A 72,089-nucleotide genomic window follows, 5' to 3' on the forward strand; every position below is an offset into this window, starting at 1 on the left:
ACCTCGCGCTCGCTCCGCTCAGCCGCCGCCGCCGCCGGAAGCTTTGTGTTGTGTCTGTGTCCGACGATCCCGAACTGGTTGGGGCTGGGCTGCGGAGGCGTCGGGGAACGGACGGAGGTTGCTTGGGGGGTTTGCCTGTTGGGCCTTGTGGCGTTGATGGGCCCTACTGATCTGGGGTGTGCGCCGGTCGACCTGAAGAACTGGGCTTTCCACGTAGGAAATCAGAGTCATAATGGGCCTGGCTTGTAGATGAGGATGAGAGAAGAATTGGGATCCCGAAGAAGAATTGAGATTGTTTCTTGGGTTGTGCTACCTGGGCTGTGTGTGTCCAGTTAAGGAAAAAGTTCACATTATCTCCCTCAACTTTCGCAAAAGTCCGCTTTACATCCCTAAACTTCAAAACCGGGCAAAATACCTCCCTCAACTTTTAAAACCGTTCATCTTACCTCCCTGACCCTGTTATAAGCAGTTTTGAAGGCGGTTTTGTCTTTTTATTTTTTTATTTATTTCGGTTGAATTTTTGAAAAATCATAGTAAATCATAGAAAAATTATAAAATAAAAATTCCAATTTTTTTGGACTCCACATGAGTATATCTACACAGTGAATATATAATATGGTATGCTTTAGTACAAAGTTTTTGTTGTAGCTTTAGATCTATGTTTTTCTGTAATTAAATGGAATAATTCATAGCTGCAGTTTCTATTGTCCAATTGTGGTGAAATTTTTATGGTGGGCTAATTATTGCATGCTTAAACTGCAGTAAAAATTTCATACTTATTGCATTATGTATAACTTAGTTATAGATTTTATTTAGGTTTATGCTTCTTATATATAAATAAATCTATAACTAAGTTATACATGATCCAATAAATATGAAATTTTTACTATAGTTCAATCATACAATAATTAGCTCACCATAAAAATTTCATCACAATTGGACCATAGAAACTGTAGCTATGAATTATTCGAATTAATTACAGAAAAACATAGATCTAAAGCCACAGCAAAAACTTTATATTAAAGCATGTCATATTATATATTTAATGTGTAGATCTACTCACGTGGAGTCCAACAAAATTGGATTTTGTATTTTATGATTTTTCTGTGATTTACTATGATTTTTCAAAAATTCAGCCAAAAAAAAGACAAAATCGCCTTCAAAACTGCTTATACAGGGTCAGGGAGGTAAGATGAACGGTTTTAAAAGTTAAGGGAGGTGTTTTGCCAGGTTTTGGAGTTTAGGAAGAAAAAACGGACTTTCGCGAAAGTTGAAGGAGGTAATATGGACTTTTTCCTCTAGTTAATCCCAGATAAGTCCAGCCATACTGGTGACTGTTTGTAGTTTTGTCTTCTTCTCAAATTAAAAAAAAAAACACAATATGGCTCGTGTATGGGCACGTACATTCACCCGTGTAATAAATGTTAAAACACATCCGCCTCGCTTACCGTTGAAAGAAGGATCAGCTATAGATAGTGTTGTTTGTAACCTCTGGACTTGCTAGCCCTTGCTGGTGTATGATCCGAGCATCTCTTTCTGGCACCGCGCGCGCGGCATGATTGATATCTCCGGCCGGGACGGGCCCCCCACCCGCACCCGCCGGAGGCCGGATCCGTGCGGTCTGGTCCCCGGACGAGTGGCGCCCGTGGTGGCCACGATCCGTCGCCGCGCCCCGGCCGCGTGTAGTGTTACGTCGCTCTGCCGCCTTGGCGCCTTGTTGTCCCCCTGCCGCGCGCCTGATCTGGCTGTACTGACCACCAGTTAGCTAGCATCTCCGGTCAAGGCTGTTGCCGTCCGATCCTCTTGCTTGGACTCAGACGACGCGACGCTGCAGAATTCGCTGGAGGCGGCGACGCCGGCCGAACGATACTTGCACTAGTCCTTGCTAGTACTGTACGTGAACAAACCGTTGACGCTTAGATCGGACCCGAGCCAATTTAAATAGACCCACGATAGTTTTGGTCTAGTATAGGAAAATTTTCATAAAGCGACATGATTATAGTACCACATTGGTTTTCTTATGGGATAAGACCACCTATACTCCTTATTTTGGCCGATTGAGTTCACATCTATCCAATCGACAAAATAAACCTACTCCAACTCTTTTACCCTCTTTTTCTAACCCCATGTTGTTCATCCCTTCATTCGATGACCAAAGATGACGTCCTAGGCTTGCTGACCGATCTATGGCAACCCAACGATCTAGCCCTAACTGATGTGTGATCCGGAATCCATCCGACATCAAACCAAACAAATGGCAGGGCCGGCACATCGTGTCGCCGCGCGGACACCACGGCCGGCAGGATATGATATCGATGCCATCCGCCCATGCCCATGCCGATCGAGCATGCATGCAGCGCAGGGCCCACCAGGACAGTGGCAGTGGCGAGCAAGGTTCCCTGCGGTCTCACGTCACGTCGCCCTCCGCCGGATCGGATTTTGGATCCCGCGCGCGCGGCGCGCGTCGTTCGGTCCTCTGCGTGCCGCGGCCACCACACATGCCTGCCTGCCCACGGCCTGGCATGCGCGGGCACGCATGGCCCGGTATCCATCCTGCTGCCGCTTCTCTCTCTCTCTCTCTCTCTCTCTCTCTCTCTCTCTCTCTCTCTCTCTCCAGTGTGCAGTGGCAGTCGCCACGGACCACGGCACGCCCGACCGAGCTCGCGGCCACGAGAATATCTGGAGCCGCCGCCGGCCGGGGGATCGGATTCGGAGGGAACGAAAACGAACAAGCCCTGTCCGCCTCACCGTCGCTCTCGCCACGATGGCCCCTGGAGGAGGCGCAAGGGCGAGTTGGCCCCACCGTCCCTGTCCCACCCCCGCGGGTAGATCGCCTGGCCTCTCCGGCCGGCCTCGTTGCTCCCGGGCGGCGCGGGCCATGCCGGGAATCGGAAATCATGCATGGCATGGCATGGCATGCCGTGCCATGCCGTGCCGTGCTACCGCATGCTACCCTTGCTGGTGACGCCGGTTGACTTTAGAGGGCACCCTGCCTCTGCGTCCGTCATCCCATTCCCATCCGTGCTGGAGAGATCGAGGCAGCCCTGCTGGCTACCATGCATGATTGCTCGCCTTTTCCGCTTCCAAATAAAGTTTGTGCGTATTCAGCGACACCCATGATGAACACAGCTTTTGGCTGCTTTTGTTTCTAAAAAGTATGGCTACTTTTGTGTACAGTGATTACACGAATTTGTTACCACAAAAATAAAGCTGATTTGAAGATAGGAACACCCAATATCTACTGCTCTTATTTGAATTCTGAACTCACGAAGGGAATAATGGGGTCATGCATAGATTGAGGCCATGTTTGGTTGGGCTTTTGGCTTTGGCTTTTGGCCCCAAAAGCTAAAAGCCCAACCAAAGGGGCTGCTTTTGGAGGCTGTTTTTTCAGAAGCAGCTGTTTTTCCGTAGTATATTTTTGAAAGCTGGTTTGATCCTGTTTTTGGCTTTTGACTTTCTGCTTTTCAAAATTGGTGGAATAAAAAGCTCTTCCATAGTTGTTTCAAGAGAGATAAAGATAGAAGGTATATTTTATACTTGTTTAACCAAACAGTTTTCAGCTTTTCTACAGCTCACAGCCCACAGCAGCTTTCCCATAGCTCACAGCCCACAGCAGCTTTTTCCCACAGCCACAGCTCAACCAAACAGGGCCTGAATCTCTAGTCCCACAAAACTTGATGATTTAGGATTTAGAATTTGTCCTAAAAAACTTGATGTTTTAGCTCTTGGATATGCACATCTCCACGCATTACTTTTAATTAGTTGTTTATTCCTCAATTCGTGTGGAAACTATGCATGTACCCTATCTATTTAAGGGCTTGTTCGTTTTATCAGGAATAGGGCCCAGGAATAATTCCTAGCCGGAATGATTCAATAATTTGTACTAATCTTGAGGAGCTGGAATTATTCCGGGTGCATTCCGAGAAACCGAACAATCCCTAAATAGATAGGGTACCTGGATAATTTCCATTAAAAATCTAATTAATTCTAAAAATCCTCTAACATAAGGGTCTTTTTTGGACAAGAGAGTATTCAATCAGTTAGCCGTATCACCTCTGTCAAAAAAATACATTTATAGGTGCATTCTTAGTTTTTTTTGGGAATGGTGCATTCTTAGTTAACATGCCTACCGTTTGATGACCAACTCTATAGGTAGAAATATCAAAGTTTATAGCACCAAATAAGCATAGTATGAAAATATATCTCATAACAAATCTAATAATATTCATCGATACTATGAATATTAATATTTTTATATATAATTAGTTAAACTCAAAATACTTTAACTTGATGCTATACTAGAATTGCATTCTTTTCTGCGGCAAGTGAGCACTAGTTACTAGGGCAACAAAAAAAAAAGGGTCAGGAACAGGATATATTCTATCCAATCCTGTACTACAGTGATATGTCTCGCCTCTTTTCCCCCTCTCTTGGTCTCCTTGTCTCTTAAATACTACTGTAGTAACAAATACCGTCTCCAGTTAGAAGAGAATACAATTCCAGCTCTATTTTTAATCAAAATTTCTAATTTTAACTAAATTTATTAAAAAAAAGTATCAATATATATAACTTAAAATAGATATGTTATAAATATATATATATATATATATCTCATGACGAATCAAATGGCACTTATTTATATCACAGATATTGATATTTGTATAACTTTGATCAAACCCAAAATGATTTGGCAGAGTACCATGCTAGAAATGCATCCTTCTTTTCCATGAAGGAGGAAATAGTACGAATAAAAATTGTCTCAGTTCACAACTTGTGCAATGGAGTGGCTCGTACTTGTCCAATAATTGAAGCCGTAGAGGAAGGTCATGTGATTGTGTAGCAGGACCACTAGCTCACTCAGCTCGCGCTCACGCTCACGGCTCACCGGCGGACCGGAACCGGATGGTGCTGCCAGGCCAAGCAATCAGGTACATGGTACTAGGTTTGTTGCGGAATTATTGCTAGTTGTGATTGGGAATATAATTTCAAGGAGGCATAACATTAACGCTCTCACTGATTTCTTTGTTTTAGCCTCTCATTTTTTAGAATTCTTTGTTTTAGCCTTGAGGAAGGCTAACAAAATCGGGACTAGGTGTTATTATGTTTCCTAATACGTATTATACAGAAATAAACAAACCCGTGCTGTTGCTGTCCAAGTGATGGATGGATTCCACCATCTCTTGGTCGTTCTCACTCTCGTCAGCTGTCACGAAATATCATCTAGCGCAGAGACTTTTGTGCGTCTTCTGGCCGGGGCGAGAGCAACCCATTAGGCGACTGACCTCGACGTCTAGCGAGCCCATCACAGCTTCCAATCCCGTAGTTATCCGGCCACATCCAGGGGGCAGACGCAGCGGTGGTGCCCGTCGCCGAGAACGACTGGACGGGGCCCGCGCGCGTGTTCCAGGCAAGCACGCAACGCAAAGCGCTCGCGCGCTGGCTGGCTGTCGTGGCCCTCGCTGCAGCCACTCGATCGCGCTTCACTTGCCAAGCTTGGCTGAGATTTCCCGTGGGCGCCGCCGAGCCGCAGCTGGTGGCGGCCGGCTGATTCATTCGTCGGTAGCTTGCCACCGCCACGTTCGCTGAGACGTGTACTAGAGTGGGCTGTTTGTTGGGCACGGCCGGACACTGCTCGCCGACCGGATGGAGCAGTGTCACAAACGGAAACGGCCGGTGGTCACACAGAGCCACCGGAGCCGGACTGCCGGAGCAGCTGTGTCAGTGTACGTCTCTGTGTGCTCTGTTCTGTGCTGTGGAGGAGCAGTGTTCTTGCATTGGACGTGCCTGCACCTGCAGCCAGCTGAGCTGATGGAGATCTGATCAGAGTGGTGGTTGGTGCTGCAGCACACATCTCTTTCTGCTGGTAGGTTCTTCAGCAATGGCGAGTGGACGGAGTGGCGAGAGACGATCTGATTCCTCTGGTTTTCTGAACCCGGCTGTGACCACTGTGCCGGCGGCTGATCCGGCCGGGTCCGGGTCCGTCCACCGGAGTACATACAATCACAGGGGTCTGTCACTCGTCAGGCTTTGTCATGCTCATAAAGTCATAATCACAGCTCACAGGACCGTTTCTCTATGATGACTGTTGGTGGCACTGAGCTGTTGCCAAATTAATTCCAGCCGAGCTGAGCTGAGCTGCGGGCTGTGCACACGTGACGTGTCTTAATTATTTTCCGGCGGGCTGTTTTAGCTTCCTATCCTAGGTTGATGATTGAGGAAAGCGAGGTCAGTTAGACGACGACTCCCCACGGTACTGTACTACGTGAAGCAGCCAAGCAGGAGGAAGGCTCTTCCGCTCAACTGCTCAGCCATGGAAGCATTATGCCGCTGTAGATGCCATGCCGAATTGCCGATGCTGGGGGGGGGGGGGGGGGGGGGGGGGGGGGGCGGGGAGGCGTGCACATCCTGCGTGTGAACTGTGGACCATATGTTCATGCCTCCATGCTTGCTCAATGCTCAACAAATAAAAAGGCAAAGTTGTCAGCATTGTTACGTTGTTGGTAGCTAGCTTTACGTCGATCCACAGCAAAGTTGTCATGACCACGGGTGGACCCAAAAGTTTTTCGGACCTCGGGCATTTAGTTGGCTGAGTAGTATAAAAGATCTCATCTTCTCTGTATATAGACTACACAATAATAAGATCTAGGGAAGTTGAATGCTGAAGAGCCCGTGCGAAAGCCCAAGGTCGCTAGGCCCTGGGTCCGTCAGTGCCATAAGAGCAGTTAAAAGGCGGGAGTAGAACGTGTTATAGCATGGAGTTGAGCTTGAACGTCTCCTAGTTTCCCTTGCTGAATCCCATGCTAGCTAGCCACATCTTCCCTACTCTTGGAACATTCATCTGTTTTTAACTCTCACAAAAGTTGCTACTACAAGGTTACCAACCACGTTTTTCACAATCTAGTTTTGTTCAACTTGCTCCGGGGCAGGGCTTGAAGAATGGTAGAGCTCCAAGAAAAAGACCTGGTTGTATCCTTTATATGTCAAGGACCTCAGCGTCATATGGCCATTTATTTTCTTTCTAGTTTCAATTGATATAATTACTGCCTACTAAATAGTGTATACAACCCATCGTGTAAGCTCAATTTATGCATTGCCTCTTACTTACCCCCTCTGTCACATTAATTACAATCACGATAGCAAAACAAGAGCGCAATGTAGGCTGAACCAGTGGAAGAATCATGAAAAAGGAAGGAGATGAGCTATGTAATGTAACACATGCTAAAAAGGTCACTTGCTCCATAGACTAAGCTAGATGATAACATGACCGTGCCAAAGGGATAGAACAAATATTATTATTATTATATGAAGTGAAGTGTAAAACTGGTACCATGAAAATACTACCAAAGGTAGTGAAGTTATCTTAACTCTTCATTGCCTTTTTAGACTTTCTACAATAGTTATATGATATCTTTTTCTATAGTCCTGACTGTATTATTATTTTATTAAAGAATGGTTAAACATGTTTTCCCCTTTGAGTTAAGGGTCTGCATGTCCTCTCTCGGGTTGAATGATGCCAGAGGAGTTCAATATAATGCAACACAACTTGATTAAACTAGAGCCAGAGACAAGGGTATGATATGCCAAATGCCAATCATCCAAAAGGAGAGTCCATGGACGCGAAGGTAGAGTATGGGTTACATGTTGTAACGGACCAGAGGCTTGGCACGATCTAACTTTTGCAAAAAAGTGTTTAGCCACACGTGTTGATAGCTAAAGAAAAATAAGTCCACTAAACAGTGGGCGTCTTTTTCCAAATATTCTCTCATTGATTGCATCACCTTTTGTGTAACCCTTTTCTTCCTCGTCATATCTCATCTTCTTCGTAACCTTTTCCCCTTCCTACCTCCCTTTACTACTTGGTTCCCTCTTATCCCTAGTTGGACTCTAACTAAGTTATTATCACCAAATTTCTCCGGTGAACTCTAACCATTACCTTGGGCAAGAATGCTTTAGACCCACAATAAACCAAAGCACAGGAATAGCATACCTTTTCTTGACCAAGTTTGTTTTCTACACTCCTTGGTCAATCCGACTAGAACCCATGGTGGTTAGATCGACCCTAGGATGGAAATTTTGATCTTACCCAACATCCACTAAGCCAAGCCAATTTTGATCTTATCAACTAAGTCATGTAGGCGCGGAATTACTGGTGGTTGGAACATATCTAGCAGTGATTAGGTCACTTCTTAAGACCGTCACAAGAATTGGCATGCCAGGCACTCACCCCTAGCCCTTAGCCCCACATGTTAGCCCGAATTTGCCACCACACAAACACCGCTCCCCTAGCCCTCTTCTCACTCTCCCATTCTTTATCCCATCTCTTTCCATCAACAGCCAAGGAGATAAGAGTAAAGTGGTAAGAAACCAAACTAAGAAATTCCCTAATTAGGCCTTCTTCCACCTCAATAAATAAAAAGTTGTCGAAGGTCCTCAAAGAACTTCACCGGAGCTTCGCTCTACTAATCTTCGCCATGGCTTGTGGGAACTCTCCTACATTCTTCTTCTTATGCACAAGTAGGGCTTGGATGGACCACTACACCAGTATCCCATTATGCTCCAACTAGGGGCCCCTTACTTGTGATCTTCATTCTAGTGAGTCATGTTCACTCACCAACCTCTCTCTTTCAACCCATATCAACTCATGCATCAAATGCGCATGTATAGGGATTAAGGCACCAATAAGTGCAAATACCAAGGCATGCCTAAAAGACATCGAGATGTTCCTCGAGTACCAAGCAAGCACAAATATATGATGAAGCCCTACTTTTGATCAAATTTGTTGAATCTAATAATTGTTTGTGCATGAGATTACCTCTGCCTAAATTCATATGCTTGAGTAGAACTATTTGTCATGATCCTCCCCTTGATAGGCTTTACCTTGTTATGAAACATGTTTGTCTAGGTGTCTCACATCATATGCTTAATGCGAGTGGAAGTAGAGAAGTGGCAAGGTCACCACTACTCATGAGCTCATAGGAATTGCCATGTATAAATTACAACTTCCCATTGAGAACGAGCTAAAACACGAGCAATGATGAATGATGACTTGAGGCTTTAGTAGGCAGTAAGGCTATGTTGGGAGTTGAATCCAATTGGCATATGCATGTTTGAGGTGATCAAGAAGCACATTTTTGTTGTAATAATTCTTGAGCACCTTCGATGGATTCAACGTGGTTTAGGATGACTTGATGAGGTGTACCTAATGGCAGTACACCTATCTACTCTTGTCTATAGGTGGCTTGTCAAAAAATCTCGAAAGGTCAATTTCATTTCATGAATCAACACTTACATGTGGTTGAGTGTGCGGCGTTGGTCTTGTAATCACATGGGAAAAGTTGTACACCTTTACATGGGTTTCAATCAATTCGAATTGCTACACTCTCAATATGAGCATGCTCTTGATTGTCTGTCCACGATGTAGGATTTCAAACTCGGGCTTACAAAAAATGAAGCTCATGAACCCGATCACTTTCATCTATACAATTCCTGGTGTTTGATTTAGAGATTGTCTTGATTATCATAACTTGATGAAATGCTACGTGCTGATGGCTTTATGTGTGTATGAGCCTATAACATGTCCATTGTCGTTTTGTATCTCGAGAGTTGGTGAATTTATATATGGGAACGGCGAGACAGTGTTTTTTTTTGGTTGTAATTATGCATACTTGCAACACTCGATTCTTGTTTTTAGAAATATATTAGTGGGTGCACTGTGGCTGTGCTGTGATTAATTTTATCAAACTATCCAATAATTCAATTTAGATTCCATTTAAAGTATTAGTTTATAAAATTAAACTGATTTCTATAAAATTATATGGCTCCCTTAAAATTCATAGAAATCCAACCCATAAAGGTCCCTTCGCCACCCAACCATTCCAATTTCCATCTCACAAGTCACAACCAAAAGACACACGGACGCCAGCTCTCTAGCTACCTTGTGCCCAAAGTGCCAAACGGCCCCTTAACCACCTGCTTTATCTTCTCCCGTTCACCCCGCGTGCGCGCTCTCCCTCCCTCCCTCCCTCGCTAGTCCCTCCCCTCTCGCTCGTGGCGACGACTGGGCGACTGCCTCCGCCCCACGGCTCTTCGCCGGCGACGAGCACCCACCAGGTATGCCCGCCCCTTCTCTTCCCTTCCCGCTACGCGAAACCGAGCACCAATCCCTAAGGTTATTTGTAACTCTTTTTACGGCTCCTGCTCTACCTCCTGGCGGCCGCCGCGTACGGCCGCCTCATCTCCGACGGCGCCCCATCCGCGCCGCTCCTCTCGGTGATCCGCCACTCGGGCTCCGCGCCGGCCGCGGGGGTCGGCGGCCGAGGAGAAGTGCTAGCAGTCCTACGGCTTCCTCGGTTCCTCCCCTGCACCACCACAGTGCTCGGGAATCCTCTCCCTGGTGTTGTGGCGTACGGGTTCCTCATGTACAAGGCGGCCACGTACCTGTCGCCCCCCTTCCGCAAAGTCAAAATCTTTATTAGGGCTTAGATTCTGCGACCCTGTTAGTGTGATTCTTATTCCTCTTTTTTTGAATCCTCGTAAAGAATCTTACTTTGCAAATCTGTACTTTTTTCTAAGACTGGTTCTTACTTTACTGTAAGCTTGCAGGATGCAGGAAGATTTTTTTTCCCCTTCATCATTTTTTTGGGGGGCTGAGTCACATGGGGCCCTTTGTGTTTTCTAAACAAAGCTTGTTGTTTGTTTCCTTACCTTTCCAAAGTTCTTGGCAATTCCTATGAGGGGTGTTGTTATAATCTGAATTTCCTTATTGAGCACTAGTGCTAGACTGCTAGTTTTTCACCAATAAATTAACTTTCACACTCAACGATGCATTGCTACCCATTAGTATAAGGTTTGCTATTTTTTTTTGCTACATCTTTGTGATGCCACCAATATTATGATTATGTGAGGTGAACATGATTATATATTATAAAGCTCATGAGTTTTAACCTTGTAAACTTCAAAAAGGCCATTCTAGTTTCTTATAGAAACCCCCAAACCTATTAGATTTCATGTAACCTTAAAGGACCCGTAGGCCATAGTGCATTCTCTCTATTAAGTTACTATATACTGATTCTGTTTGATTAGAATTATGAAATTCGTTGCTATACTAACATAAAAATGGGATAGCTGATGTAGTGATATGTCTTTCGCATTATAGTGTCAGAAAGTTTTTTTTTTTTTTTTTTTTTGTGTGTGTGTGTGTGTGTGTGGGGGGGGGGGGGGGGGGGGGGGGGGGCGCAATAAAATACAGGGATTTTATGGTTATATTTCTCCCTGCTGAAACATTACACCATTTTACATGAACTCAAGAATAACCACTGTTATATTTTTCTTGTCAGAAAAAGCGTTGCTCCTACGACTAGTTCTTTTTATGTATAACCTCCAATGAAGGATTCTCAGGTGAGTTTGCTTGCTTTTGCCTTCAGCCCTTCATTCATTACTGAGTTGTATTACTTTTTTGTTTTTTCTTTGTCATCTACAATAAACATGATGGCTGGTTGATTTATACAGTGCAAGCGTGGACAGTTTTTCCTTCAGCAGACTGCTAGTGATATGCTATATGCAATGTGTATTGCATGCTAAACAGTTACTTTTTTCTATAGTTTTTTAATGAGATTCTGTAGCTAATACTCAAATTCTGCACTTAAATATAAAGAAAATTGTGTTGCACTGAAGATAATACATTCTTTATGCTATGAATATATGTATTTAACAGTTGTGGTGTTCATAATGAAATTCTATCATCTTGCTTTAAACGATTCATCCTTTCTTGCCAAGACCTCTGTTGTCCCCTTTCTAATGATTCCCTCTTTAATGCTAGGGTACAGTTTTATTTCTAGCTGATACGCTCACAATGAACTGATGTTGCTTTCGATACCAGTTTTGCCCCCTTTTTTGCCTTCATCAGGCAGTTGAATTATGTTACTTAAGGACTTGTTCTACAGAATATTCAGAGCACGACAGAGTTGCAGTCATCAGCACAATGTACTAATGAAGTGCAAAGTCAGCAACCAAACCCAATGGCCACTGATGCTCCTGCAGGAAATTCGGGTTCCTTATCTGTAGCTAGTAATGACAATAAGAAGGTGTCTCGCGAAGATATTGAACTTGTAAGCTTTCTAGCTATCTAGTGGCATCCCCTCTACATTGACAGTTTTATGCTTTGGCCAACTAAATGAAATTTACATCCTGTTGCAGGTTCAGAATTTGATAGAGCGTTGTCTACAGCTATACATGAACAAAGGAGAAGTTGTTAGAACTCTTTCTACTCGTGCTAGAATAGAACCTGGCTTCACTACTTTAGGTGACGTGCTCATGTTTATATGTTTTCTATATTCACTACTTTAGGTGACAATGTTCATGTTTATATGTTTTCTATATTCACTACTTTAGGTGACGATGTTCATGTTTATATGTTTTCTATATTCACTAGTTTCGCCCCCCACAATGGGGCTTTTGGTGGGACATTGATGTCACCCTTTGCTTTATTTTCACATGTTTAAGCTTAGGATAGGGAAAATATTGCAGTACTGCACTACTGCTTGAAGTATCAACTTTTTGTCTTAGTCTTAAATAACCATGCCCAATCACATTAGCGACCAAAATTTTTCTCAACATTGACATGCAGTTTCTCCTTGGGTTATACATGCATTTACCCTGTTGATCAATGATGATCGATATATACTGGAATGCCCAGAACAAACAAACATTTTTATATGCTTCCTGAGCTCAGCCTCTGCGATAACGATCTGAGCTCTTAATTCTACTCATTTTGTTTTATGTTCTCTGTGTGTTCAGTATGGCAGAAACTTGAAGAAGAGAACTCTGAGTTCTTTAGGGCTTACTATATACGGCTGAAATTGAAAAGGCAGATCATCTTGTTCAATCATTTATTGCAACACCAGTACAATTTGATGAAATATCCAGCACCTCCAAATATTCCATTGGCTCCAATACAAAATGGAATTCATCATATGCCAGGTAATGTCCCTGTTTATAAGTCTGCTTGGAAAGATGGCTAAGTTAATAGGCTTTTTTTTTCTCGAAAAATAAGTTAATAGGCTTCTATTTCGGATTTTTGCATTTTTCATGTTTTCCTTAGATTTAATGTACTGCCCCTGCCCTTGCCTACAACTTGGAAGTCTTCACATTTTCTGTTAGACAATTTCTTTCTCTTTCTTTGTTTCACTCATTGGTGCAATGTTGGCTCAATGTAGGCACTTGCCATGCTATATCTGGGAATGCATTTGGCTTGCACTGTTGATAGACAAGCATTTACTGTCTCGTCACTGTTTTATATATGTTAGTTAAATTTATATTCATTACAGATTCATACTATTATCCCTGTTTAGCAGAATAATACTTTTACCCCTGTTACATTTTGTAAGTTGTGTTGTTAATGTAGAATTCGCCACATTAATACTTTCATCCCTGCTTAGCAAAATAATACCTTTTATCCCTGTTTCATTTTGTAAGCTGTGTTATTCCGATATAATTTTATGTACCAAAAATCCTTGTTTAACACTTCGTTATGGTTTAGTAACAGAACAAGTGCGGCTTTAATCCTTGACAAATTTACACATGTATGTAGAAAGGTGCTGTTACCATTCTTATTTAATGAAAACCTGGTTCCAGTGCAGTTAGCAATTTGCCAATGGGGTATCCAGTACTTCAGCAGCCTATCATGCCTGCTCCCGGCCAGCCTCACATGGATCCAATGGCCTGTGGTCTGTCCAGTGGTCATGTGGTTAATGGAATACCTGCAGGTGGTTATCATCCAATGCGCATGAACTCCGGAAATGAGTAAGTATTATCATCTTTGTTTTTGTTTCCTAAATTCTGAACTTTTCATTATAAGTCATATCTGTTTAATCATGTTTCTGAGTATAATTTGTTGTACCTTACGAGTGGCTTTTCTGCCAATCGAAAAAGCATATCCTGCATTTAACATTTTTCTTTCTTTTTTGAACGAACCGACACTGATAGTGCCTGTTTCTATTCTAGAATACAATATGCAGTTTCTAAGCCTACTTTTACAAGTGATCTGTTACTCTCTCCATTCCAATCTATAGGTTGTTTTGGCTTTTCTAGATACACAACTTTTATTATGTATCTAGACATATCGTTTATCTTGGTGCATTGCAAAAGCTATGTACCTAGAAAAGCCGAAACAACCTATAATTTGAAACAGAGGGTGGTAGTTGTTAACTTGATATGATAGTACTGCACAATCAGGTTGCTACAGATTACAGAACACGTATTTACTACACCACTTGCACTTTGAATGACACATGTTGCTATCCACTGGTTTCCTGACCTGGACACACCATTTCCTTGTCAGTTTTTCCCTTGCCATCCAGTTTCATGTCAAGCTGATTGTCCTAATTATTTATTTTTCTATCCCTTGTTTGATGTCTTCTTATGGACTAGAGATTATCTTTTTTATGGGGCTGGATTGAATTTTTCGTGTTGTTGCCCATGCACTTGTTGAATTGTCTAAAGTTGCCCCCCTCTTTCTTTTGGGGGTGTGGCCATACTTTCTACTCTGTTCACACTATTGACCCTTATGGTGTGCTCTTATGTTGCTGCAGCATGATTGTGGACAATGGAGCGCCTGAAGCACCACATGCTGGTGCTACCGGTAGTGCTATGTCATCGGAGATGGCTGTGAGTCCCTCATCAGCGGCTTCAAGCAACCATGCTCCTTTTACGCCATCAGAGATACCAGGCATGACCATGGATGTATCAGCCCTAGACTCGGCATTTGGATCTGATGTGGGGAATCCTGGATCTCTGCAATTAGGACCAGATGGCTCATCAAGAGACTCTATTAGATCCTTAGGGCAGCTCTGGAATTTCAGCCTCTCTGATCTAACAGCAGATTTGACGAGTTTGGGAGGTAAGCCTTCTGGGTTGAGAAATTTACCTTATGTTTTTTTTGGTTAATCAGCACTGAAATCATTGAATTTATGAAGTTAGCATTACTGATATTAGATTCAAAACTAAAAGGAAGAAGTACATTTTACTCCCCTGAAGTATAGCAAGAGTCCGCTTAACCCCCTAAAGTTTGTTTTGGTTTACCTTTTTTTCCCCTGAAAGGTCTTAAAATTCATTCAGGCATTACATTGAAGGAAATTATGTAGAACACCAAGTATCTGTTTTCTGTTCTAGGTCGTTGTACCATCCACGAAGTTGTGTGACTGTTGGCCTTGCAGGTTGCAGCACAAACTTCAAGCCAAGGAACAGTGAGTAGAAGCCGTTAGAACGATACAAGAGTATAGTCATTGATACAGGTTGATTTTGTTGGGAAAACCATGCAGACTTACATCCATGTTAGCAAAGCTGGGAAATGGTTAGGAGCAAAATGGCCCAGTTTAATATAACATGGGGGTTACGTAAACCAAAACATATATTAGGGGTTATGCGGACTCCAGTCATGCTTCAAGGGACTAAAATTAACTTATTGCATAACCTAAAAGATATATATACTCTACTTTGATTGGATAATGTAGTGCTGCTGATTGTAGTAAATAAATACGTTTGTACATTTGTGCGTCAAGAAAGAGAACCAAAACAGAAATAGGCTGTTACAAATGCATTTGTATGTCATGTTTTCGAAAAAAATGCATTTGTATATTGTAAAGGTGCATTATTGTTTTCATGCAGTACATATGTTATTGGTAGAATCCTAAAGACCTAAACCCACACATCTAGTGTGCTGAATACTTCAGTAACGATCTTTTTCCAGAAGATTATGGCCCAGTCAGCATTCTGGTAGTAGCAATTCCTTTGTGTGCACACGTGTACGGTGTATCCCCGACTCCCCCTCTGATAAATGAAATATCTGCTCTTATTCACAGCAGATTTGGACGTGCTGGAGAACTACACTGGCACCCCTTTCCTGCCTTCAGATTCGGACATTTTGCTTGATTCCCCAGACCAAGATGATATAGGTAACTGTGATTCTGATTCGATGTATGTATATCATTCGACGCTAAGTGCAGCAATCCTGCTGAATCATGGGTGTGCATGTCAATTCTTTTTTGCAGTTGAATATTTTGCTGACGCCATCAACGGGTCTCAGTCAGACGAAGAGAAATCATAGTGAAGCTATAGTTTCGTAGACGCCCCCCATGCATTCAGCCATTCAGGTTCAGGCAGGGCTGTCATCTCATCTCATGTAGTGTAAGCTTGCTGCTTCTCTCATGTAGTGTAAGCCTGCTGCGACGCCGCGGCAAATCTAACTGTGTATTTGGCTCGCGCCCCCCTGTGCGGTGATCCGGTAATTGGGCCTCTGCCACTAAAGAATTTTGTAGCTGTTAATTAAAATCCTATTTCTTTGGAATAAGTAGCTGGAATGGCCAGATAGTAGTGTTGTTGGCTAGGAATTGCTGGTGAATGCAAAGCTCACAGCTGGTGACTCTAAAACCACAGGAACTGTTTTTGTATTTGCTGCATAAGTAAACAGTTGGTACGGGTTCACTCCTTGTCTTGCCTCGCACAGCAATGGTCTAGCGTAGAAAGTTTAGCCTCTGGTTTGGACAGGGTTTTCAGTATCCTTTTGAAAAAAAATGTCTGAGCTGAATTTGAACTTGGCTGGTGTTGCAACCGTTGGCAAAATGAGTAGGGAGTGGTACCTCAAAGATGTGGTGTTTGTGATCCCTAGCTGCCGGGCTCTGTTGGCGACTGATGGTTGGATGAGCTAGGCGCCGTGATTTTTTTTTTTTCCTTCTGTGATTTTGTTTCAGGCTGGAACACGAACGCAACACACATCAGTTGCAAGGTTTTAAGCTGACACATGTGGCGACTGGCGAGTGTAAGTCTGTGATGGCATCGCTAGGTGACTTGCTCCCACCAGCCTCTCCTCGGGTGTGTTCATGCGCTCTAACTGTAACACCAGATCATCTACACCATCCATCCTGAAAGAGAACAGGGAGAACACTTGTTCTCCGTCGTCAGACTGGCGGGTTTGATTGGATTGAATGCATCTGCTCTGTATGGTAGTATGCTTCAGAAAACGTTCCAGTTCAGAGACGGCATGCGCGGCCGGCGTGTTTCCTTTTTTATTATTTCAGCAGAGCAGAGGCGACATGTTGTAATGACCTGGATGATTGGGAGGAGAAGTTGGGACGAACTGACGAGCTTTATTGCAAACTGAACAATGTTGTTTACAGAAGCGGGTGACCGCCGAGGAATGTAAGCTATTTCTATAGTCTAACAGCTAAAGTCATTTCTGTTCCCTTTCTCTCCTAACACCCGACGGCTTATATAGCCGGCAGCCGTAACTGTCAAGTAAGCTTCCCAGCACGTCACGAACCGTCGCAGACGACCACGCCACAATCACTGGAAGTATTTGCATTGCGGGTCCACCTGTCAGTTGTGACATTCCCGCCTCCTTAAGACGCAGACTGTCCTCAGTCTGTTGTTTCCTGAACCTGTTCTGGGGCAATGTCAGCTTCATCCTCCCAGGTTGCCATATGTTCAGGCATCAAACTCCACTTCACCAACACCTGCTTTACCCGTTTGGCTCCACGCAAGATCTCTCTTGTGTCCACAATCTTCTCCGGTTGTTGTACAAGCATTGGATCTGTACTAACCGATGTCAACTCCTCTGAGACAGGCTGATCCTTCGGAACATGCTTCTTTAGTTGAGATACATGCAGTACAGGATGCACTCTACTGCCTTCAGGAAGGTCCAGCTTGTAGGCTACATTGCCTATTCTTTGTAACACCTTGTAAGGTCCATAGAACCGAAATGAAAGATTCTTATTGGTCCTAGCTGCAACTGATGACTGCACATACGGCTGCAGTTTCATATATACCAAATCTCCTGATTGGAACTCTCTTTCACTTCTGTGTTTATCTGCCTGAGATTTCATTCTTTGCTGTGCTCGTTGCAGTTGCATCTGAATGATCCTCTTGAGCAAGTCTCTTTCTTTCATCCACTGCTCCAATTCTGGCACAGCACTGAAATTCAGGTTAGTGATGCCTAGCTGCCTCGGACTTTGGCCATACAGGACTTGAAATGGTGATTGCCCCAATGCTGAATGATAGTTCATATTGTACCAGAACTCAGCAACCGATAGCCATTGGCTCCACTTCTTTGGGCAAGAGTGAACTGTGCACCGGAGAAAGCCCTCCAGACATTGATTGAGGCGCTCAGTCTGCCCATCAGTCTGCGGATGCTAAGCCGAGCTCATTAGCAACTGCGTGTCTGTCAGTCAAAATAACTCCCTCCAAAGTGTGCTTATAAAGATAGGATCTCTATCCAAAATAATAGCTCTCGGAAGTCCATGCAGTTTGTAGATGTTATCCAGGAACAACTTTGCAATGTGTAAGGCAGTATATGGATGATGTATAGCAATGAAGTGAAGTGACCATATTTAGAGAATTTGTCTATGACCACCAATATAGCATTGTACCTGTCCGATGTCGGCAACCCTTCCATAAAGTCCAAGCTTATTACTTCCCACGCCTGTGATGGCACTGGCAGTGGTTCCAGGAGGCCTGGCACCTTGGTGTGTTCCACTTTTGCTTGCTGACAAATTTGACACTGTTGAACAAATTGCTGCACTGAGTGCTTCAAACCAGGCCAAGCAAATAGAGCTTTAACTCTCTTGTAAGTTGCAGAAATGCCTGAATGACCCCCTAATTCCACTAGCATGTAAGGCTTGGAGGATGTGTTGCTGTGCTAACTTATTGTGGCCTACCCAAATCCTGCCCTGAAATCTGATAACACCGTCTTTCAGGGCAAATCCTTTATGATTATGGTCAGAAACTGCTAATTCAGCCAGCAGCTTCTTGTCTTCTAAATGTTCCTCATATCCTTCTCTGAGCTGTTGCACCCAAGATGGAATGCACTCTGAAACAACCACTATCTCTTGTCCAGCAACACATCTTGATAAAGCATCAGCAGCAGCGTTGGTGATCCCTTTCTTATACTGGATTTGATAATCCAAGTCCATTAGCTTGACCAAAGCCTTATGCTGAATTTTTAAGTAACCCTTTGCTCTGTCAAGTGCAGCAAGCTTTTGTGATCAGTTCTGATAAGGAATTTCTTATGTTGCAAATATGGTCTCCATTTGTCTATAGCCATCAGAATGGCTAAGCATTCATTCTCATATACTGACAGAGCTTGGCTTCTATTACACAGATGTTTACTCAAGTATGCCACCGGATGATTGGCTTGCATTAACACAGCTCCAATTCCATATGCACTTGCATCAGTTTCCAGCACAAAAGGAATGTCAAAATTAGGCACTGCAAGAACAGGTGCTTGCACCATCTTCTGTTTGAGTAACTGGAATGCCTTGTCAGTCTGTGTTGTCCATTGAAACTTGAGTACCTTTCTTCAGTAATTCAGTTAATGGTCTAGCCATCATCCCATAATGCTCTATGAACTTCCTGTAATATCCTGTTAATCCGAAGGAACCCCCTTAGTTATTTGACATTTGTTGGAGTTGGCCAATTGACCACAGCTTGTACTTTTGTGGGATCAGTTGCCACCCCTTGTGCTTAAATAATATGGCCGAGATACTCCACAGTTGGTTGGGCAAATACGCACTTAGATCTCTTTAGGTAGAAGTGGTGTTTCTCTAGGATTGCAAACACCTCAGCCAACAACTTCACATGGTCTTCCAAATTGGTACTAGTAAATGAGTATATCGTCCATGAAAATCAAGACACCTCGACGTAACAATGCTGCAAATATAGTGTTCATGATGCTCTGAAATATTGTCGGTGCATTTGTCAGTCCAAATGGCATAACCAGAAACTTATAGAGGCCTTGATGTGTTCTAAAAGCAGTCTTGTACCCATCTCCTACTGCCATTCTAATCTGATGATAACCTGCACTGAAATCTAGCTTGGTAAACCATCGAGCCCCACTTAATTCATCCAACAATTCATCAACAACTGGCATAGGATGCTTGTGCTTCATAGTTATAGCATTGAGGTGACGGTAGTCGACACAAAATCTCCATGACCCATCTTTCTTACGTACTAACAGGACTGGAGAGGCAAAGTCACTGGTGCTTGGTCTAACAACCCCAGTTTGCAACATCTGCTGAACCTGAGCCTCAATCTCATTCTTTTGAATCGGAGAGTAATGATATGGTCTAATCTTGACCGGTTGTGCCTCTGGTAAGAGCTTGATTTTGTGATCAGCTGCTCGTGAAGGAGGTAGCTGAGATAGTGTACTGAATAACTGAGTATATTTTTGTAGTAACTGCTGAATCTGTTGTGGCACTTGTGCAGTTTCAGTAGCCTGAATGGAGGCAAGAGGTTGATAGTTGTCCGACAATTGCGGTTCCTCCACACAGTGCTATTCTTTTCCCATTCACTGTTACCCTCATATGCTTTGTCTTGTAATCAACCCATATAGGACTGACTGCCTCCAACCAGTCCTCACCAAGGATCATATCATAACACTGCAGGCTCAACACTCTAGCATCTGATTTGAATTGGTGGCCCTGAACACACCACTGCAAAGCTGGCACTCTTTCAGAACACTGCATTTGCCCTCCATCAGCAGCTTTGAATGTGGCTGGCTGATAGAGTTCAGTGTTTAAGCCCAATGTACTGACCAGCTTGTCACTAACAAAAGTGCCCACACTTCCCGAGTCAACTAACACCAGGACTTGATGCTTCCCAATACGAGCAAGCAATTTCAGAGTATTTCTCTTAACCGGCCGATCAGATTGCGGCCACTGTAATGCACATATAGAATCTTCAGCTGTTAAGTCGTCAGACTGAACATCTACAAATTGGTCAGATGCAGCCAAATCCAAGGCATCCCACAACTCTTCCAACACATGTAATGGAACCTGCTCAGGACACGAATGAGTAGGTCCCCATTTACCTCCACATTTGAAACAGAGACCATTCTTGCGGCGATATTGCTTGAGCGAACCCAGCTTATCATCCACATCTGTTTTCTGAACCTTGACTGCTGGCCTTTCCATACCACCCATTCCCACCTTGTCAATCACCTTATCAGCCCCTTTTGGAGAAGACCGCCAAAAGGGTTTGTTCCTTGCAGCATTGAGCTCCTCCTCTTGCAGTAGTGCCAAGGCACTGGCCATATCCACATCACGTGGTCTGTGCAATGAAATTGGAGCTCTGATCTCCTCCTTGAGGCCTGAGAGAAATCTTGTGACAAAATACACATGATCATAAGATGGGTTATATAACAGAATACCATGTGCTAGCTTCTCAAACTGAGCCTGATATTCTGCAACTGATCCGGTTTGCCTCAGGGTTTCCAATGCCTTTAACTGACGCTGATACTGATCCTTGTCATATTTAGCGAACACTAGTTCACAGAGATGATCCCAATCTGTGATCCGACCATGTCGTTCCATCGTCTACAGCCATGTCGCAGCCGTACCCGTGAAATTGAGAACTGCAAATCTCGTCCTCATCGCCGGATGAACTCCATACACCTCGAAAAAGAGCACACAATGATCACGCCAAAGTTGTGGGTTGTCCCCATCGAATTTTGGGAAATCGAATTTGGGCACAGGAGGAGATCGATTCGGCTGCGAATGCTCGAATTCAGGCGATTGAAAAGCGTGAGAGATTAGATCAGTAGGCATACCCGTGACCGGGTGTGGCGGCAAGGCGCTCGGGGCCCCACCGCCAACAACCCGGTGCTCGTGTCGCTGGCCGTGCCCATTGGGCGATTGGGATGTCGAAGCCGATGTCGGGGCCGCGTTCAGGTCGAACCACCCTGCTGCGTGATGCAGCGGCGGTGCCATGAGCGGGTTGGGCACCTGAGACATCGGCAACTGCTGGAGTGGAGGTGGCCGCGGCATCAGAATCGGCGGGGGTTGAGGAAGCTGCGCCGACATGGGCGGTGGTGGAGGCGGAGGCGGTGGGGGTGATGGGTGGGGACGCGCCTCCAACTGCTGCACCCGAGTTGAGGTATCCTTGGACTGCTGAATCATGGACCCCATGTTCGTCTCCGCAATCATCCGCCACGCTTCCAAGTCGTTGAGCTTGTCGAGCGTAGTCGCCATGACCTGCTGGAATCCCGCAAACTGCTTCGCCATATCCTGGACCCCGACGAGCTGCTGCGCCATGGAATCCATGGCCGCCTTGAGGTCCTCAATCGAAGCCGCCATCTCGATCTGGATTTTGGTGGGTTTCCGCTTCGGCGCCAGAGCGGAATGGATCGACTGAGGAAAAAAAAAATTCCCTCAAATCGATAGGCTCTGGATACCAATTGTAATGACCTGGATGATTGGGAGGAGAAGTTGGGACGAACTGACGAGCTTTATTGCAAACTGAACAATGTTGTTTACAGAAGCGGGTGACCGCTGAGGAATGTAAGCTATTTCTATAGTCTAACAGCTAAGTCATTTCTGTTCCCTTTCTCTCCTAACACCCGACGGCTTATATAGCCAGCAGCCGTAACTGTCAAGTAAGCTTCCCAGCACGTCACGAACCGTCGCAGACGACCACGTCACAATCACAGGAAGTATTTGCATTGCGGGTCCACCTGTCAGTCGTGACACGTGTGGCATTTCGCTCCAGAGCGTTGGAGGAGCAAGGCCGCCCGTGGCGTTTCTGGTTGGTTACTTGAGCCGATCAGACGAGACGACGGCACCGGCGGCGGGACAGGACAGATTCGTGCGTCCGGTCCGTTTACATCGCGCCGGCTGCCGGTAGAGTAGGCGCGTGAATCGGGGGCGCGCCGCAGCCCGCAGCAGAAATCATGGGCGACCACCACGGGGCTCCGGGGCGATCTGGAGTCCGGACGCGGCGGCGGCCTGATGCGGTTGTTTGGTTTTTGGAACGTTGGGCGGGCTGCAGCTTGCGCCCAACGGCCCAAATCAGGGGGGTTTGGTTTGCCTGTCCGAGCCGGCGAGCCCAGCGTCAACGGCTGCTCTGGTCACAGCACAGTACTGGCAGCTAGAGCCGTGGGCATGGTGCATCGGCAGCTCCAGGTCCCAGATCTGACACTAGCGGCTGCAAATGAGAGAGAAATGGCAGCAATATATTTCAGTGGTCACTGCTACTTCTACATCGACTGATGGGACTCGTGGGAGAGTCAAAGGGAGGAGAGGATACGTGCGGCAGAAGAACCGCTTGCAGAGCACCCGTTCATTCAGCTGCTCTGCGAGGTGCGAGGAGCAGGAGCTGCATGCCTCAGCAATTCTCCACTTGTCCAAGCGGCATGCAGCCGCACCAGAAAACCAGGCCTGCCTGCTTCCGGCCGCTACATCGGGAGTCGAAATTTTCTAGACACCACGCGCGTACCGGACACACGGGACCGTGGGCGTGTTCGCTTAGGGCAGTCCAATGGTGCATTGATGATAGTTTTTATCCTTATTAAATGACTTGTCACGTAGGTAAAATATTGACATGCAACGTAATTAATAAAGAAAGAGAGCAAAAATCATAGACCTGGTTTCTTCATGAAGAAACCAGGTCTACTCTTGACCCAATGCACCAAGAAACCATGAAATCGCCATTGGGGAGAAACCACCAGTTTCTAGGGAGCTCGTGTCGCACTCCCATTGGAGGAAAAGATAGAGTTGGGAGAGAGAAAGAGAAAATAGTTATTACTCATAGAAACCATGGGTTGAAAAGCAGCATTTTTTTTTGGTGCGATATCCTATGTTATAGAAACTACTAGTTTCTTTCATTGGGACTGCCCGGTGCATTGATGATGGTTTTTATCCTCATTAAATGATTTGCCACGTAGGTAAAATGCTGACATGCAACGTAATTAATGAAGAAAGAGAGCAAAAATTATAGACCTGGTTTCTTCATGAAAAAATCAGGTCTACTACCCAATGCACCAAAAAACCATGAAATCGCCATTGGGGACAAACCACCAGTTTCTAAGAAGCTTGTGTCGCACTCCCATTAAAGGAAAAGATAGAGTTGTGAGAGAGAAAGAGAAAATAGTTATTACTCATAGAAACCATAGATTGGAAAGCAGTATTTTTTTGGGTGCGATATCCTATGTTATAGAAACTACTAGTTTCTTTCATTAGGACTGCCCTTAGGCCGCTTTGGGCTGACTGATGTTGGTTTATTGCGAGAGAAAAATATTATTAGTTGATTGAATAAACTTGACTGAAACCAACAAGCAAACTGTGAAAACTGAAATGTGAACCGGCCGGGCACTTGCGGTGCAACGTAGCCGGGGGAGAGGTCACGTGCACTTCCTTCCTCTCCGACATTTGTCATTATTTCTATAATATAGGCCGAGGCTATCTCCAACCACAACAACCAAAATACAAGACATATTCGTTATTTGGGTAACGCTACAGCAAAGGGTTCAATCGACATATTCTCCAACAACAGGATCTAAAAAGAATCATTTCTGCAAATGAATTTTCAGGAAAGAGGATGCCCATATTTGAATTGTGCCTCTCAGACTGTCTCCAACAACCACAACCCAAAATACAAATACAAGATTATTCGTCATTTGGATAGCGCTACAGACAAAGGGTTTAATAACTATTTTTGGTCTTCTCCAACAACAAGACCTAAAAGACAACCCTTTCTGTAAATGGGTCTTCAGGAGAGAAGATACTCAGATTTAGTTTATGCCTCTCCCGACACATAAAATGAGTCTTACATATAGGTACTCTGTTGAAGGCTATATGTATGATGTTAGAGACTCATTTCGGGTTTGGGTTCCGTAATGGGTCTCCTGTTGGAGACAGCATGACAACCCTAAAATAGATCTTTCGTATAGGTACTCCGTTGAAGGTTAATTTTGATCACTTATTATCCAATTTAGGTTTGGGTTTCCTCGTTGAAGACCGTCTCAGTGTCAACCCATGTATCAGCAATTCAGCATCTGCATCTCGTCACGCCAATTCCTGGGTTAGCTCAGCTCAGCCACGGGCAGCCTGCTCTCGCCAAGTCACGTGCATCAGATATGTATCCAGAGCCGGAGGTCATCAGGACGACGACGTGTTTTCGAAGAAATCTGCAGGGCGGAAGGAATACTCCTACGTGTTACTACTTACTAGTACTACGGAGCAGGCAGGCGACTAGGCGAGCACGCAACGCAACGCAAGGGATGGCAGTGGCACTTGGCACTTGCAGCGCGAGGCTGTTTTCACCTCACCTGGCGTGGCGTACTGGCCCCTCACGCGCGCTACCGGGGCCTTGTCCGCCGGGCTGCACCTGCACGCCTCGCGCTCGCGCGCCGTAAATACGTCTCCCCCCGTGACCGTGAATCCACAAGATTTCCTCTGCATGTTTCCATCTCCTCTGCTGCGTGCCAGGAATCGCTGCAGGTCCGCAGCGCCGGCGCGATTCAGGATCCTGACAATGAATTAACCGATCCATCCACGCATTCATGAAATCGAAAGGCAGCCTCGCGGAATAAATGGAGGTGACGACGATTATGTTGACATGTTACCGCTGCTTCTACTTCTACGAGACTACCGAACGTTCCTTGAAAACTACTTTCCACTTATAAAACGGTATTTTTCTCTCACAATATTTCAACATAAATATTAGCATAAAGCTAAATTTCAGCATAAACGAACAGAACTTGGAGACAGGGAGGGACTGAATCGTGGTTTCCAAATGCAGGGCAAGCGAAACCCACGCCAAGGGCAAGGGCCTTGGTTTGATACTTTGATTTGATCCACCTGTTCACGGAACAGATTTTTTTTATTTCCTTGTATACGAAAATGTATTAAAAAAAGTGTTCACGGAACCAAGCGAGTTGGAAATTCAGACTTTAGATTCAGATGTCTGCAAACAAGACCACTCTGTAGGCTGTAGCCAACTTCTCCACTTGACATGCAGATGCGGGTTTTCTCTGTTTCTTGAATAGATATACGAAGGTTTATATATACGTTCTCGAAATATGATAAACTGAGGATCTAGCTCTGCCCTGATCTAGTCAACATACATATTCAACGCTCCAATATCCCCGGACCACCAGGAATAGTTGTTACTAGTGCTTGGAGCCAGGCCGGGCGTCAAACAGTGAGTGAAGACACAGGATTTATGCAGCGAAGTGTGGACCAAGAAGACCAGGCCTGTCATCGTTTTCTTCCTTCCGTTTCGGTCTTCCAGAGCTCAGAGAAACGGCCTCTGGCTTCTGATGATCTGATCCCCTCTGCAACTGCCGTTCCAGCAGGAAAGTTTCGTCATTTTCTCGTAAATGGACTTGTTTCCCTGACGGGAGTGGGCAAAGAGCCAAAGAAGCTCAGAGGAAGCACATGCCCATCACTTCGTTCAGACTTCGTCTATGTTCATTTATTACGACTTTATTTATTGAATTTGGCTGACGTGGAAAGAGAGGGGGAGAAACAAGAAACGACGCGACGCCGAGTCTACGCTTCGACCGATGCCGTGGAAACCAGCCCCGTGCGCGTTGTGGAGGTCGCCCATCGTTTCCATGGATCCAGGTGCGCCTTCCCCTTCCCTCCCATCGCCGCCACCCTCGCTCCCCCGCGCGCGCTCTGTAATTGTAGGCCAGTGCTTGGTTGCGCAATTCAAAGGACCCAATCGACGGCAATAGCAAGAAGGCAGAGAAGTATTTTGGGCAGATGTTACTGAAGAATACAACAAGGCCACAGAAAATAGCCATAAGAGGAACCGAAACCAACTGAAAATACGTTGGGATCGTGTTAAGAAACCATTAACTGAGTTCCATGGCGGCTCTGCAGACCAGCATGATGAATATCTGAAGATGGGAGAAAGTACTGGTGTGGAGTGCTTGAAAATGTTTGTTAGGGGTGTTATTGATGTATACGGTGAAGTATACTTGAGACGACCCACAGTACAAGATGTAGAACGATTGTTGGAGATCGGTGAGCGTCGTGGTTTTCCTAGCATGATAGGGAGCATTGACTGTATGCATTGGCATTGGGAAAAATGTCCCTACGCATGGAAGGGACAATATACTCGTGGTGATCATGGTGTACCAACAATCATTCTAGAGGCCGTTGCTCCACATGACCGATGGATATGGCATGCTTTCTTTGGAGTGGCAGGATCCAACAATGACATCAATGTGCTAAATCAATCTACTTTGTTCGTCGATCAGTTAAGAGGAGAAGCTCCCCAGGCGCAATACTTTGTGAATGGAAGGCAATATACCAAAGCTTATTATCTTGCAGATGGTATATACCCAGAGTGGGACTATTTTTGTTAAGTCCATACGTGCTCCCCAATCAGCTTAGCACAAGCTGTTTTCAGAACATCAAGAGGGGGCAAGAAAAGATGTTGAATGTGCATTTGGGATTTTACAATCTCGTTTTTGCATCTTGCGTTCGTCCGGCACGTCTATATGAACAAGGGGATCTTGAGAATATCATGTTAGCTTGTATAATACTTCACAACATGATAATCGAGGATGAGAAGGATGTAGAGGACGATTCCTTTGACTTGAACGAGGAAGCAACCACGTCTACTGTTCAGCAGTCTACAATCACTCATGGACATGATCCGGTGATGGAGGAGGTACTACAGAGGGATGCTGAAATACGTGATCGTGAAGTTCACAGACAACTTCAATCTGATTTGATTGATCACATCTGGCAAAAATTGGCTAATTAGGTAGAATTATGCATTCAAATACATAGTAGCCTTCATGTTCAAGAACCATTCATATTTTGTTAATTCAACCTCCTGTATAAATTTGTTAATTTACTACCCCAATCTTATTTTTTTCAATCCTAAGGGCGTCTGCAATCACAATTTGCAAATAGCTAGCTACATGGGGCATAGAAATAATAAAAAATAAACAACGGCCATAAATGGCGGTCAGGCGTGGCTTTCACTTGCAAGTTTCGCCTAAGAAAGAGCAGCGGCGGATCCAGGAAAAATTTTAGGGGAGACTGAACAACACATACCTCTGCTATTCGATACTAAGTCTCAACCTCACCTACATATAGAATTTTATCTAAAAATTCATGGGCCTCTAGGGGTTCTACTGCTCCGGTACTGGTTGGGGCCCTGAGCCGATCCGCCCCTGAGAAAGAGTGCTGGACTTCTGAATCATCGCAGGAGTTCAGCACAGTAGCCGTTGTCTTGTTTCGCACAACCAACCGTCTGCCAAAGATTTTGGAAGGATCACAGCGAGCAAATGACAAGCGGATCAGTAGCCCGGGGCTGGTGCAAAGTTCCCTGAAACCAGGAGTCCAGGAGCACAGCAGAACGGTCAGCCTTGCCTTTGTGATGCAACAAAAGTTTCCTTTCCTCGCTTCACCGTCGGCCTCTCGGCTTCTTCCCCTCCGCCCAGCGCTGCTATAAATACGGCCGCGGCGGCCTTTATTGCCTCCACCCAAAGAGATCACCGCTGCCCATTGCGCCGTCCCTTCCTTCCTTCCTTCCTTTCTCGGCTAGCTTCTGGGGTGCCCTCGGCCATGGCCAGGGGAGGAGGACGAGGAGGGGTAGCGCGCGGCGCGGTGGACTACTCCATGGTCCGTCGTTCTTGTTGGCATCGTCCTGTCGCTCGCCGCCGCGACGCAAGTGGCGTCGGCTGCCGGGCACGACTACCGCCAGGCGCTGAGCAAGAGCATCCTCTACTTCGAGGCGCAGCGGTCCGGGCGGCTCCCCGGCAGCCAGAGGGTCTCCTGGCGCGCCGACTCCGGCCTGCTTGACGGCAAGGCCAACGGGGTACGCCTCATGGATCCCAGACCCCGACCTGCTCTCCTTGTTCTTGGATAGTGGATACTTACCATATTTGCGTGCGCATGCACGTCCCGCATTTTTTTTGGCATTTAATTTGGAAACAAATCAGCATTTTCTATATGTATCTCGACTACATACATGGATACTAAAACCAGCATTTGCGATGGATTACACCTGCCGTTTTTCTTTTTTGTTTGGGTCCAGGTGGATCTGGTGGGCGGCTACTACGACGCCGGCGACAACGTCAAGTTCGGCCTGCCGGTGGCGTTCACGGTCACCATGATGTCGTGGAGCGTTCTCGAGTACGGCAACCAGATGGCGGCGGCCGGCGAGCTCGGGCACGCCGTCGAGGCCATCAAGTGGGGCACGGACTACCTGGTCAAGGCGCACCCGGAGCCCAACGTGCTGTACGGAGAGGTCCGTTCTCTTCTCGGTCGGTCGGTTGGTTCCGCTACACCCCGCCGCGCCGCCGGGCTGCCACGTCACCCTCTGCTTGCTTTGTCAACCCTCCCGTTTAATTCCATTCCATGATTCCATCACCTGCACCCTGCATGCATCCATGCACATTGCACTAGTCGTCGTTGGGTTTAAACTTTTTAAAACTACCTGGTTGTCAAGGGTCAAGGCTGTACATATGCATGATTACTGAAGGGTTCGATCGATTCTGTCGCACGCATGCAGGTCGGCGATGGTGACTCGGACCACGACTGCTGGATGCGGCCGGAGGACATGACGACGAGTCGTCAGGCCTACCGCCTTGACCCCCAGAACCCCGGGTCCGAACTCGCCGGCGAGACCGCCGCGGCAATGGCGGCGGCCTCGCTCGTGTTTCGCAGCTCCAACCCCGGCTACGCCAACACTCTCCTCCAGCACTCCAAGCAGGTACGTATGGCGGAGACCTGGATCGACATGCATTGTACGATTGCGTGCATCTTCTCCGAGATTGTTGACGAACACGATGGAAATGTTTGTAGCTGTTCGATTTCGCGGACAAGTACCGGGGGCGGTACGACAGCAGCATCACGGTGGCGCGCAAGTACTACGCGTCGTCGAGCGGGTACGGGGACGAGCTGCTGTGGGCGGCGGCGTGGCTGCACGAGGCGACCGGCGAGTCGCGGTACCTGGACTACCTGGCCACCAACGCCGACGCGCTGGGCGGCACTGGCTGGTCCATCAACCAGTTCGGCTGGGACGTCAAGTACCCCGGCGTGCAGGTCCTGGCCGCCATGTTCCTCCTGCGCCGTGGCAACGGCGGAGCGCACGCCGACGTGCTGCGGCGGTACAAGCAGAAGGCGGACCTGTTCGCATGCTCCTGCCTCGGCAGGGGCGGCGCCAACAGCGTGCGCCGGACGCCCGGCGGCATGGTCTACCACCAGAGCTGGAACAACGTGCAGTTCGTGACCAGCGCCGCGTTCCTCCTCGCCGCATACGCCGACCACCTCGCCGCGGCGGGGCAGGCCGCGCAGTGCCCGGACAACAGCGGGTCCGCGCAGCCGTCGGAGCTCCTCGCGTTCGCCAGGTCCCAGGTGGACTACATCCTGGGCAGCAACCCGAGGGCGACGAGCTACATGGTCGGGTACGGCGCCACGTACCCGCGGCAGGTGCACCACCGCGGCGCCTCCATCGTGTCCGTCAAGGCCAACCCATCGTTCGTCAGCTGCCAGGCCGGGTACAGCAGCTGGTACCACCGCCGGGGCGCCAACCCCAACCTGCTCGACGGCGCCACAGTCGGCGGGCCCGACGAGTACGACAACTTCGCCGATGAGAGGGACAACTACGAGCAGACGGAGGCCACCACCTACAACAACGCGCCGCTCATGGGCGTGCTCGCTCGATTGGCCGCCGGTCATGGCGGCGGCCGGTTTGGTCACGACTCTGTCGCCGTCGAAGGTAAGTACTAGTCTACTACTCATGCACTCTGATCTGATGCGCTTGGTTATTTTCAGACAGAAACTAAACTGGGCTGTATCGATCTGTTTCTTTGCCTGCAGAAGCTTCTTCCTCCACAGCCATTAATGGCGCTAATCGGACCTCACTGCCATCTCCTTCTCCGGGTAATCACTCGACGTTTTCTACTTCTTGAATCTTGATGCAGTAACTGCATGAACATACATGTCATCCGCTTGCTTCGCCGTTCTCGAGATCCTCTTGACTGATGATGACTGTGCATGTCGCTGCAGCTTCTGAACACGCGTCGCCCATTGAGATCGAGCAGAACGCGACGGCGTCGTGGACGGAGCGGGGCAAGACGTACCACCGGTACGCGGTGACGGTGACCAACAGGTCGCTCAAGACCGTCCACGAGCTGCACATCGGCATCTCCAAGCTCTACGGCCAGGTGTGGGGCGTCTACAAGGCGCGGTACGCCTACGTATTCCCGAGCTGGCTGTCGTCGCTGCCCGCCGGCAAGAGCGCCTCGTTCGTGTACGTCCAGGCCGCGCCGCCGGCCGACGTCTGGGTCACCGGCTACAAGCTCCTGTGAGACGGCACCCCGTCGTGAACGTTCTGTAGTGAGTGTCCCTGTGTGTTTGTGTCATTGTGTGGAAGAAGTGAAATGAAGGTTTAGGTTACAAGAGGGGCAACGAGTGATGGGGCTAGTAACAATCTCGGTCATCCTCATTGTCCATTGATATAAAAGCTAAGCAATCCACTAGCAGCTAGAGTGTGTTGCTTGTGTAGTCGTGTGGTGATTGGAATTGGAATATTAAGATTAAGATGAATTGTATGCTACAACTACAACATAATGGAATTTGAGATTCTAAAAAGACTGGGTTTGGATAGATGCGCAGCGGTTTGATCTCTTCTAGGCCCTGTTCGGCTGGCAGAATTTTAGCTGAAACTGGCTGAAAACACTGTTCTGGCTGAATTGTTATGAGAGAAAAACACTGTTTCGGTAAAAAAAAAGAAGCCGAACAAGTTGAATATGGGGTAAGCCGAAAAATTTATTCTTTTCTTGCATGTAGCTTTGTGGTGCAGATGTTTGGCCATTCGAACCCAAGAAGTTTTCTCCAGTGGCTAAGTTTGTACTATTTGCATACTGGTGGGAATTTTGTTCACTTGAAGTCACAGTCACTGATTGGTTTACCAAGATTTATATTCTCGATCAGCACTTTGACTCGCTTTCCAATAGCCGCAGTGTAGCCCGGGAAACAACCTTCCAAATCCAACGGCTTATCTAGTTTGAAACGATAGCCTGTTTGTTTGTTGGTTTCAGCCAGCCCAAACTAGTCAGTCAACAGTGTTTTTCTCTCACAATAAACCGACACTAGTAAGCCTAAACCAGCCCAAAAACCAGCCAGCGAACAGGCCGGATATCTTCGTTCGACGACACTAACCGGCGAACGTTCATTCAACCTGATCCCAGCGATCGATTATCCGACAAACGGAGTTGCCTAAACAGGAAACCATTCATTCCGCCTGACACCTTTTTTAAAAGTCTGATGGTGTTCCATTCTCTCTCTTTTCGGCAGACGCTCGCGCGCGCCTCTTTCTCCTGTCGCGCGCTCCGACGCGCAGAAGTTTTCCCTTTCCCGCTCTCACGCGCGCCAATATTTTATTTTATTTTTTGAAAAGCGCACAGGCATAGAGCCCGTTTATTTGCCTGGGGTTGACTGGTTTGATGTGAGAAATGTTCCGGCTGAAAATTTACGATCATTTATGAGGGAATAATCCCAGCCGAACAGGCTATAACACTAGCTGAGTTACATAGCATAACTCCAAAGAATAAGTTAAGCATGAAAAGTTATACAACATTACTTTTTCTTTTCTGTGTATCGAGACCCGTGCGTAATTTAAATTCACTTTTAGGTTTCATTAGCATTTTTTTCTTTTCAGAAACTAATCATTCGGAAACATGAAAAATGGTTTAAAAAAGGGTGGGGAAGAAAAATAAAAGTAACTTTTACAAGCTATATTATAGAACAAATTCCATAATATGATGTAAACTTGCAAAACCATATAAATAATAATTTTCATAACTTCTGCAACTATGATAGTCTCAGCATCTCTGTAACTATGACATTGAGCGTATCTGTGTCTTCAATTGGAAGATCTGCAAAATATTTTAATGTTTAAAATAACAAATAAAAAATAAAGTTGACGACAAGAAAAAACATAAATTAATAGGAAACGTAAGATAACTACGTAACATTCACATGAAAACACACGTTAAATACATAACTCTGAACAATAAGTTAATCAAATAAGTTAGATAGTATACATATGAAAACACAAGTTAGATACATAGCTCTATACAGTAAATTAATCAAAAAAGTTAGGTAGCATAAACATTAAAACAAATTAGATACATAACTCTATAGAATAAGTTAATGAACTAAGTTAGGTAGCAAACACATGATGACATGAAAACAAAAAAAATAGATAAATAACTGTGTTATTTAATATAGCACAAAAAACTATATATGTGATTACCATCACAAATAGGCATGAAAACCTACAAGAGAAAAAATATATAATTTGAAACTAGAAATTCACATAACATTAAAAATAAAGAATTATTCGACGAAAATCAAAATCAAAGATCTCATATCGGAGGAATCCAAATTTATTTCAGTTGTATAGAATAAGTATATAATAAAACACTATAGCTAGTACTTGGAGAATTCATAAAATGACGAGAAGAAAAATGCAACTATAAATAGGTTGTCTAATACTGTAATTCAGCAACACCATGTCAGGATATGCAAAAACTACCTTTCAGACTATAAGTCTATTATTTTGCTATGTAGTGAACTTTGTCCTATTTATGAACTGGTATATGAAAAGTACAAATGGAACTATAAGTATGGATTTTGGTATATAGAGAATTTCGTAATTGTGAGACAAGTTATGACCATAACTTATGAAAGTAACTCATGGCATAACTTGGCAAGACATAAGTTATTCACAACAACTTATGCACAAAACTTAGTCCCTAAAACTTATGTAGATATGTTACACCGCACAACTTATATTTCTAAGTTATACAACACAAGATATGCAGAATATTATGTAGTGAACGTGTCCTAATTATGAAAATAAGTACATGCATGGAACATAAACTATGCATTCTGGTATATTTTGGAAAAAAATGCAAAATACAATGGATATCACTTTGCCACATGAAAATAACTCCAAACAAAATACCATTGATTCAAAGATTGCTTGGACGTAGGCAATTACATAGCACAATGTCAAGTACATAAAGAGCCTCTTGAGGAGCATCTAGTTGCCTCCCAGCTAGAAACATAGCCAAATGATTATAGTGAGCGCATGCGGAGAAGGGTGTTTCTAGATCTTGTTAACACCATATACACTTGTCACCATTTGTACTTCACAGTTTGTTCTACACCATATCACATATTTTTAAATACAATGTTGCTAAATTGAGTTTAACAAATTGACTATTATCTCTGAAGGCAGCAACACACCATAGAACTAGTGTAATTTTAGATAGGTCAATCTTGTTGAGGAGACTGCAATGCTTTTTCCATGATGTACTCGTCGTCAAATAACTAAATTTAACACGGATAAAAATAGGTTATTACTACCTAGGCTAGGCATAACTACTTAAAGTTAGCACAAACAAACTGTGATGTAGCTCAGAACAATGTGGGCATAATCTATGTTGTATATTGTTATAATAAGCTAATGTCGTGACTCTCATGCATGTTCATTTGTGGCTAGAAGAAAATTCAGGATCCATGTAATTAAAATTAAGACATGATTATGACAGTGCTAAATAGCGCATTTCACTTTGATCTAGAGATGAGAAGGCAATGAAAAAAGTGAACTCACTGCTCTTATGACATCGACGCTAGCACGTCGTCAGCATAACATGACAACACTGCATCTTCACTTGGAAGATCTAGAAAATATTTAATATATAATAAAAATATAAGAAACTTGACAACAAGAAACAAAAAATTAAGAGCAAAAGTTACATAACATAAGTAGAATAACACAAGTTAGATGTATAACATGGATAGTAACATAGTATGAAAAACATGAAACTAAGTACAATAAGTTAATCAATAAGTTAGGCAACATACACATAAAAACACAAACTTAGATATGTAACTCGATTACAGAGCATAGTACAATAAACATAAACTGTAAAAATTCATAGTCTAAGTTAAGAAGAGGAATTGATTACATAACTTAATAAACAGAATAAAGTATGTGACTACAAAAAAAAATGCTTAAGTTAACTAGAACATGATACCTGTTATACCCCTGTTGATCCAAATTTTGTAAATCCTGTACCCTGACAAGTTTAAAAAGGTGTATAGATAAACATTCATTGAAACATACAAACAAAATGTACAATATGAAATCTTATGTAACTATTTGGCATGACATGGAAAGACATAAGTTATGAAGCATAACTTAAGCACATAAGTCAGTCTGTGCAACTTATGTATATAAGTTATGCTATACAACGTACTCTCATAAGTTATACAACACAAGTTATATACATAACTTATACAAGTTATCATGTAACTATGATATACAAGATCTTTGTAAAGTACAAAGACAACCAGCATAGGTAGTCTTAATTTGGATTGTTTTCCTTGCATGGAAACATTGAACCAAAAGCAATTGGTTTATCAAAACTATACTTGAATAATATGACAAGAAAAATGAAGAAAAGTAGAAAATATATACTTAGCAAGGATACAACAAAACTTGAGGCGTACCATTGTCCTTCCATAACTCACTAGGTCTTTAAAAGTGTTGTTTTGATATGCACAATTTATCTTTTGGAATAATAGCTTTTTAAATATATCTATTGGAGTTATCACAATGTCCCACATTTTTTCTGCAGGTTCACTCTCCATGAGGATTTTACTTGCCATCTATCAGGACCTTATTTTGTAATGGGGTGGAGGTATGTGGTTTTGGGTGCACCACTGACAAAGAACAAAGGCCATAAGATTTTATTACATAACATGCTTGCGAAAATTCCTGAGTTAACAAGATTTTATTTCTAATTTGTTTATGAGTGAATCTGAGATTTTGCATCTATTTTTCTTCTTGATAAAACCTAGAGACACTCAAACATTGTACCGCTCTACATTTAGTTATACCATTTTCAGTTATGTATTAAGAACATTGATTGACAATCCGTTTTAAGTGTTTTTAAGAGATGAGAGTGACAGTGTTAAGATCTATCATGTACTGTAATATCCAAGAAAATGATAAGGCTCAAGGACTCTCATTAATTTACTACAAATCAAACTATCAGAGTAGAAATATTCTACATGATTCAAATTTGATGTAAAAAATAATTTTGTCTCTATAGTACACATGACATGTAGTGCCATTCAAATGGCTATTTTTCTCACAGATTTGCAAACGAAATTTGTAGAAGATTTCAGCAAAGTACTAAAATTTGTTAATCATTTTAAATTAAGTTTGATGTAAGGCAGATGACAGTAGTAGATGAATCATCTTTTTTCTATACTGGGAACCTTTCGGGTGAAAATATCAAATCAGAGAAATCTAAAGGTCTAATTTCATCTCAGGTTTCTAATTTGTCACTTCTAATACCAGCACATGCCCATCCTATTCTAGATAATTACTGTCACACAACTACATAGGGAGACCATCTAATATGCTTTTACTTTAACATGAGCACAAAACTAATATGTATGATCCAATCCAACCAAAACATAAGAAAATGATAAGAAAACCACCAGTGTTTAGGTTTATAGAATCACAAGTCGCCTCTAACAGAGCAACCCAATGGTATTAGAACGAAAACAAACAAATCTATTCACTCCTACATAATTGCTAATCACGCTGCTTGGATTCAATAGTTGTTTAACTATTGGTTCTCAGATTTGGGGACTCAGCTGTGTGTTTTTCTAGTGAAACTTTAATTGGGCAGCTTTTATCTATGAGAAGAATGATACAAATGCTGATGTGTGATCTTCAGTAAGTTCTGGTAGCATTTAGTTGTCCCCTAATACCTAGAGCATCAACATTCATCAAATAACAGCAACACACAACAACATCATTTTCGCTCATGGCAGCCGAGTACACGAGAGAAATAGTAAAGTAAAACCTAGTGGATACTTGCCGAGATATTTTCCTCCACGGGCAGCAACTCTTCATTCCTCTACAAATCCAAACACAAACCCAAGGTGAACAAAAAACACAAATCAGACTTAGCAGAACTAGAGATAAGAGGAACAAGGGAAATGAGCTACTCACCGCTAGGGACGGAGAGATCTCCGCCGTCTCTGTGGGCATAGCAGCGGTCGGACTCCAGATGCCTGTTGCTGTACAAGTGGCCGAGATCCGCCATCTCCAAGAGCCCGTAGTCAGACGGGAGACAGAGATCCACCATCTCCGATCGCCGATAGTTGGACATGAGACAGAGATTCGTTGGCTCCGAGGGGCGAGGGCCGGCCGGGAGGGTGAGATCTGCTGCCTTTGGTCGCCGGTGGCCGGGAACCACTACGAGATCGGTTGCCTCCTAGCGCCATCGGCTGGACAGTGGGGATATGATGCCTCCGTCCGCCGGTGCCCAAAATGCATCGAGAGAGAGAATGAGAAGTGCGAGAACGAAGGAGACAGGAAAGTCACCGGAAGGGGAGGGGGTATAGAGAAAAGTAAGGAGGGGTAGAAAGAAGGTGGACCCTACAAATAATTGCACGCGGTCGGATCATTCGCTGTAATCCAGACGGGTGAACGCTCGCCCAAATGGAATTGGATTATTTATATATTTACCATCATTATGATGTGAGTGGTATAAAAAGTACCATGTCAGTGACTCATGTGTCAGTGATACAGTGTAAGATGCCATCCGTAATAATAGTAATTATGTAAATGCCCCAATGGAATTGGGTCGTTGATGGCCTGATGCTCCGAGTTTGCGCCTCTTATTATAATAGAGGCTCTAGGACTACCTGAGCCTTCGTTATACCTTTTGAGGGCTTAGAGGCAATAAAAAAAGTGCACTCTAACGGGACTCTAAGAGGACCCTCAAATCCTCCTCCCACCCCTTGGTCCTAGGGCTCTAGACCAAACCTTTAAAAGTCCGTTTCTGCAATTTCCGTGCGCGCTTCTCTTCCCATGCCACATAAACTCATTTGTGCGCCGCTTCCCCACTCGTGCACGCCGCCTCCCCTGCCGCCGCTAGATCCAACCTCCTCGCCGGCTCTTGGCTGGAGACGAAGCCGTAGCATGACATCTTCCTCTCATAGCGCGACCATCGAAGAAGTGCTACGGCCTCCTCTCCTCTTCGTGTGGCTGTCAGAGAAGCCGTGAGGTCCCGTCGCCTAGAGTCCCCTCCCTCCCGTAGTACTCGACTAGATGCAGCTCTCAGCAAGCGACCTCTGTGCGGCTCCTTGTGCTATGCTCTTCCTCCCAATCCGATCCCCAACCTTTTGGCTGAGAAAATCAATGACAAGTAGGACCCAAATGTCATTCTCTATTGGAATGAATTTGATGGCTCCATTTTAAGGACCACTGCTAGAGTGTATTAAAAAATTAAGGTCCTCAAAAATAGGAAAAGTCCTTAAATAAAAAGTAGGGGTCCTATTTTGAGAGTCATTGCTAGAGTTACTCTTATCTTTGAACTTGACTTAGGGTGTCATTGAGGTCCTGAAACTTAAAAAGTCCCTAATCGTACAACGTGAGGTCTAAATCACAAGTTTAACTTCTAAAGTCCCAAATCGTATAATGTGAGTCCAAATAACAGTAAGTCCGTATAACTTGAGGATGCCATCTCACAATAACTTGAGGATGCCGTCGGAGGTCCCAAGCTTCTAAACTGGACATCAAGTCCCTAAACTTACTAATCGTATCACATGAGGTCTAAATCACAATTAATCTGCCCGCCCCACTAAGATAGAAAAATAGATTTCAATCAAAATCATATATTCTCCTATACATCAGACTTAAATATGATTTCAATCAAATATAGAAAAATAGGACCTTGGCACATTCAGATAAGATATGTATTGCTCAGTATAGCTTTGTTAAGATGCCGACAGATGTTTATACTTTTGTTTCATACAGCAACACAATAATGGCCTTTCACTCGTACACAAACATAACACGATGAGAGCTCTCAACTGAACCAATGCTCTGCTGGTCTTTCACTCGTACACAAACATAACAACGATAAGAGCTCTCAACTGAACCAATGCTCTGCTGGTCTTTCACTCGTACACAAACATAACTACGATAAGAGCTCAAGGCGCAGAGACATCTAAGTTGTACACGGCGTTACCATCACTTCATGTACCTCTGAAGAAATTTACGGTGGAAATCACTCCTGATGGTATCGTTGATGAACCGTTTCGGTGTCTTGGTCTCTCCACGTGCTTGGTTCTTGAAAACCACATCATCGTCCCACCTTCTCTTAACACTGAAGGAGCCAGGATTGTTGATATTAATCAAAGGGTTTCCCCGCATCAGTTCAGCCTCCTTCATCTTGGCCTCCTCTTCTGCTTGTTGCCGCTCCTGAATGGAACAATTCTTGTTATGTTCCCATAATCCAAATGTACAAAAACAAAAAATCATGACACAACGACAAAGATGCAAAGATAACAAACCTTTCTAAGCTTCTCCTCAGCTCTTTCTTTCTTAATCCTCTCAAGCTCTGCCATTAGAGCTTCAGTGTCGTCGTCGTCATCATCATCTTCATCGCTGAGCACAATTTGGCATTCAATGTGTAAGAGCAACCAAGCATAGTGAAGTGGTAAACCGAAATAAGATATTTGCCTAAACAATGTCAAGAAAGATGTTGCCTTATCTTCTGTGCACATTTGAAGTGAAGGCAGCCTTATCAAAGGAAACTAAACGTGCTACTATGCTAGGCAATAATGGATAACAACCACTACTCCAGAAGTGAGTAGTCTCTAGCCTTGTGGGTATACGAACCACTACCCCAGAAGTGAGTAGCCTTGTGGCTATATAAATTTTTATTGAAGGTGACACGGGAAAAAAAATTGAAACCATTCTAGAAAATAGTTAATGCAGTTGCAAGTCAAGTTCATCCTGCTAACAAAAGAATAATCCTAGCAGCATTTCAGAAAAGTAGGGTTCATAAAACACTCATAACTGAGAAGGACAATGGTACAGACCTCTCATCATCACTTTTAGGCTCCACATCAGAGTCATCTGCATCAATTTCTCGTGGAACTATCTTATCCTCTGCCTCTCTCTTTGAACCTATGAGTTACAAGAAGAAAGGAATAAGTCACCACTAAGCCACAACATAAACAGATATTGATGCTGTGTTCGTTCCACCAACCTTCTAAGAGTAGCTGGCTTGAGCTTTTCCGCCGGTCTCTTTCTTCTGCAGGCAAGAAGATACACATTGTTACTGATTGTACATACCAGTCAGAAACTTATCCTGAAGGGAGAAAACAAAAGAACGAGACAGAGAAAGTAGGTGTACCAGCATAGGACTTATCCTTGGAAGAGTAGTGCTTGTGCTCGCGTTCCTCAAGTTCCTCCCTGAGGTTCCTCTTCTGTAACTCCTCTTGGGTCTGTTGACCGTCTTTTCTGTACAAATGGGCAAAACTAGTGAGTTATGGAGGGACAAACCTCAGCCTGAAATATTCGCAACAAAAATACACAGCCAGCGGAAATATATATCTTAACCATGTCTGAGGGGGCTAGTTGTGATTCCCAGATACTAACAGGGAACATATACATCTTTGTAAGCAATAAGTTGGTGATGCTGAAATTTTCTTTGCCTTAATGAAGCAAAGGCAAAGATTAAGATTCGTAAATGACTACAGTTGACATTGACACAATCATCACCTCTCCAATGTATAAAAACACTAATACATTATACAACAGACAAGACATGTAACCAAAATCTATATTTTATGCCTTGTTTTCCTAGACAATATAGAATCTCAAGTTACTAGCTGGATATTGGGAAATCTTCAACCATGCATAAGAAACTCGCTGGCCCTTTTCGATTTGCATATGTAATCCAAATTACATACATGGTGGCAGTCATACAATCGTTGAAGGTGGAGCAAAAGTAAATGCATATTCCGTTGTTTGCAAGCGGTCAGGTGGCGCAGATAAGCTAAACAAGCGGGATTAAGCACTGTATAATTCTCCTAGGAGACACCATACCAATTCAGTGTAGTAAAACATGCATGCCTTACCAGAAGCTTTAAAAATGAACAGCTATGTACATGTAACAGAATATTAAAAGAGGTTGTTGAAGAAAATAATGAACACTTCTTCAGGTCCCTCGACCAAATCAAGCATAAAGAGAGTGTGAATTAAATTTGTGCACCTCATGAATGTAAAAATAGATAAGTCTTAGAAATGCCCGATGCACCACACTATATCCACCTTTCCTAAATACCAACTAGGAACTGCATATCCTGCATCTTGCCAGCTAACTATGAATCCTGTTATCAAGTCAGGATCCCTAAAATGATTTGCTTTGTGTTTGTCAATAGTTAATTAGGCAACTGGATCCAACAATATAACATGTTTACATGGATTAGGATTAAGGAAATTTCTGTCAGGTTCTATTTCTCAAAATTCTTCAACCACTTCATTTTTTGGACTACAATCTTAACGGTAAACTGGTGGAAAGTGGATGCTGTGGAAGCAAGATGTCCTGCTGGATGTCGGTTGCAAATATGTAGATGATCATGGCAACTGAACAACAGCAGGCAGCCATCTGCTTCGGTTTTTGGTAGACTCTGCAAACAACTGTTTGATGTTGTACTTACAAAGATTATAACTAATATATCAGCATGGCATGATTTGTAACCATGAATATAATATGTAAAATGAAATGAATAGTCAAATGGCCTCAACATCAGCAGATAGCGGCGGTAGACATTACTTTGTACTGAATGGCATTTTAATCTATTGAAGTAGTGGTAGCTGTAATATAGCAGTAAAGCAACTCCAAACAGATGTAAGAAAAGAAAATGATGCTGGAAGAAATTAAAACCACGACCTCTTATTGATATTTCAATATACTTTGCAGCACTAAAAATAAACTGATTCTGAAGCATTAACGCGGGCACTAATTGTAATTCGGTTTTTTATAAGCAGTAATAGATAACACCTGGTACAGAAAGGTTATCGAGCGTGATTAAGAATCCTGTACTGGACAATTAGCGAGGCAAGTGCGAAACTCTACAGGCTAGGGTTGGGCACCGGCGTATGAGGCGGCCACACCATGGCGATTATCTCGTGCTAGCATCAAAGCAACGGCAGGTGCTCTAATCGGGGAATCGGCCCCCAAATCGAAAATCCTGGCCCCAAAAATTGAGGAAAGTTCCAGATTAGAGAGGCAGATGGAAGGGAGAGAGAGTACCTGGGCTTGAGGGAGGTGTGCGCGGCGAGGTCGCGGGAGGAGTACTTCTGGGAGGGGCCGAAGATGCGGGTGCCCCCCTGCTCGTTGCCGCCCTTGGCCGGCGCCCAGGTGGGGCGCGCCGCCGTCGTCATCTGCAAACCCTAGCCGACAAGGGAAGCTGCGGACGCGAGAGGAGAGGTGAGGAGGAGGGAGACGACGCGGTCGGGTTCGGGTTGGCCTTCCCCGGGGCTCCGAGACACCAAGGAGGAGAGGAGAGGTAGGCCGACGCACGAGCTGACGTCACGCGACGAGGAAGGCGGCGGCGGCCCATGGCGACCGACCAGTTGCGTACGTGTGGTGTCGTGGGCTTAGATGGGCCAGTCGACTGGCCGTCGTGACCCACCCGTGCGGCCCGCCATGCTGCTGCAGCTTCTGAAATCTGAACACGCCTCGCCCATTGACATGGAGCAGAACAAATTAATGTCTACCGCCCATCAAAGAGCCGTCCAGCGACAAGCAACCTGGGGTTCGGTGACGGGACGCCACACGACGTGGTAGGGTGGGTGGTGGGCGACGGTGATATCATGCGCGGGAGTACGTCGTCCATGATGAGGTGGCGGCCAGCCAGGTTGAACACGGCGAGGACACGACGGCCATCGTCGCCCTGGTGCTCGAGAGGTACCTCGTCGCTCGTCGGCAACTACACACGGCGCCTCCAAGCCGGCCGGTGTTATCCTGCGACCGCGAGCACGTATGCGTGGATCGAGCGAGCTCACTGCTGAGCACAGGTGAATCTATACATATCTATAAAAGACGTGCAGCCTGGGATCTCCGACCGCTCTCACATATCACTGTTCCGGCAACAGTCAACGCCATTTGCTCGCTCCAGGATCACGATCGAGCTCGCCGTCGCGGGATGACGCGGCCTTGGAGTCGCCGCCGCCGTTTGTGCACCATGACGACGACGTACTTCTCGTCTATACATATCTATAAAAGACGTGCAGCCTGGGATCTCCGACCGCTCTCACATATCACTGTTCCGGCAACAGTCAACGCCATTTGCTCGCTCCAGGATCACGATCGAGCTCGCCGTCGCGGGATGACGCGGGTTCACGCTAGCTGGCGACCACCTCGTCATGAACGCCTCTTGCATCACCCGCCTCCCACCACCCAACCACGTCGTGCGACATTCCCTCATCGAACGGCGGGGTTTCGTTGGTGTGCTGATTCGAATTAGAATAGCACAAGATGAACTGTATGACACTTTAATTTGAGCCATAGGTTACTAAAACATGCATGTTTGATCTCTTCAGCGCACAATTGCCAAGCTACACTTGATTATGTATCTGTTTATATCACCAAAGGTACACTTAATTATGTACATGCTGATTTGTGTGGGCCGTAAGACCTCTTATGGTGGTGCTCGTTATATGCTTACCATTATTGATGATTACTCTATAAAAGTGTGGCCTTATTTTCTGAAAAATAAAGATTGTACTTTTACTGCTTTTAAAGAGTGAAAAGTTATGACAAAAAGACAAACTGAAAAGAAGGTAAAATTACTTCGTACTGACAATGGCAGTGAATTCTGTTCGGATGATTTTAATGATTACTACAGGGAAGAAGGCATTGTCAGTGTTGACACCGTTTTTTCCACGTGTCAAAATGATCGGAGTGGACTAATCGGCAAGGGGAAAGTTACTGTATACTTGATAGCCGATGAAAGCCAGCTCGTAAAAATGGTTGCCGATAGCTGGTGATGGTCGATGGAGAGGTTGATTTAGACTCGGGCGTTGCCGATGAGGTTGAAGGTGTCATTGTCGATGCCGATGAAGAGAGGCTTGAAGACTACTGCCGATGAAACAGGGAGTATGCCGATGAAGGAAGACTTGAGGACTACTGCCGATGAAACAAGGAGTATGCTGATGAAGAAAGACTTGAGGACTACTGTCGATGAAACAAGGGGTATGCCGATGGGAAGGAGGACGGTGAGATTTCCATCGTAATTGAGGCGGACAGGGAAATAGATAGGAGTTGATTTTCTTTTCTATATTTGTTAGAGTATGATTCATGTAAGAGTCACGTGTTTCCTTAGATATGGGCTTGGTGTCCTAGTTGTGTTTGGTTGTGTCTCTTTAGATCAGGGTATAAATATGGAGTGAGAGGCAATGTAATTAGATATATCAATCAATATCAAAACCAATTTTTACTCCCATTTGCATCTACTTACTTTTCGACGACTTCGTCAATTTGCATTATTTTCTCTTTACGAGTTCTCATTGATTCGGCGAGCTGCATCGCTTCAGTGCGACCTTCGGCGATCCTCGAGTTCTGTGTGAGTACCTCTTGGTCGTGACTTCCGGGCGTATCGCTGTTGTTAGGACCAAAGTGCTCGTATCTTCATCCTTGTCGATTAACAGGTCAAATCGACTGGCACGCCTTGGATATCGATTCGGGTATTAACCCTTTGTGTTTGCAGATCCACTTTTGCATCAACATATCTTTTGGCACGCCCGGTGGGACAAACCAATCCGATCAATATGTTCAATTCTGAGATCGATGCGGGGAACATTATCGCGGTATCAGAAGAAGATCTTAAGGAAGAGCAGAGGCAGGCTATGGAAAAGGCCGTAGAAGAATACAGGCAGCTTTGTCTAAAATTGTTTAGCCTGAACAAGAGTGGACAAGTCATCCAGAAGCAAAATTTGCCGTTGCCTCGGCAGGTTACCTTTGACTCCAATCCTGGTAAACTTCAAGAGATGGTTAATTCTACAGTAAATCATGCTTTGATTAATCATTCCAATGTGTTATCCAATACTGTTCATAATGCTGTGGTTCGAACTCTTAAAGAAGGACAAGCGTCACCGCATTATGTTGGGCCTGCCTATCACCAACCAGAGCCGGCATCTATCAATACTCTATCGGCTCCCTCGGCCGTTGTGGGTACAGAAGTTACTTCTTCTCCAGTATCGGCAGGCTTACCTAATATTCAATCTACACCGATACGATCAGATCCGGTACTACCAGGAGGACGAATTCAGCTTAGTATAGATCTATCGACATCAGCTATGTCAGGCCCTATGTCTCAGAATAGCCAGATTCCTACTAATTGGTGGGGATATGGTATGCCTCCGGAGTTATTTGCTTTCAATCCTGGATTACCTCAAGTGTTTGACACAGTAGGAAAAGCTCCTATACCATCGGCTATTTCGCCGATGGCCCAAGTGCCTCAATATGCCACAGCAACTACTGTGCAACCAACTCTAGGGGGTTTCCAGATGCCTTTGGTTCAAACGCCCAGTTCAAATCCATCGGCAAGCTTACTGCCGATGCAGCAGAAAGCCCCTGTTATGAGTCAAACTGTGGTTCAGTTTATGCCTCAAGCTGGTTATAATTATCCAACAATGTCAGCAAATTACCAGCCATCGGTAAGTTTTGTACCGATGGGTTCTAATAATGGTTGGTCAGGACAGTTACCTGTTCAACATACAGTTCAGCAAAATCAACAGATTGCAGGGATTCAACAGGGTTATATGCAAGCTGGTGTCCAGAATCAAGCATTGGTAGCACAGCCGATGAATCCTTTCCAACAGGTTAATGGACCACAAGTAACGCCGAATATGCCGATTGCTGGAGATCGTGGGCCACAAAGATATGTGAAGGGATATCAGCAGGCACTTCCTGTAGAAATTCAGCCAGTTCGTCATCAGGAGGCTGATGCTTTTTGGACCGATAGAATAGCAGAAATTATGAAGGATCAGTTTGGGATAAAGCCCAAGGTCAATACTTATTCTTATCGGACTCCATATCCTCCTGCATATGATTTAATTCCTCTCCCAAATCGGTACAAGGTACCAGATTTCACTAAATTCTTCGGGCAAGATGACACATCAATAATGGAACACGTCAATCGCTTCATTATTCAATGTGGAGAGGCAGCTAGCAGAGATGAATTAAGAGTTTGATTATTTTCATCATCTTTGTCTGGATCGGCATTTACGTGGTTCATTTTATTATCACCAAATTCTATTATTACCTGGGCTGATCTAGAAAAACAATTTCATAAGTATTTCTTTGCTGGAATCCATGAAAAGAAGCTTACCAATTTAGTAAAATTGAGACAGCGCAATGATGAATCGGTAGAGAGCTTTGTGCAAAGACTACGAGATGTAAAAAATAAGTGCTACAGTCTGGTGCTGGATGATCGGCAGCTTGCCGATCTGGCTTTCCAAGGGTTATTGCCACATCTTAAAGACAGATATGCTTCTCAGGAGTTTGAAAGGCTCAGTCATCTTGTGCAAAGGATCTCTGATCAAGATACTAGGGTTTTTGAACCTAAAAAGAATTGGAGTAAAAAGATATCATTTGTTGAAGAAGTAGGAGATTCTGATTCTGATGAAGAACCAGTTATCGACTTAGCTGAGTGGGTTAAGAATAAAAAGCCGATATCTTGTCCCTTTGGTCAAAAAGAGCCAGAAAAGTTTACCTTTGATATCACCAAGGCCGACAAAATATTTGATCTTCTGCTTCAAGAGGGCCAAATTAAGCTGTCACCTAATCATGTGATCCCATTAGCAGAAGAGTTGAAGAAGATCTTGTACTGCAAATGACACAATGCAACTTCACACAGTACAAATGAGTGCAAGGTGTTCAGGCAACAGTTACAATCGGCTATTGAATCTGGGAGAATTAAGTTTGGTACTTCCAATGCCCAAAGGCCGATGAAAATTGATCAACACCCTTTTCTAGCAAATACGTTGGAGGCCAAAGGGAAGACCAAGGTATTGACGTCCGAGGCTGCTGAGAAAAATGCATCAGTGAATCCCCAACATCGAATAACTAACGATGATGCAAAAAGTAAGGGTTTACTGAGAGAAAGCAGTAGTTCCAAAAAACCTCCTCGACCTGGCATTGTGATTACTCATCGAAGGTAGCAGGAGGGTTGGCGTCAGCGTAATGATCGATATCAACAACAGCAAGAAGAAAGACGTTGGGAAGAATGGCATCGGCATAAAGATCATTGGAGGTGCCCGTTTTTTATCCATTGCTGGGAAGAAGGTATTAAATTGCCAACTGTTGAAAATTGCCCTGAGTGCAATGGTTATTATGGGGTCAATCGGTCAGAAAGAAGATTTCAACCTGGCAATCAGGGTTTATTTATCAATGAGCCGATCAGAAGCAGAGCATCAGTGCATGATCGGCTGGGGGGCAGACTTAGTGTACATGAAAGGCTTGGTAAACGCGCTGGATATTTTCCAAGGAATCAAGAGGAGCTTGAGGAAATGGCAAATGCAAGAGTTCCCGATGAGGAAATATTCTACAGGGACCCTAATATACACCGTGTAGAATCGACTAGAACCTGTTATCAGCCGGTTTGGAAAACCAAGTTTCCTCGATGGTGCCCGGAGGGTCTAACAAAGACACAGAGAAGGAGGATGCAACGTGAGCGTTAGGAGGATTTATACCAAGAGGAAAATTCCTCCAATGAGAGGTCCGGTCATCAGCAGTGGTAGGTAAAACACAAAAATAAGGGTCCATCGGCAGATGTTAATATGGTATTCATGTTGCCGATGGAATTTTTGGCACTATCTGATAATGAGGAAGAAGTTGTTCTCTTTGATCAAGTAGCTCAGTTGACACTAGATCCAATGATGGCTGTTTTTGAGAAACCTACCGATGACGAGAGACAGCATCTTAAGGCTTTGTTTGTGAAGGGCAGAGTTGATGGACAGCCTGTGTCTAAGGTACTTATTGATGGAGGGGCTGCGATTAATATTATGCCTTATGTGATGTATCGGAAACTTGGTAAGGGAGATCAAGACTTGACCAAAACCGATATGATGCTGAAAGATTTTGAAGGCAATGTGTCACCGGCTAAAGGGGCAGTATGCGTTGAATTGACCATCGGCAGCAAAACCTTGCTGACGACGTTCTTTGTTATTAACGGCAAGGGTGCATATAATCTGCTTCTAGGGAGGGATTGGATTCATGCTAATTGTTGTGTTCCTTCTACAATGCATCAATGCCTCGTACAGTGGATTGGGGATAAGATTGAGGTTGTCCCTGGTGATTCTTCTTATATCATCGCATCGGCAGAGTCAGATACTTATGAGCGAACTAAATGCATATCAGGAGAAGCTTGGGAAAAAGAGTTTCTTAGAGTTGCTGATTATAAAATTCCACTAATCCAAGCAGTCGGTTCTGAAGAAGAGTTTTAATGGATAGGTTTGCCGATGATGGAAAATTAGGTCAAGGGTTCACATCGGTAGATGATTTAGTAGAAGTAGATATCGGTGATGGCGATAGGCCAAGACCTACTTTTATTAGTGCTAAGTTAGATTCCAAGTGTAAGCAGCAAATAATTGATGTGTTAAAAGAGTATAAAGATTGTTTTGCTTGGGATTATACTGAGATGCCTGGGTTAGATCGATCGGTAGTTGAACATCGGTTACCTATCAAATCTGGATTTCGGCCACATTAGTAGCCAGCGCGCCGATGCAACCCTAATATGCTTCCTGATATTAAGGCCAAAATAACTAAATTAATTGAGACAAAGTTTATTCGGCAGTGTCGATATGCAGAGTGGATCTCTAATGTGGTTCCTGTTTATAAGAAGAATGGAAAGCTTCGTGTTTGTATTGATTTCAGGAATCTCAATAAAGCCACATCGATGGATGGCTATCCAATGTCGATTGCTGATTTGTTGATTGATGCTGCAGCTGGACATCAAATTATCAGCTTCATGGATGGTAATGCAGGCTACAATCAAATATTCATGGCTAAAGAAGATATTCCCAAGACTGCTTTCAGATGTCTAGGTCATGTGGGGTTGTTTGAGTGGATAGTTATGATGTTTGGTTTGAAAAATGCCGGCGCTACTTATCAGAGAGCTATGAACTTTATTTTTCATTAATACATCGGCACATTAGTAGAGATCTACATTGATGATGTGGTGATTAAGTCTGGAGATATCATAAAACATCTAGCCGATCTACGAAAGATACTGGAGTATACAAGGAAGCATGGATTGAAGATGAATCCTAATAAATGTGCATTTGGTGTATTGGCAGGTCAATTCTTGGGTTTTACGGTGCATCAGCGGGGCATCGAAATCAGTAGAAAGTCTATTGATGCAATTAACAAGGTGGTTGCTCCTGCCAATAAGACTGAATTGCAATCTTTGATCGGTAAGATTAATTTCATTAGAAGATTCATATCTAATCTGTCGGGTAAGATCAAGGCTTTCAGTCCATTACTTAAATTGAAGGTCGATCAGGAATTTGTATGGGGAGCTGAGCAGCAGTTAGCCCTCGATGAAATTAAGAAATATTTAACAAATCCTCCAGTGCTAGTTCCACCTCAACACGGGAAGCCTTTCAGGTTGTATTTGTCAGCTGATGATACTGTTATTGGTTTAGCTCTTATTCAAGAATTTGAAGGGAAAGAACGTGTTATTTATTATTTGAGCAGAAGATTAGTGGATGCTGAGACAAGGTATTCGGCCATCGAAAAATTATGTCTATGTTTATACTTTTCTTGTGTCAAATTGAGACATTATTTGTTATCTGCCGAATGTACGGTCATATGCAAAGACGACGTAGTCAAGTACATGCTGTCAATGCCGATATTAAGTGGTAGAATCGGCAAGTGGATTTTAGCATTATCAGAATTTGAACTACGTTACGAATCGACCAAGGCAGTTAAGGGGTAAGTTATGGCTGATTTTGTTACTCAGCATTGTAATATAGTGGACTTTCTGGAGATTGCCCCTTGGACACTTTTCTTCGATGGTTCCACATGCGGTGAAGGAGCAGGTATCGGCATTGTGTTGATTTCACCTCAAGGAAGGAAGTATGAGTTTTCATTGCCGATTGTTGCTACATCGACAAACAATCAGGCTAAATACCAAGCCTTGATAAAAGGGTTAGAATTACTGAAGGAGATACGTGCCGATGCTGTTGAAATCTTTGGTGATTCTATGCTAGTTATAAATCAATTGACTGGAATTTATGAATGCCGAAGTGAAGCTTTGATTTCGTATTATGAAAGATGTTTACAATTGTTGAAAGGATTTAGAGATTTTCATCTTGAACATATCTCTCGGTTGCATAATGAGGAAGCTAATCGACTAGCTCAGCATGCTTCAGGGTATCAGCCTATTCAGGAAGTGCTAACATCGATAGTTGATACCGATGACTGGAGGAAGGAGGTTGTTGATTATTTAAAGGATCCATATAGAAAGGTTGAGAGACGTATAAGGTTCCAAGCTACTAAGTATGTGCTCCTTGATGATGAATTATATTATCGAACTATAGATGGAGTTTTACTTAGATGTGTTAGCAGTGATGAATCGAAAAACTTGATAGGTGAAATTCATGAAGGAGTATGTGGGGCGCATCAATCGGCTTTCAAGATGAAGTGGATGATCAGAAGGAATGGGTACTATTGGCCGACTATTCTTGAAGATTGTTTTAAATATTTTAAAGGATGTCAGGGGTGTCAAAAGTTTGGTAATATTCAAAGAGCGCCTGCATCGGCTATGAACCCTATAATCAAACCGTGGCCGTTCCAGGGATGGGCTATTGATCTCATTAGTCAGATTTATCCGCCATCGAGTAAAGGACATAAATTCATTCTGGTTGCTACCGATTATTTCACAAAATGGGTTGAGGCAATTCCTTTAAAAAATGTGACATCGGTTAATATGAGGTTGTTGATTATTTAAAGGATCCATATAGAAAGGTTGAGAGACGTATAAGGTTCCAAGCTACTAAGTATGTGCTCCTCGATGATGAATTATATTATCGAACTATAGATGGAGTTTTACTTAGATGTGTTAGCAGTGATGAATCGAAAAACTTGATGGGTGAAATTCATGAAGGAGTATGTGGGGCGCATCAATCGGCTTTCAAGATGAAGTGGATGATCAGAAGGAATGGGTACTATTGGCCGACTATTCTTGAAGATTGTTTTAAATATTTTAAAGGATGTCAGGGGTGTCAAAAGTTTGGTAATATTCAAAGAGCGCCTGCATCGGCTATGAACCCTATAATCAAACCGTGGCCGTTCCGGGGATGGGCTATTGATCTCATTAGTCAGATTTATCCGCCATCGAGTAAAGGACATAAATTCATTCTGGTTGCTACCGATTATTTCACAAAATGGGTTGAGGCAATTCCTTTAAAAAATGTGACATCGGTTAATATGATTGATTTTGTGAAAGAGCATATTGTCTACCGATTTGGTATTCCTCAGACTATCACTACCGATCAGGGCACTATGTTTATATCAGGAGAATTTGATGAGTTTGCTGTAAGTATGGGAATTAAAGTTTTAAATTCTTCTCCATATTATGCTCAAGCTAATGGTCAAGCTGAGGCTTCTAACAAAGGGATCATCAAACTCATTAAGCGCAAAATTGAAGAAAATCCTAGGAGGTGGCATACAGTATTAAATGAAGCCTTGTGGTCATATCAGATGTCATGTCATGGTGCAACCAAAGTAACGCCTTATCAGTTAGTATATGGACACGATGCAGTATTGCCTTGGGAAATTAAAATTGGCTCTAGGCGAATACGTTCTCAAAATCAGCTGACAGCCAATGATTATAATACCCTTATGAAGGATGAGTTGGAAGATGTGGCGAGTCATCGGTTAAGGGCTTTAGTTAGCATCGAAGAAAATAAGAAAAGAGTAGCCAGATGGTATGACAAGAAGGTGAAAATAAAGGAGTTTGCCGATGGAGATCTGGTCTGGAAATTAGTTTTATCGATTGGGACTAAAAGTTCAAAGTTTGGAAAGTGGTCTCCTAATTGGGAAGGTCCATATCGGATAAATCAGTCTGTTCCTGGTAACACATATATTCTAGAAACCCTCGAAGGGGTTGTGTTTCCTAGAGCATTAAATGGAAAATATTTAAAGAAATATTACCCTAGTATCTGGATGGATGCATAAAAGTATAAGTGCCGATAACAGTCCTATCGGCTAGAATTATGCAAGGATGTGTTGACATCGTTTTTTGCACGTGTCAAAATAATCGGAGTGGACTAATCGGCAAGGGGAAAGTTATTGAATACTTTGATAGCCGATGAAAGATGGTTTGTAAAGATGGTTGCCGATAGCTGGTGATGGTCGATGGAAAGGTTGATTTGGACTCGGGCGTTGCCGATGAGGTTGGAGGTGTTATTGTCGATGCCGATGAAGGGAGGCTTGAGGACTACTGCCGATGAAACAGGGAGTATGCCGATGAAGGAAGACTTGAAGACTACTGCCGATGAAATAGGGAGTATGCCGATGGGAAGGAGGACAGTGAGATTTCCATCGTAATTGAGGCGGACAGGGAAATAGATAGGAGTTGATTTCCTTTTCTGTATTTGTTAGGTTATGATTCATGTAAGAGTCACGTATTTCCTTAGATATGGGATTGGTGTCCTAGTTGTGTTTGGTTGTGTCTCTTTAGATCAGGGTATAAATATGGAGCAAGGGGCAATGTAATAGAGATAGATCAATCAATATCAAAACCAACTTTTACTCCTATTTGCATCTACTTACTTTTCGGTGACTTCGTCAATTTGCATATTTTTCCTTTTTACGAGTTCTCATTGATTCGGCGAGCTGCATCGCTTCAGTGCGACCTTCGGCGATTCTCGAGTTCCGCGTGAGCACCTCTTGGCCGTGACTTCCGGGCGTATCGCTGTTGTCAGGACCAAAGTGTTCGTACCTTCATCCTTGTTGATTAGCAGGTCAAATCGACTGGCACGCTTTGGATATCGATTCGGGTATTAGCCCTTTGTGTTTGCAGATCACTTTTGCATCAACACATCTTTTGGCACGCCCGGTGGGACAAATCAATCAATATGTTCAATTCCGAGATCGATCCAGGGAACATTATCGCAGTATCAGAAGAAGATCTCAAGGAAGAACAGAGGCAGGCTATGGAAAAGGCTATAGAAGAATACAAGCAGCTTTGTCTGAAATCGTTTAGCTTGAACAAGAGTGGACAAGTCATCCAGAAGCAAGATTTGCCGTTGCCTCGGCAGGTTACCTTTGACTCCAATCCTGGTAAACTTCAAGAGATGGTTAATTCTGCAGTAAATCATGCTTTGATTAATCATTCCAATGTGCTGTCCAATACTGTTCATAATGCTGTGGTTCGAACTCTCAAAGAAGGACAAGCGGCACCACATTACGTTGGGCCTGCCTATCATCAACCAGAGCCGGCATCTATCAAAACTCCATCGGCTCCTTCGGCCGTTGTGGGTACAGAAGTTACTTCCCCTCCAGTATTGGCAGGCTCACCTAATATTCAATCTACACCGATACAATCAGATCAGGTGTTACCAGGAGGGCGAGTTCAGCTTAATACAGATCTATCGGCATCAGCTATGTCAGGCCCTGTGTCTCAGAATAGCCAGATTCCTACTAATTGGTGGGGATATGGCATGCCTCCAGAGTCATCTGCTTTCAATCCTAGATTACCTCAAGTGTTTGATGCAGCAGGAAGAGCGCCTATATCATCGGCCGTTTCGCCGATGGCTCAAGTGCCTCAATATGCCGCAACTACTTCTGTACAACCAACTTCAGGAGGTTTCCAGATGCCTATGGTTCAAACATTCAATTCAAGCCCATCGGCGAGCTTACTGCCGATGCAGCAGAAAGCCCCTGCTATGAGTCAAACTGGGGTTCAGTTCATGCCTCAAACCAGTTATAATTATCCAACAATATCAGCAAATTACCAGCCATCGGTAAGTTTTGTACCGATGAGTTCTAATAATGATTGGTCAGGACAGTTATCTGTTCAACATACAGTTCAGCGAAATCAGCAGGTTGCAGGGATTCAACAAGATCATATGCAAGCTGGTTTCCAGAATCAAGCATCGGCAGCCCAGCCGATGAATCCTTTCCAACAGGCTAATGGACCACAAGTAACAGCAAATATGCCGATTGCTGGAGATCGTGGGCTACAAAGATATTTGGAGGGATGTCAGCAGGCACCTCCTGTAGAAATTCAACCAGTTCGTCAGCAGGAGGCTGATGCTTTTTGGGCCGATAAGATAGCAGAAATTGTGAAGGATCAGTTTGGGATAAAGCCCAAGGTCAATACTTATTCTTATCGAACTCCATACCCTCCTGCATACGATTTAATTCCTCTCCCAAATCGGTACAAGGTACCGGATTTCACTAAATTCTCTGGGCAAGATGATACATCAACAATGGAACATGTCAATCGCTTCATTATTCAATGTGGAGAGGCAGCTAACAGAGATGAATTAAGAGTTCGATTATTTTCATCATCTTTGTCTGGATCAGCATTTACATGGTTCATTTCATTGCCACCAAATTCTATTATTACTTGGGTTGATCTAGAAAAACAATTCCATAAGTATTTCTTTGCTGGAATCCGTGAAAAGAAGCTTACCGATTTAGTAAAATTGAGACAGCGTAATGATGAATCGGTAGAGAGCTTTATACAAAGGCTACGAGATGTAAAAAATAAGTGCTATAGCCTGGTGCTGGATGATCGGCAGCTTGCCGATTTGGCTTTCCAAGGGTTATTGCCATATCTTAAGGACAGATATGCTTCTCAGGAGTTTGAAAGCCTCAGTCATCTTGTGCAAAGGATCTCTGATCAAGATACTAGGGTTTTTGAACCTAAAAGGAACTGGAGTAAAAAGGTATCATTTGTTGAAGAAGTAGGAGATTCTGACTCTGATGAAGAACCAGTTATCGGCTTAGCTGAGTGGGTTAAGAATAAAAAGCCGATATCATGTCCCTTTGGTCAAAAAGAGCCAGAAAAGTTTACCTTTGATATCACCAAGGCCGATAAAATATTTGATCTTCTGCTTCAAGAGGGCCAAATTAAGCTGTCACCTAATCATGTGATCCCATCGGCAGAAGAGTTGAAGAAGATTTTGTACTGCAAATGGCACAATGCAACTTCACACAGTACAAATGAGTGCAAGGTATTCAGGCAACAGTTACAATCGGCTATTGAATCTGGGAGAATTAAGTTTGGTACTTCCAAGACCCAGAAGCCGATGAAAATTGATCAACACCCTTTTCCAGCAAATATGTTGGATGCCAAAGGAAAGACCAAGGTATTGACGTCAGAGGCTGCTGAGAAAAACGCGTCAGTAGACCCCCAACATCGGATAACTACCGATGATGCAAAGAGTAAGGGTTTGCTAGGAGAGAGCAGTAGTTCCAAAAATCCTCCTCGACCTGGCATTGTGATTACTCATCGAAGGCAGCAGGAGGGTTGGCGTCAACGTAATGACCGATATCGGCAACAGCAAGAAATGAGACGTCAGGAAGAGTGGAATCGACATAAAGATCATTGGAGATGTCCATTTTTCATCCATTGCTGGGAAGAAGGTATTAAATTGCCAACTGTTGAAAATTGCCCTGAGTGTAATGGTTATTACGGAGTCAATCGTTCAGAAAGGAGGTTTCAACGTGGTAATCAGGGTTTGTCTATCAATGAGCCGATCAGAGGCAGAGCATCAGTGCATGATCGGCTGGGGGGCAGACTTAGTGTACATGAGAGGCTTGGTAAACGCGCTGGATATTTTCCAAGGAATCAAGAGGAGCTTGAGGAGATGGCAAACGCAAGAGTTCCCGATGAGGAAATATTCTACAGGGACCCTAATATACGTCATGTAGAACCAACTAGGACTTGTTATCAGCCGGTTTGAAAAACCAAGTTTCCTCGATGGTGCCCAGAGGGTCTGACAAAGACGCAGAGAAGGAGGATGCAACGTGAGCGTCAGGAGGATTTATACCAAGAGGAAAATTCCTCCAATGAAAGGCCTAGTCATCAGCAGTGGCAGGTAAAACACAAAAATAAGGGTCCATCGGCAGATGTTAATATGGTATTCATGTTGCCGATGGAGTTTCTGGCACTATCTGATAATGAGGAAGAAGTTGTTCTCTCTGATCAAGTAGCTCAGCTAACACTAGATCCAATGATGGCTGTTTTTGAGAAACCTACCGATGACGAGAGACAGCATCTTAAGGCTTTGTTTGTGAAGGGCAGAGTTGATGGGCAGCCTGTGTCTAAGGTACTTATTGATGGAGGGGCTGCGATTAATATTATGCCTTACGTGATGTATCGGAAACTTGGTAAGGGAGATCAAGACTTGACCAAAACCGATATGATGTTGAAAGATTTTGAAGGCAATGTGTCACCGGCTAAAAGGGCAGTGTGCGTTGAATTGACCATCGGCAGCAAAACCTTGCCAACAACGTTCTTTGTTATCAACGGCAGGGGTGCATATAATCTGCTTCTAGGGAGGGATTGGATTCATGCTAATTGTTGTGTTCCTTCTACAATGCATCAATGCCTCGTACAGTGGATTGGAGATAAGATTGAGGTCGTCCCTGGTGATTCTTCTTATATCATCGCATCGGCAGAATCAGATACTTATGAGCGAACTAAATGCATATCAGAAGAAGCTTGGGAAAAAGAGTTCCTTAGAGTTGCTGATTATGAAATTCCACCGATCCAAGCAGTCGGTTCTGAAGAGGAGTTTTAATGGATAGGTTTGCCGATGATGGAAAATTAGGTCAAGGGTTCACATCGGCAGATGATTTAGTAGAAGTAGATATCGGTGATGGTGATAGGTCAAGACCTACTTTTATTAGTGCTAAGTTAGATTCCAAGTGTAAGCAGCGAATAACAGATTTGTTAAAGGAATATAAAGATTGTTTTGCTTGGGATTATACTGAGATGCCTAGATTAGACCGATCGATAGTTGAACATCGGTTACCTATCAAATCTGGATTTCGGCCACATCAGCAGCCAGCGCGCCGATGCAACCCTAATGTACTTCCTGACATTAAGGCCGAAATAACTAAATTAATTGAAGCAAAGTTTATTCGGCAATGTCGATACGCAGAGTGGATCTCTAATGTGGTTCCTGTTTATAAGAAAAATGGAAAACTTCGTGTTTGTATTGATTTCAGGAATCTCAACAAAGCCACACCGATGGATGGCTATCCAATGCCGATTGCTGATTTGTTGATTGATGCTGCGGCTGGACATCAAATTATCAGCTTCATGGATGGTAATGCAGGTTACAATCAAATATTCATGGCTGAGGAAGATATTCCCAAGACTGCTTTCAGATGTCCAGGACATGTGGGGTTGTTCGAGTGGATAGTCATGACGTTTGGTTTGAAAAATGCCGGTGCTACTTATCAAAGGGCTATGAACTTTATTTTTCATGAGTACATCGGCACATTAGTGGAGATCTACATTGATGATGTAGTGATTAAGTCTGGAGATATCACAGCGCATTTAGCCGATCTGCGAAAGATACTGGAGCGCACAAGGAAGCATGGATTGAAGATGAATCCTAATAAATGTGCATTCGGTGTATCGGCAGGACAATTCTTGGGTTTTATGGTGCATCAGCGGGGCATTGAAATCAGTAGGAAGTCTATTGATGCAATTAGCAAGGTGATTGCTCCTGCCAATAAGACTGAATTGCAATCTTTGATCGGTAAGATTAATTTCATTAGAAGATTCATATCTAATCTGTCGGGTAAGATCAAGGCTTTCAGCCCACTACTTAAATTGAAGGCTGATCAGGAATTTGTATGGGGAATTGAACAGCAATTAGCCCTTGATGAAATTAAGAAATATTTATCAAATCCTCCAGTGCTAGTTCCACCTCAACATGGGAAGCCTTTCAGGTTATATTTGTCAGCTGATGATACAGTTATCGGTTCAGCTCTTATTCAAGAATTTGAAGGGAAAGAACGTGTTATTTATTATTTAAGCAGAAGATTAGTGGATGCTGAGACGAGGTATTCGGCTATCGAGAAATTGTGTCTGTGCTTATACTTTTCTTGTGTCAAATTAAGGCATTATTTGTTGTCTGCCGAATGTACGGTCATATGCAAAGACGATGTGGTCAAGTACATGCTGTCGATGCCGATATTAAGTGGTAGAATCGGCAAATGGATTTTAGCATTATCAGAATTTGAACTACGCTACAAATCAACTAAGGCAGTTAAAGGGCAAGTGATGGCTGATTTTGTCACTCAGCATTGTAATACGGTGGATTCTCTGGGGATTGCTCCCTGGACACTTTTCTTCGATGGGTCCACATGTGGTGAAGGGGCAGGTATCGGCATTGTGTTAATTTCACCTCAAGGGAAGAAGTATGAGTTTTCATTGCCGATTGTTGCTACAGCGACAAATAATCAAGCTGAATACCAAGCCTTGATAAAGGGGTTAGAATTGCTGAAGGAGATACGTGCCGATGTTGTTGAAATCTTTGGTGATTCTATGCTAGTTATAAATCAATTGGCTGGAATTTATGAATGCCGAAGTGAAGCTTTGATTTCGTATTATGAAAGGTGTTTGCAATTATTGAAAGGATTTAGAGATTTTCGTCTTGAACATATCTCTCGATTGCATAATGAGGAAGCTAATCGACTAGCTCAGCATGCTTCAGGATATCAGCCTATTCAGGAAGTGCTAACATCGGCAGTTGATACCGATGACTGGAGGAAAGAGATTGTCGACTATTTAAAGGATCCATATAGAAAGGTTGAGAGACGTATAAGGTTCCAAGCTACCAAATATGTGCTCCTCGATGATGAATTATATTATCGAACTATAGATGGAGTTTTACTCAGATGTGTTAGCAATGATGAATCGAAAAGCTTGATGGGTGAAATTCATGAAGGAGTATGTGGGGCACATCAATCGGCTTTCAAGATGAAATAGATGATCAGAAGGAATGGGTACTATTGGCCGACTATTCTTGAAGATTGTTTTAAATATTTTAAGGGATGCCAGGGGTGTCAAAAGTTTGGTAATATTCAAAGAGCGCCTGCATCGGCTATGAATCCTATAATCAAACCATGGCCGTTCCGGGGATGGGCTATTGATCTCATTGGTCAGATTTATCCGCCATCGAGTAAAGGACATAAATTTATTCTGGTTGCTACCGATTATTTCACAAAGTGGGTTGAGGCAATTCCTTTAAAAAAGGTGACATTGGTCAATATGATTGATTTTGTGAAAGAGCATATTGTTTACCGATTTGGTATTCCTCAGACTATCACTACCGATCAGGGCACTATGTTTACATCAGGAGAATTTGATGAGTTTGCTGTAGGTATGGGAATTAAAATTTTAAATTCTTCTCCATATTATGCTCAAGCTAATGGTCAAGCTGAGGCTTCTAACAAAGGGATCATCAAACTCATTAAGCGCAAAATTGAAGAAAATCCTAGGAGGTGGCATACAGTATTAAATGAAGCCTTGTGGTCATATCGGATGTCATATCATGGTGCAACCAAAGTAACGCCTTATCAGTTAGTATATGGACACGATGCAGTATTGCCTTGGGAAATTAAGGTTGGCTCTAGACGAATACATTCTCAAAATCAGCTGACAGCCGATGATTATAATACTCTTATGAAGGATGAGTTGGAAGATGTGGCGGGTCATCGGTTAAGGGCTTTAGTTAGTATCGAAGAAAATAAGAAAAGAGTAGCTAGATGGTATGACAAGAAGGTGAAAGTAAAAGAGTTTGCCGATGGAGATCTGGTCTGGAAATTGATTTTACCAATTGGGACTAAAAGTTCAAAGTTTGGAAAGTGGTCTCCCAATTGGGAAGGTCCATATCGGATAAATCAGTCTGTTCCTGGTAATGCATATATTTTAGAAACCCTCGAAGGGGTTGTGTTTCCCAGAGCGTTAAATGGAAAATATTTAAAGAAATATTACCCTAGTATCTGGATAGATGCATAAAAGTACAAGTGCCGATAACAGTACTATCGGCTAGAATTATGCAAGGATGTCAATGTCTCATAAAGTGCCGATACAATAAATAAGATTACACGTTCAACAAGGATTGGATAGCTAGTATCGCACGCAGGCGAATCTGGTCGGCTTCCTCCATTTCTTTGATATCGTCATCGGCAGTACCCTCCACAGGCTTGAGTTTTTTCTTCATGGCTAAAGCCTTGCGAGCTTGGATATCTCTTTCTTGCTGAAGGGCTTTGACGGCATTGGGTAGCTGGCTTTCTTCTTGTTGAGCATGAGTTAAGGCTGCATCGATTTCTTTCAATTCAGCCAATAGAGCTGCCTTCCTTACCGATAGATCCAAGATTTTCTGCTTAAGTGCAGCACCCGAAGTCTGCAAGTTGACGATGCCTTTGTGCTTCTCATCAGCGATTTGCTTCAGTTGTAGCATCTCTTCTTTAAGTTGAGCTTGAGCTGCTCTATCGGCAATGCGCTGAGCAGCCCGTTGATATTGCAGTTGGCGGCTTTCTAAGTGAGCTGCTGGGAAGAGTACTTCTTCAACATCGGCAGGGACCTGGCCACGAATTGTTTTGAAAATTGCCTTTGCGGGGTCCGAGTCATCTACCAGTTGGGCGGTACCTTGCTGTAGCAAGTTCAGGAGGGTTTCCAACTTGGATTTAGTCTCTGCCGATATTGTTCCCAGTGCAAGGGAAGAACTTGTCTCCTCTCCATCGTCGTCAGAAATGTCAATGGCAAAGGAAAATAGGCTGTTTGGGGAATCTTGTTCCTGAGGAAAAGAAAAGGAGATCGGTTAGGGGTAAGTATGAGTATTATAAAATCAGATAGGTTGATTGGTTTACCTGTTTCAAGGCAATTTCCTGTGCTTGACTGGAGGAAGCAACCTGGAGTATGTCGTGTGGATCGGCTGAGCTTGCCGATGGGATATCCTCTGTGACTTCATCGGTGGTGGGCTCTTGAGGTATGATGACCGATGGCATTGGGGCAGATGTAGGGATCGGCATAGACCTTTGTCGTTTTGGCTGTGCTTCAGTATCTGTTGAAGCTTTGCGCTTTGCTTGGGCATCGGCAACGATTGGCTGGGGGGCATCGACACTTGTTGGTTGCGAAGCTTGGACATTTGGTACGTTTGCCGATGTACCTAATTGTTGCTGCAAAACAAAGTGTAAGATATGATATTTAACAGATAAAATGTAAAGTCAAGAAGCTACCTCTGAAGGAGTGGTGCTTGATATCGGCGGAATTGCCGATGACGATCCAGTAGCAGCTCTTACCCCCTGATGATTAAGGTTAATACAGTTTGTGATCGGCATAAGTGAAAATAAACAAGGTTGTTACCTTAAAGGCTTTGACCAAGGTTGTAGCAGCGGCCGATGGAGTAGCCCTGGATGTAGCCAATTTGGACTTAGAAGTGATGGTCTTGGTACGAATCTTCTGGTGGGTCAAAGCGGCTAAGGTGGGAGCGTTGTAGCCGATCGGCGATGTTGGGGAAACAGGCCGGAGGTTGAAGGGTTTCCCACTTTTACTCACCGATGGTGCTGGGTTGTTAGCCTGTTATAAGAGAATCAGTTACTGATATATGAAGGGAAAAGCAGAAGGGAGTTAAAGGAAACTTACCGCGTCGTCAGGGATGGCATATTCAGGGTCGATCATGTGCCGATATGTGTGAGCAGAAGTTGCGAACAGTTGTTCTTTCCACTCTCACCACCATTGCTTGTATGACTCGGTGATGAAAGATATTGGTGTCCAGGTGGATATATCAACATCTGTAGTATCGGCATCGGGGGAGAGTTGTACTACCTTGTTCCAATCTGTTCCACAGGTGATTGTTTCCCTGGGTTTGATCACATCGGCAAAGCAGAGTTTGATTGGCAATTGCCCAAAAGCCAATTGGCGGGATACTGCCGATGGGTTGTAAAATTCATATGTAATGTTGGTGTTTTTCCCGCTGCCAAATGTGTTTACTGGAATTGCCCTAGGAGTGATGATAGCCATCATGAGCTCATTATCTTGATTCAGAGTGTCATCGGCAAAGTTGAAAAGAAGGGGGAATATGTTTTCTTCATCGATATAAGGCACCCAGGCCCTATGATCACGAGAAAGACCATTGTAGAAGCTTTGAAAGAATCTGCCGATTTGGTCTTCGTTGGCTTCTGTTCCAGGAAGGACAATTATGGCTTCACCAAAATTGAGGGGTGAGCGTGTTGCCGATTCATCATCCCCGAGCACATAATCTTCAGCAATTTCTCGTGGGAATTGTTGAGCAAAAAAGTCCCATTGCAAACGTTTGTGCATATGGGCATTCAGCCACATGTTGATAAACCACCACGGGCCTCCCAGGTTGCCGATGGGTTCGCCAAGCAAAAGTTTCTGAGACACTTGGTGAAGAAGATGATAAGTGGAGCTCAGAAGGTATCGGCCAAGAGGAAACCTTACGCCATTAGCCAAAAGTTCAGCTGCAGGGAGGAAGGCGTTGGTTGGTCCTACTGATCGACCACAGAAGATAAATTTTTCTAACCACATATTCAGGAATGTGGCATGTTCCCTCTGGCTAAGTGTCCCTGTTTTCTGGTATTCTTGAATATATCCTGTCCAACCGCCGATGTTACGGGTATTCACTCTATATTCAGGCTTTCTACCATAGATGGAGCCTTCATCGGCAGTTGAGATGTCCAAGCCAGTAAGCATGTGGACATCGGCAAGGGTAGGAGTAGCTGGGCCATGTCCAAACATAAAAGTATTGGTCGTGTCTGACCAGAAATAAGCAGCTGCAATTATCATTGATTCATTTTTCTGCATATCGGCAATAGAGAGCCTGATACATTGGTCTAACCTTCGTTCTGCCCAGTATACTTGCATCGATCTATTAACCCTCAAATACCAATCTTTCCACCCTTTGGTGGTTTTGGGCCAAGATCGGAATGTGTCTTTCCACAAATTCAGAGAGAAATTTTGGGCTCTAAAGGGGATTCTGTTAACCTCTGCGTTGATCAGATCGGTTGGATCTGGGTTGCCCATTGGTCCAAGGCATTGGACGTGCGGCTGATCGGTTGGGATAATTAATTTGTTGCGCAGTTCCTAAGGTTATGGAGTCCAGAAGACAGAAGAAAGGAAAAATCACCAACTGAATAAATTTGCAAAAGAGATCAAAGTAAAAGGTAATGGAAATGGAGCGAACCGCGGGAACGTCGAAGTTGATGGCCATTGTCTTGAGGAAGGTGGAGATACGAGCCGGGAACTTGAAGTTAGCGCCGGAGAAGGGTTCTTGTTGGTTGAGGTCGCGCGGTTGTTCGTCGGAGTCGCCACCGGAGAGAGAGAATGCCAAGGATTGGAGGCTGAAGATAGAAAATGAGGGTTCCGGAGAAATCTATTTATAAGCCGCCCAGAATAAGGGTATTTTGGACTTATCTCTATGACGCGCGCATATAGGTCAAGGTGGTGCAGAGGGATATGGTAACTGTTCGCGCGATAATCAGGGGATTGTACAGATGAGTTGATAATAAGTAATCATGACTTGGAAGGGATATCGATACATGATATTTTAATTCTGAAATGGCAGCATTATCATGGTAAGATCTTGCCGATGGGTTATTGTTTCGGTATCTTAACCATAAACAAGGCAAGAGTGGTTGGCGATTGTGCCATATTTACTGAAGTGCGTGAATCAAGATTAGATTTGATTGGATTTGATAACAAATCAAGTTTTGGCTTGAAGAATGAGTTACAGTAATCGGGCAAAGGCAAGCGTTATCTGGAGTAAATTTCGGAGCATTAATGGTTTTATACTCCGAAATTGGGGGGCATGTGTTGACATCGTTTTTTGCACGTGTCAAAATAATCGGAGTGGACTAATCGGCAAGGGGAAAGTTATTGAATACTTTGATAGCCGATGAAAGATGGTTTGTAAAGATGGTTGCCGATAGCTGGTGATGGTCGATGGAAAGGTTGATTTGGACTCGGGCGTTGCCGATGAGGTTGGAGGTGTTATTGTCGATGCCGATGAAGGGAGGCTTGAGGACTACTGCCGATGAAACAGGGAGTATGCCGATGAAGGAAGACTTGAAGACTACTGCCGATGAAATAGGGAGTATGCCGATGGGAAGGAGGACAGTGAGATTTCCATCGTAATTGAGGCGGACAGGGAAATAGATAGGAGTTGATTTCCTTTTCTGTATTTGTTAGGTTATGATTCATGTAAGAGTCACGTATTTCCTTAGATATGGGATTGGTGTCCTAGTTGTGTTTGGTTGTGTCTCTTTAGATCAGGGTATAAATATGGAGCAAGGGGCAATGTAATAGAGATAGATCAATCAATATCAAAACCAACTTTTACTCCTATTTGCATCTACTTACTTTTCGGCGACTTCGTCAATTTGCATATTTTTCCTTTTTACGAGTTCTCATTGATTCGGCGAGCTGCATCGCTTCAGTGCGACCTTCGGCGATTCTCGAGTTCCGCGTGAGCACCTCTTGGCCGTGACTTCCGGGCGTATCGCTGTTGTCAGGACCAAAGTGTTCGTACCTTCATCCTTGTCGATTAGCAGGTCAAATCGACTGGCACGCTTTGGATATCGATTCGGGTATTAGCCCTTTGTGTTTGCAGATCACTTTTGCATCAACAGGATGTCAATGTCTCATAAAGTGCCGATACAATAAACAAGATTACAAGTTCAACAAGGATTGGATAGCTAATATCGCACGCAGGCGAATCTGCTCGGCTTCCTCCATTTCTTTGATATCGTCATCGGCAGTACCCTCCACAGGCTTGAGTTTTTTCTTCATGGCCAAAGCTTTGCGAGCCTGGATATCTCTTTCTTGCTGAAGGGCTTTGATGGCATTGGGTAGCTGGCTTTCTTTTTGTTGAGCATGAGTTAAGGCTGCATCAACTTCCTTCAATTCAGCCAATAGAGCCATCTTCCTTGCTGATAAATCCAAGATTTTTTGCTTAAGTTCAGCACCCGAAGTCTGCAAGTTGCCGATGCCCTTGTGCTTCTCATCGGCAATTTATTTCAGTTGTAGCATCTCTTCTTTGAGTTAAGCCTGAGCTGCTCTATCGGCAATACGTTGAGCAGCCCGTTGATATTGTAGTTGGCGACTCTCTAAATGGGCTGCTGGGAAGAGTACTTCTTCAACATCGGTAGGGACCTAGCCACGGATTGTTTTGAAAATTGCCTTTGCGGGGTCCGAGTCATCTACCAGTTAAGGATAAGTATGAGTATTGTAAATCAGCTAGGTTAATCGGTTTACCTGTTTCAAGGTGATTTCCTGTGCTTGACTAGAGGAAGCAACCTGGAGTATGTCGTGTGGGGGATCGGTTGAGCTTGCCGATGGGATATCCTCTGTGACTTCATCAGTGGTTGGCTCTTGAGGTATGATGACCGATGACATTGGGGCAGATGTAGGGATCGGCATGGACCTTTGTCGTTTTCGCTGTGCTTCAGCATCTGTTAAAGCTTTGCGCTTTGCTTGGGCATCGGCAACGATTGGCTGGAGGGCATCGGCACTTGTTGATTATGAAGCTTGGACATCTGGTATGCTTGCCGATGTACCCAATTGTTGCTGCAAAACAAGTGTAAGGTATGATATTTAACAGATAAAATGTAAAGTTAAGAAGATACCTCTGAAGGTTCGTCAAAAGAAGTGGTGCTTGATATCGGAGGAATTGCTGATGATGATCCAGCAGCAGCTCTTACCCCCTGGTGATTAATGTTAATATAGTTTGTGATCGGCATGAGTAGAAATAAACAAGGTTGTTACCTTGAATGCCTTGACCAAGGTTGTAGCAGCAGCCGATGGAGTGGCCCTAGCTGTAGCCAATTTGGACTTGGAGGTGATGGTCTTGGTATGGATCTTCTGGTGAGTCAAAGCGGCTAAGGTGGGAGCGTTGTAGCCGATCGATGATATCGGGGAAACAGGCCGAAGATCGAAGGGTTTCCCACTTTTGCTCATAGTTGGTGCTGGGTTGTTAACCTGTCATGAGAGAGTTAGTTACCGATATATGAAAGGAAAAAGCGGAAGGGAGCTAAAAGGAACTTACTGCGTCATCGGGAATGGTGTATTCAGGGTCGATCATGTGCCGATATGTGTGAACAGATGTTGCAAACAGTTGTTCCTTCCACTCTTGCCACCATTGCTTATATGACTCGGTGATGAAAGATACTGGCGTCCAGGTGGATATATCAACATCTATAATATCGACATCGGGGGAGAGTTGTACTACCTTGTTCCAATCTATTCCGCAGGTAATTGTTTCCCTGGGTTTGATCACATCGGCAAAGCAAAGTTTGATTGGCAGTTGCCCAAAAGCCAATTGACGGGATACTGCTGATGGGTTGTAAAATTCATACGTAATGCTGGTGTTTTCCCGCTACCAAATGTATTTACTGGGATTACCCTGGGAGTAATGATGGCCATCATGAGTTCCTTATCCTGATTCAGAGTGTCATCGTCAAAGTTGAAAAGAAGGGGGAATCTGTTTTCTTCATCAATATAAGGTACCCAGGCCCTATGATCACGAGAAAGACCATTGTAGAGGCTCTGGAAGAATCTGCCGATCTGGTCTTCATTGGCCTCTGTTCTAGGAAGGACAATTATGGCTTCACCAAAATTGAGGGGTGAGCGTGTTGCTGATTCATCATCCCCAAGCACATGGTCTTCAGCAATTTCTCGTGGGAATTGTTGGGCAAAAAAGTCCCATTGCAGACGTTTGTGCATATGGGCATTCAGCCACATGTTGATAAACCACCACGGGCCTCCTAGGTTGCCGATGGGTTCGCCAAGTAAAAGTTTCTGAGACACTTGATGAAGAAGATGATAAGTGGAGCTCAGAAGGTATCGGCCAAGAGGAAACCTTACACCATTAGCCAAAAGTTCAGCTGCGGGGAGGAAGGCGTTGGTTGGTCCTACTGATTGACCACAGAAGATAAATTTTTCTAACCACATATTCAAGAATGTGGCATGTTCCCTCTGGTTAAGTGTCCCAGTCTTCTGGTATTCTTGAATGTATCCCGTCCAACCGCCGATGTTGCGGGTATTCACCCTATATTCAGATTTTCTACCATAAATGGAGCCTTCATCGGTAGTTGAAATATCCAAGCCAGTGAGCATGTGGACATCGGCAAGTGTAGGAGTAGCTGGGCCATGTCCAAACATAAAAGTGTTTGTTGTGTCTGACCAGAAGTAAGCAGCTGCAATCATCATCGATTCATTCTTCTGCATATCGGTAATAGATAACCTAATGCATTGGTCTAACTTCCGTTCTGCCCAGTATACTTGCATCGATCTATTAACCCTCAAGTACCAATCTTTCCACCCTTTGGTGGTTTTGGGCCAAGATCGGAATGTGTCTTTCCATAAATTTAGAGAGAAATTTTGAGCTCCAAAGGAGATTCTGTTAACCTCTGTATTAATCAGATCGGTTGGATCTGGGTTGCCCATTGGTCCTAGGCATTAGATATGCGGCTGATCGGTTGGAATAACTAATTTGTTGCGCAGTTCCTAAGTTTGAAGGATCTGGAGAACAAAAGAAAGAAATCACCAACTGTATGGATTTGCAAAAACTAGGGGAATCAAAGTAAAGGTAATGGAAGTGGAGCGAACCGCGGGGACGTCGAAGTTGATTGCCATTATCTTGAGGAAGATGAGGGCACGAGCCGGAGACTTGAGGTAACGCTGGAGAAGGGTTCTTGTTATTTGAGGTCGTGCAGTGGTTCGTCGGAGTCGCCGCCGGAAAGAGAAAATGTCAAAGATTGGAGTCTGAGGGTAGAAGACGAGTGTTCCGGAGGAATCTATTTATAAGCTGCTTGGAGTAGGGGTATTTTGGACTTATCTCTATGCCGCGCGCATGTAGGTCGAAGTGGTTCAGATGGATATGGTAACTGTTCGCACGATAATCAGGGGATTGTACAGATGGGTTGATGGCAAGTAATCATGACTTGGAAGAGATATCGGTACAGGATATTTTAATTCTGAAAATTACAGCATTATCATGTTAAGATCTTGCCGATAGGTTATTGTTTCGGTATCTTAACCATAATCAAGGCAAGAGTGGTTGGCGATTGTGCGATATTTACTAAAGTGCGTGAATCAGGATTAGATTTGATTGGATTTGATAACAGATCAGGTTTTGGCTTGGAGAATGAGTTACGGTAATCTGGAGTAAATTTTGGAGCATTAATGGTTTTATACTCCGAAATTGGGGGGCATGTGTTGACACCATTTTTTGCACGTGTCAAAATGATCGGAGTGGACTAATCGGTAAGGGGAAAGTTACTGTATACTTGATAGCCGATGAAAGCCAGCTTGTAAAGATGGTTGCCGATAGCTAGTGATGGTCGATGGAGAGGTTGATTTAGACTCGGGCGTTGCCGATGAGGTTGAAGGTGTCATTGTCGATGCCGATGAAGAGAGGCTTGAAGACTACTGCCGATGAAACAGGGAGTATGCCGATGAAGGAAGACTTGAGGACTACTGCCGATGAAACAAGGAGTATGCTGATGAAGGAAGACTTGAGGACTACTGCCGATGAAACAGGGGGTATGCCGATGGGAAGGAGGACGGTGAGATTTCCATCGTAATTGAGGCGGACAGGGAAATAGATAGGAGTTGATTTCCTTTTCTATATTTGTTAGAGTATGATTCATGTAAGAGTCACGTGTTTCCTTAGATATGGGCTTGGTGTCCTAGTTGTGTTTGGTTGTGTCTCTTTAGATCAGGGTATAAATATGGAGTGAGAGGCAATGTAATTAGATATATCAATCAATATCAAAACCAATTTTTACTCCCATTTGCATCTACTTACTTTTCGGCGACTTCGTCAATTTGCATTATTTTCTCTTTACGAGTTCTCATTGATTCGGCGAGCTGCATCGCTTCAGTGCGACCTTCGGCGATCCTCGAGTTCCGTGTGAGTACCTCTTGGCCGTGACTTCCGGGCGTATCGCTGTTGTCAGGACCAAAGTGCTCGTATCTTCATCCTTGTCGATTAACAGGTCAAATCGACTGGCACGCCTTGGATATCGATTCGGGTATTAGCCCTTTGTGTTTGCAGATCCACTTTTGCATCAACAGTCAGGCGCCACACCATCCCGTACACTCCTCAGCAAAATGGTGTAGCTGAGCGCATGAACCGAACCATCATCTCGAGGGCTCGTTGCATACTGTCCAATGCTCTTATGAACAGGCGTTTTTGGGCTGAGGCTGCTAACCCTGCTTGTTACTTGATCAACCGGTCACCTTCCATCCCACTTAATAAGAAAACTCCCATTGAGGTATGGTCTGGTATGCCTACTGATTATTTACAGTTGAGAGTTTTCGGTTGCACCGCTTATGCTCATATTGATAATGGAAAGCTAGAACCTAGAGCCATTAAGTGTCTGTTTCTTGGTTATGGTTATAGAGTTAAAGGATATAAGTTATGGAATCCTAAAACTAAAAAGACTTTCATGAGCATGAGTGTTGTTTTCAATGAATCTGTTATGTTTAATGATAGGTTGTCCACAGATGTTTCTCTAGTTGGTTCTGATGAGGAGCAACAACATGTTAGCGTATAGGTGGAGCACGTAGATGATCAGGAAACTAAAATTGTTGATAACAATGTTCATGATATTGTTCAACACTCACCTCCTGTTTTACAGCCTCAAAATCAATCTAATGCAGATCACAGAACAAAGAGGAATTGTGGACCTCGTTGAAGGGTCGAGATGGCGACTAGAGGGGGGGTGAATAGTCTTTTCTAAAACTTAATCATGTCGGCTAACCGATACAAGTGCGGAATTAAAACTATCGGTCTAGCCAAGACTATACCCCACTATGTGTGTTCACTAGCACCTTGCAAAGATAACAATTATGCAACAAAGGTGCCGGGCTAGTTAGAGCTCTCCTAAACAATTCTAGGAGCAAGGTTACACAAACCTATGCCACTAGTACTTTAAGCAACAAGGGAGCTCCTACACATGCTAGTAAGCAAAAGCACAAAGCTAACTAAGCTCACTAGCAATGCTCAATAACAAGGCAACCAATGCCTAATTAGAGAGCGCAAATACTTAGCTACACAAACTAAGCAATGTGACTAACAAGGTTACTAAAACCAAATTAGCCACGCAAGGGAGCTACTTCTATGCTACACAAGCAAGAAGGTAATTAGCAAGCTACACAAGCTATCTAATTACAAGAGCAACTACACAAGCTTAATATGTATAAAAGTAATTGCAAGCTTGTGTAATGGGGATGCAAACCAATGGGAAGAACAAGGTTGACACGATGATTTTTCTCCCGAGGTTCACGTGTTTGCCAACACGCTAGTCCCCGTTGTGTCGACCGCTCACTTGGTGGTTCGGCGGCTAATTAGCATCACTCGCTAAGCCCGCACGTCGGGCGCCGCAAGAACCTACCCCTTGAGTGAGGGTAGCTCAATGACACGCTTTACTAGAGTTGATCTTCGCGGCTCCCGCGGGGCGAGCACAATGCCCCTCACAAGCACTTCTCCGGAGCGCCGCACAAGCTTCTTGCGCGCTTCGATGGAGACCACCACCAAGCCATCTAGGAGGTGGCAACCTCCAAGAGTAACAAGCACCACCGGCTTGCAACTCGATCACCTAGTGCCACTCGATGCAACCTCACGATGCAATCGCACTAGAATCGCTCACTCACACAATCGAATGATCACTATCAAGTATATGTGTGATGGAGGGCTCCCAAGCACTCTCAAGCATGGACACAAAGTCCCCTAAGGTGCTCAGCACTAGCCATGGCCGAGGGCCACTTCTATTTATAGCCCCAAGGGCTAAACTAGCCGTTACCCCTTCACTGGGCAACGGTCGGGCCGACCGGACGCTCCGGTCGTGTTGACCGGACGCTGGACCTCAGCGTCCGGTCGCCCACAGACGACCACGTGTCCCGGTTCCAACGGTCACTTGACCTGACCGGACGCAGCAGCACTCAACTGACCGGACGCGTCCGGTCGAACGCGATCAGACGCAGCCAGCGTCCGGTCACTCTCCAGCTACTGCGTCACCGTATGTCAGTGCGACCGGACGTAGCCTGCCAGCGTCCGGTGCATTCAGATCCAGCGTCCGGTCAGTTGACCGACGCCAGCATCTTCTACATTCTCTTCACCCTTGCTCAAGTGTGCTAACCACAAGAATTTGCATCCGGCGCAATAGAAAATAGGCATTCTATTTTCCCGAAAGCGCCGAATCATTTGTAAATGTGCCAACACCACCAAGTGTACACCACCATGTGTATGTGTGTTAGCATTTTCACAATCATTTCCCAAAGGATGTTAGCCACTCAACTTGCCACGCCACTCGATCCTAGTGACAATGCAAAGTTAGATCACTCGAGTGGCACTAGATGACCGATATGCAAACAAGTTTGCCTCTCTTGATAGTACGGCCATCTATCCTAAACCCGGTCATAAACTTCTCTACACACCTATGACCGGTGAAATGAAATGCCCTAGGTTATACCTTTGCCTTGCGCATTCTATTCCATCTCCTCCAATGTCGATGCAACACATGCACCAACACGATCAACAATGATATGATCCACTCCATATCATCACATGATCATATTGGTTCATCGATCTTGACTCTACTTGCTCTTCACCGTTGCCATCGTCCATCGGCGCCAAGTCTCGCTCAAGCTTCACCGCCACGCGGTCCATCACTCCAAAGCCTTCGACTTGCCCTTCACGCTTGCAACCGGTCCAACAAGCCAAGTCTTGTCTTGATCTTCTCCACCTTGATCATATGACTCAATGTCATGTCTCATGTGCATTTAAGCTCCTTCATCATCACATGTGTGAGCTTTGCAACATCTCCAAGCCATTTTCACCTCCATGGCATATGTTGCTCATACACATGTACCTGTGGACTAATCACCTGTGTATCTCACATAAACACAATTAGTCCACCTAAGTTGTCACTCAATTACCAAAACTAAACAAGGACCTTTCAATCGTCCATGTTTAATTGAGGAATGTGATATGGTTCATTATGCCTTTAGTTGTGCTGAACAGGTGGAGAACATTCATGAGCCTGCTATGTACACTGAAGCTGTTGTTTCTGGTGACCGCGAGAAGTGGATTTCTGCTATGCAAGAGGAGATGCAGTTACTCGAGAAAAATGGCACATGGGATGTTGTGCGCTTGCCTAAACAAAAGAAGGCTGTTCGTTGCAAATGGATCTTCAAGAGAAAGGAGGGTTTATCTCCCAGTGAGCCTCCAAGATTTAAGGCAAGGTTAGTAGCAAAAGGTTTCAGTCAGATTCCTGGTATTGATTATAATGATGTGTTCTCTCCAGTTGTAAAGCATAGTTCAATTCGTACATTTTTCGGTATTGTTGCTATGCGAGATCTTGAGCTTGAGCAGTTAGATGTAAAGACTGC

General features: G+C 44.1%; 4 protein-coding genes across 6 annotated transcripts in view; 2 read left to right on the top strand and 2 right to left on the bottom strand.

Moving 5' to 3' along the window:
• LOC136449391 (uncharacterized) overlaps positions 1-108 on the bottom strand; it is a 4,925-nt gene extending 4,817 nt beyond the window's left edge. The window contains exon 1 of the mRNA XM_066449413.1: positions 1-108. This exon is cut by the window's left edge and continues 267 nt beyond it. The gene's annotated coding sequence lies outside the window, so the exon portion shown is untranslated.
• Positions 109-9,877: 9,769 nt separating this feature from the next.
• On the top strand, positions 9,878-16,484 carry LOC136449392 (uncharacterized). Of its 3 annotated transcripts, none has more exons than XM_066449414.1 (9): positions 9,878-10,110; positions 11,337-11,397; positions 11,943-12,107; positions 12,196-12,301; positions 12,796-12,978; positions 13,638-13,800; positions 14,589-14,896; positions 15,858-15,950; positions 16,047-16,484. In XM_066449414.1, exons 2-9 carry the CDS (start codon positions 11,383-11,385, stop codon positions 16,100-16,102), a joined length of 1,089 nt encoding a protein of 362 aa, XP_066305511.1. In that variant the 5' UTR covers positions 9,878-10,110; positions 11,337-11,382; the 3' UTR covers positions 16,103-16,484. The 3 variants fall into 3 exon arrangements, with proteins under 3 accessions (XP_066305511.1, XP_066305513.1, XP_066305512.1); XM_066449416.1 differs by having other exon boundaries at positions 15,861-15,950; XM_066449415.1 differs by lacking the exon at positions 9,878-10,110 and adding an exon at positions 10,117-10,495.
• An 11,868-nt stretch (positions 16,485-28,352) lies between these two features.
• LOC136451369 (endoglucanase 2-like) lies at positions 28,353-31,308 on the top strand. The gene is given in 7 exon segments (XM_066452077.1): positions 28,353-28,409; positions 28,411-28,605; positions 28,825-29,037; positions 29,302-29,502; positions 29,595-30,510; positions 30,612-30,674; positions 30,801-31,308. Coding segments are annotated over 7 exon segments (1,947 nt in total). The 3' UTR covers positions 31,103-31,308.
• Positions 31,309-38,574: 7,266 nt separating this feature from the next.
• Positions 38,575-42,200, bottom strand: LOC136451370 (uncharacterized). The gene is made up of 6 exons (XM_066452078.1): positions 41,942-42,200; positions 40,037-40,143; positions 39,890-39,934; positions 39,720-39,807; positions 39,189-39,282; positions 38,575-39,096 (listed from the first exon to the last, which is right to left on the bottom strand). Exons 1-6 carry the CDS (start codon positions 42,070-42,072, stop codon positions 38,866-38,868), a joined length of 696 nt encoding a protein of 231 aa, XP_066308175.1. The 5' UTR covers positions 42,073-42,200; the 3' UTR covers positions 38,575-38,865.
• Between the last annotated feature and the right edge of the window lie 29,889 nt (positions 42,201-72,089).

This window comes from Miscanthus floridulus, chromosome 5 (genome assembly GCF_019320115.1).
Source record: "Miscanthus floridulus cultivar M001 chromosome 5, ASM1932011v1, whole genome shotgun sequence".
Taxonomy (NCBI): Eukaryota; Viridiplantae; Streptophyta; class Magnoliopsida; order Poales; family Poaceae; genus Miscanthus; species Miscanthus floridulus.

Excerpts from the sequence above, each read along its gene's own strand:
- LOC136449392 (XM_066449414.1), top strand. Across the intron at positions 12,302-12,795 it reads ACCTGGCTTCACTACTTTAG|TATGGCAGAAACTTGAAGAA; the intron begins GTGACGTGCTCA and ends CTGTGTGTTCAG. Across the intron at positions 13,801-14,588 it reads CGCATGAACTCCGGAAATGA|CATGATTGTGGACAATGGAG; the intron begins GTAAGTATTATC and ends ATGTTGCTGCAG.
- LOC136451370 (XM_066452078.1), bottom strand. The coding sequence starts at position 42,072 with ATGACGACGGCGGCGCGCCCCACCTGGGCGCCGGCCAAGGGCGGCAAC. Across the intron at positions 39,808-39,889 it reads AAGCCAGCTACTCTTAGAAG|GTTCAAAGAGAGAGGCAGAG; the intron begins GTTGGTGGAACG and ends TGTAACTCATAG. Across the intron at positions 39,283-39,719 it reads CCTAAAAGTGATGATGAGAG|CGATGAAGATGATGATGACG; the intron begins GTCTGTACCATT and ends AATTGTGCTCAG.